Source organism: Triticum aestivum, chromosome 2D (assembly GCF_018294505.1).
Source record: "Triticum aestivum cultivar Chinese Spring chromosome 2D, IWGSC CS RefSeq v2.1, whole genome shotgun sequence".
NCBI classification, from domain to species: domain Eukaryota; kingdom Viridiplantae; phylum Streptophyta; class Magnoliopsida; order Poales; family Poaceae; genus Triticum; species Triticum aestivum.
Genome location: NC_057799.1, coordinates 624,540,758 through 624,612,151, shown reverse-complemented (window position 1 = coordinate 624,612,151; position 71,394 = coordinate 624,540,758). Strand labels below are relative to the sequence as shown.

The following is a 71,394-nucleotide window of genomic DNA, read 5'->3' as shown; positions in this document are numbered from 1 at the left end:
CGAAGCGTCGCACCGGGCCCTCATACATGGGGGGTGGTGTTGTGGCATGTCCGAAGAGGCGGCACGCGTCTCCGGGGTGTGGCCCCCCTCACGGACGGCGATGACACAGTAGTAGACGTTCTGTGGTAACGGTGCGGCGTGAATATTATTAAATATTCGGATCGCGATAAAATGATGAGTTTTTTACAAGACGTGGGAACATGTGCTATAGGAACGATGGTAATTTTTCATAATTTTTGGTTATGGAGAAGTATCCGAACAATTCCCTCTACCCGGATTACCCTTCGCATGTTTACGACTGTGGCCGGCGGCCTCCGTGGGCTAGCATGCCGCCAATCTTGCGTACGCGGCTTCTCACAAGTCTGAAGGTGTTGTGGTGGTTGCAAACGCCCGGCACGCGTCTCCGAGGCGTGGCCTCCCAGCTCACGGACGGCGCCGTCGCCGGCACCTGAAGGGGGGAAACGGACGCGTCGGGTCTACACGGAGGTGATGTAGCTGTGGGTTTGGCCCGGATGTTGCTCCCAGGTGTCCCTCTGTGCTGACCTGACACAACCGGGTGGAGAGGTCCACTGGTCAAAGCCCGCCCGTGGGAAGTCAAAGGGCTAGATCTCGTGGTCAACCGCTCCATGGTTAGGCGGGACGGGGGCCCTGGGGGGTAGCAATGCCACCGAAGCGTCGCACCGGCCCCTCATACATGGGGGTGGTGTTGTGGCATGTCCGAAGAGGCAGCACGCGTCTCCGGGGTGTGCCCCCCTCACGGACGGCGATGACACAGTAGTAAACGTTCTGCGGTAACGGTGCGGCGTGAATATTATTAAATATTCGGATCGTGATAAAATGATGAGTTTTTTACAAGACGTGGGAACATGTGCTATAGGAACGATGGTAATTTTTCATAATTTTTTGTCATGGAGAAGTATCCGAACAATTCCCTCTACCCGGATTGCCCTTCGCATGTCTATGACTGTGGCCGGCGGCCTCCGTGGGCTAGCATGCCGCCAATCTTGCGTACGCGGCTTCTCACAAGTCTGAAGGTGTTGTGGTGGGTGCAAACGCCCGGCACGCGTCTCCGAGGCGTGGCCTCCCAGCTCACGGACGGCGCCGTCGCCGGCACCTGAAGGGGGGAAACGGACGCGTCGGGTCTACACGGAGGTGATGTAGCTGTGGGTTTGGCCCGGATGTTGCTCCCAGGTGTCCCTCTGTGCTGACCTGACACAACCGGGTGGAGAGGTCCACTGGTCAAAGCCCGCCCGTGGGAAGTCAAAGGGCTAGATCTCGTGGTCAACCGCTCCAGGGTTAGGCGGGACGGGGGCCCTAGGGGGGTAGCAATGCCACCGGAGCGTCGCACCGGGCCCTCATACATGGGGGGTGGTGTTGTGGCATGTCCGAAGAGGCGGCACGCGTCTCCGGGGTGTGGCCCCCCTCACGGACGGCGATGACACAGTAGTAGACGTTCTGCGGTAACGGTGCGGCGTGAATATTATTAAATATTCGGATCGCGATAAAATGATGAGTTTTTTACAAGACGTGGGAACATGTGCTATAGGAACGATGGTAATTTTTCATAATTTTTGGTTATGGAGAAGTATCCGAACAATTCCCTCTACCCGGATTACCCTTCGCATGTTTACGACTGTGGCCGGCGGCCTCCGTGGGCTAGCATGCCGCCAATCTTGCGTACGCGGCTTCTCACAAGTCTGAAGGTGTTGTGGTGGGTGCAAACGCCCGGCACGCGTCTCCGAGGCGTGGCCTCCCAGCTCACGGACGGCGCCGTCGCCGGCACCTGAAGGGGGGAAACGGACGCGTCGGGTCTACACGGAGGTGATGTAGCTGTGGGTTTGGCCCGGATGTTGCTCCCAGGTGTCCCTCTGTGCTGACCTGACACAACCGGGTGGAGAGGTCCACTGGTCAAAGCCCGCCCGTGGGAAGTCAAAGGGCTAGATCTCGTGGTCAACCGCTCCATGGTTAGGCGGGACGGGGGCCCTGGGGGGGTAGCAATGCCACCGAAGCGTCGCACCGGCCCCTCATACATGGGGGTGGTGTTGTGGCATGTCCGAAGAGGCAGCACGCGTCTCCGGGGTGTGCCCCCCCTCACGGACGGCGATGACACAGTAGTAGACGTTCTGCGGTAACGGTGCGGCGTGAATATTATTAAATATTCGGATCGTGATAAAATCATGAGTTTTTTACAAGACGTGGGAACATGTGCTATAGGAACGATGGTAATTTTTCATAATTTTTGGTCATGGAGAAGTATCCGAACAATTCCCTCTACCCGGATTGCCTTTCGCATGTCTACGACTGTGGCCGGCGGCCTCCATGGGCTAGCATGCCGCCAATCTTGCGTACGCGGCTTCTCACAAGTCTGAAGGTCTTGTGGCGGTTGCAAACGCCCGGCACGCGTCTCCGGGGCGTGGCCTCCCAGCTCACGGACGACGCCGTCGTCGGCACCTGCAGGGGGGAAACGGACGCGTCTGGTCTACACGGAGGGGATTTAGCTGTGGGTTTGGCCCGGACGTTGCTCCCAGGTGTCCCTCTGTGCTGACCTGACACAACCGGGTGGAGAGGTCCACTGGTCCAAGCCCGCCCGTGGGAAGTCAAAGGGCTAGATCTCGTGGTCAACCGCTCCAGGGTTAGGCGGGACGGGGGCCCTAGGGGGGTAGCAATGCCACCGAAGCGTCGCACCGGGCCCTCATACATGGGGGGTGGTGTTGTGGCATGTCCGAAGAGGCGGCACGCGTCTCCGGGGTGTGGCCCCCCTCACGGACGGCGATGACACAGTAGTAGACGTTCTGTGGTAACGGTGCGGCGTGAATATTATTAAATATTCGGATCGCGATAAAATGATGAGTTTTTTACAAGACGTGGGAACATGTGCTATAGGAACGATGGTAATTTTTCATAATTTTTGGTTATGGAGAAGTATCCGAACAATTCCCTCTACCCGGATTACCCTTCGCATGTTTACGACTGTGGCCGGCGGCCTCCGTGGGCTAGCATGCCGCCAATCTTGCGTACGCGGCTTCTCACAAGTCTGAAGGTGTTGTGGTGGTTGCAAACGCCCGGCACGCGTCTCCGAGGCGTGGCCTCCCAGCTCACGGACGGCGCCGTCGCCGGCACCTGAAGGGGGGAAACGGACGCGTCGGGTCTACACGGAGGTGATGTAGCTGTGGGTTTGGCCCGGATGTTGCTCCCAGGTGTCCCTCTGTGCTGACCTGACACAACCGGGTGGAGAGGTCCACTGGTCAAAGCCCGCCCGTGGGAAGTCAAAGGGCTAGATCTCGTGGTCAACCGCTCCATGGTTAGGCGGGACGGGGGCCCTGGGGGGTAGCAATGCCACCGAAGCGTCGCACCGGCCCCTCATACATGGGGGTGGTGTTGTGGCATGTCCGAAGAGGCAACACGCGTCTCCGGGGTGTGCCCCCCTCACGGACGGCGATAACAAAGTAGTAGACGTTCTGCGGTAACGGTGCGGCGTGAATATTATTAAATATTCGGATCGCGATAAAATCATGAGTTTTTTACAAGACGTGGGAACATGTGCTATAGGAACGATGGTAATTTTTCATAATTTTTTGTCATGGAGAAGTATCCGAACAATTCCCTCTACCCGGATTGCCCTTCGCATGTCTACGACTGTGGCCGGCGGCCTCCATGGGCTAGCATGCCGCCAATCTTGCGTACGCGGCTTCTCACAAATCTGAAGGTGTTGTGGCGGTTGCAAACGCCCGGCACGCGTCTCCGGGGCGTGGCCTCCCAGCTCACGGACGACGCCGTCGCCGGCACCTGAAGGGGGGAAACGGACGCGTCGGGTCTACACGGAGGGGATGTAGCTATGGGTTTGGCCCGGATGTTGCTCCCAGGTGTCCCTCTGTGCTGACCTGACATAACCGGGTGGAGAGGTCCACTGGTCAAAGCCCGCCCGTGGGAAGTCAAAGGGCTAGATCTCGTGGTCAACCGCTCCAGGGTTAGGCGGGACGGGGGCCCTAGGGGGGTAGCAATGCCACCGGAGCGTCGCACCGGCCCCTCATACATGGGGTGTGGTGTTGTGGCATGTCCGAAGAGGCGGCACGCGTCTCCGGGGTGTGGCCCCCCTCACGGACGGCGATGACACAGTAGTAGACGTTCTGCGGTAACGGTGCGGCGTGAATATTATTAAATATTCGGATCGCGATAAAATGATGAGTTTTTTACAAGACGTGGGAACATGTGCTATAGGAACGATGGTAATTTTTCATAATTTTTGGTTATGGAGAAGTATCCGAACAATTCCCTCTACCCGGATTACCCTTCGCATGTTTACGACTGTGGCCGGCGGCCTCCGTGGGCTAGCATGCCGCCAATCTTGCGTACGCGGCTTCTCACAAGTCTGAAGGTGTTGTGGTGGGTGCAAACGCCCGGCACGCGTCTCCGAGGCGTGGCCTCCCAGCTCACGGACGGCGCCGTCGCCGGCACCTGAAGGGGGGAAACGGACGCGTCGGGTCTACACGGAGGTGATGTAGCTGTGGGTTTGGCCCGGATGTTGCTCCCAGGTGTCCCTCTGTGCTGACCTGACACAACCGGGTGGAGAGGTCCACTGGTCAAAGCCCGCCCGTGGGAAGTCAAAGGGCTAGATCTCGTGGTCAACCGCTCCATGGTTAGGCGGGACGGGGGCCCTGGGGGGGTAGCAATGCCACCGAAGCGTCGCACCGGCCCCTCATACATGGGGGTGGTGTTGTGGCATGTCCGAAGAGGCAGCACGCGTCTCCGGGGTGTGCCCCCCTCACGGACGGCGATGACACAGTAGTAGACGTTCTGCGGTAACGGTGCGGCGTGAATATTATTAAATATTCGGATCGTGATAAAATCATGAGTTTTTTACAAGACGTGGGAACATGTGCTATAGGAACGATGGTAATTTTTCATAATTTTTGGTCATGGAGAAGTATCCGAACAATTCCCTCTACCCGGATTGCCTTTCGCATGTCTACGACTGTGGCCGGCGGCCTCCATGGGCTAGCATGCCGCCAATCTTGCGTACGCGGCTTCTCACAAGTCTGAAGGTCTTGTGGCGGTTGCAAACGCCCGGCACGCGTCTCCGGGGCGTGGCCTCCCAGCTCACGGACGACGCCGTCGTCGGCACCTGCAGGGGGGAAACGGACGCGTCTGGTCTACACGGAGGGGATTTAGCTGTGGGTTTGGCCCGGACGTTGCTCCCAGGTGTCCCTCTGTGCTGACCTGACACAACCGGGTGGAGAGGTCCACTGGTCCAAGCCCGCCCGTGGGAAGTCAAAGGGCTAGATCTCGTGGTCAACCGCTCCAGGGTTAGGCGGGACGGGGGCCCTAGGGGGGTAGCAATGCCACCGAAGCGTCGCACCGGGCCCTCATACATGGGGGGTGGTGTTGTGGCATGTCCGAAGAGGCGGCACGCGTCTCCGGGGTGTGGCCCCCCTCACGGACGGCGATGACACAGTAGTAGACGTTCTGTGGTAACGGTGCGGCGTGAATATTATTAAATATTCGGATCGCGATAAAATGATGAGTTTTTTACAAGACGTGGGAACATGTGCTATAGGAACGATGGTAATTTTTCATAATTTTTGGTTATGGAGAAGTATCCGAACAATTCCCTCTACCCGGATTACCCTTCGCATGTTTACGACTGTGGCCGGCGGCCTCCGTGGGCTAGCATGCCGCCAATCTTGCGTACGCGGCTTCTCACAAGTCTGAAGGTGTTGTGGTGGTTGCAAACGCCCGGCACGCGTCTCCGAGGCGTGGCCTCCCAGCTCACGGACGGCGCCGTCGCCGGCACCTGAAGGGGGGAAACGGACGCGTCGGGTCTACACGGAGGTGATGTAGCTGTGGGTTTGGCCCGGATGTTGCTCCCAGGTGTCCCTCTGTGCTGACCTGACACAACCGGGTGGAGAGGTCCACTGGTCAAAGCCCGCCCGTGGGAAGTCAAAGGGCTAGATCTCGTGGTCAACCGCTCCATGGTTAGGCGGGACGGGGGCCCTGGGGGGTAGCAATGCCACCGAAGCGTCGCACCGGCCCCTCATACATGGGGGTGGTGTTGTGGCATGTCCGAAGAGGCAGCACGCGTCTCCGGGGTGTGCCCCCCTCACGGACGGCGATGACACAGTAGTAAACGTTCTGCGGTAACGGTGCGGCGTGAATATTATTAAATATTCGGATCGTGATAAAATGATGAGTTTTTTACAAGACGTGGGAACATGTGCTATAGGAACGATGGTAATTTTTCATAATTTTTTGTCATGGAGAAGTATCCGAACAATTCCCTCTACCCGGATTGCCTTTCGCATGTCTACGACTGTGGCCGGCGGCCTCCGTGGGCTAGCATGCCGCCAATCTTGCGTACGCGGCTTCTCACCAGTCTGAAGGTCTTGTGGCGGTTGCAAACGCCCGGCACGCGTCTCCGGTGCGTGGCCTCCTAGCTCACGGACGACGCCGTCGCCGGCACCTGAAGGGGGGAAACGGACGCGTCGGGTCTACACGGAGGGGATTTAGCTGTGGGTTTGGCCCGGATGTTGCTCCCAGGTGTGCCTCTGTGCTGACCTGACACAACCGGGTGGAGAGGTCCACTGGTCAAAGCCCGCCCGTGGGAAGTCAAAGGGCTAGATCTCGTGGTCAACCGCTCCAGGGTTAGGCGGGACGGGGGCCCTAGGGGGGTAGCAATGCCACCGGAGCGTCGCACCGGCCCCTCATACATGGGGGGTGGTGTTGTGGCATGTCCGAAGAGGCGGCACGCGTCTCCGGGGTGTGGCCCCCCGCACAGACGGCGATGACATAGTAGTAGACGTTCTGCGGTAACGGTGCGGCGTGAATATTATTAAATATTCGGATCGCGATAAAATGATGAGTTTTTTACAAGACGTGGGAACGTGTGCTATAGGAACGATGGTAATTTTTCATAATTTTTGGTGATGGAGAAGTATCCGGACAATTCCCTCTACCCGGATTGCCCTTCGCATGTCTATGACTGTGGCCGGCGGCCTCCGTGGGCTAGCATGCCACCAATCTTGCGTACGCGGCTTCTCACAAGTCTGAAGGTGTTGTGGCGGTTGCAAACGCCCGGCACGCGTCTCCGGGGCGTGGCCTCCCATCTCACGGACGGCGCCGTCGCCGGCACCTGAAGGGGGGAAACGGACGCGTCGGGTCTACACGGAGGGGATGTAGCTGTGGGTTTGGCCCGGACGTTGCTCCCAGGTGTCCCTCTGTGCTCACCTGACACAACCGGGTGGAGAGGTCCACTGGTCAAAGCCCGCCCGTGGGAAGTCAAAGGGCTAGATCTCGTGGTCAACCGCTCCAGGGTTAGGCGGGATGGGGGCCCTAGGGGGGTAGCAATGCCACCGGAGTGTCGCACCGGCCCCTCATACATGGGGGTGGTGTTGTGGCATGTTCGAAGAGGCGGCACGCGTCTCCGGGGTGTGGCCCCCCTCACGGACGGCGATGACACAGTAGTAGACGTTCTGCGGTAACGGTGCGGCGTGAATATTATTAAATATTCGGATCGCGATAAAATCATGAGTTTTTTACAAGACGTGGGAACATGTGCTATAGGAACGATGGTAATTTTTCATAATTTTTGGTGATGGAGAAGTATTCGAACAATTCCCTCTACCCGGATTGCCCTTTATATTTGGAAAAAATGTGGTGCAGTCTGGTCAAACTGTGGTCAAACTAATTATTCTAGAATATTGGTGTTACTAAATAATTATTTCAGTTTTTTTGAATTTTGGTCAACTGTGGTCAAACTGTGGTCAAACAGTGGTCGAACTGTGGTCAAACTGCTGTCAAACTAATTATTCAAGAAATATTAGTGTTACTAAATAATTATTGCGTTTTAAAACAATAGTTTCAAACTCAAACAGTGAAATGTGTCACTTCATGCTCAAGCTAAATTCCTGAGGGTTAATACAATTGACGTCTTACTATTGTCAGGAAAACAACAAGTGCAGACTTGGAAACGAGGGAGAATAGAACCCGGAAGTTAAGCGTGCTCAGGCTGGGGGAGTGGGAGGATGGGTGACCGTTCGGGAAGTTAGATGATTTGGAATGATGAGGGGTGATTAGAGATTAGAGGATAAATTGAGCAGTGATGAGGGGTGGTGATTAGAGATTAGAGGTTAAAATAATTCAGAAATTTGAAAATAAAAAAAATTCAAAAAAAATTTCAAAAAAAATATCTATGCCGACGGCTTTGCCGTAGGCATAGCTCTGCCGCTAGGAGGCACCACGGGACGACACGTGGCACGGGTCGGCATCGACGGCTTTGCCGTAGGCATAGCTCTGCCGCTAGGAGACACCAGGGGACGACACGTGGCACGGCTATGCCTACGGCAAAGCTGTCGGCATATATTTCATCTATGCCTACGGCTTAGCCCTGCCACCAGGAGGCACCAGGGAGTGCCACGTGGCATTCCGTGAATCGTTAGCGCTTTTGACGGCGCCGTCCGTTGCCGTCAGGCTAAAAACACGGCCGACGGCTAAACTATGCCGACGGCTGACGCCCGGCCGTCGGCATAGGCCCCTATGCCGACGGCTATACTACGCCGACGGTCTGACAAGACTACGCTGACGTGATCTACGCCGACGGGGATATGCCGACGGCAGCCGTAGGCATAGATCTATGCCGACGGCAAAGGACCTATGCCGACGGCCCTGGGCTGTAGGCATAGTGCCCGAGTCCGGTAGTGATACCATCAAAAAAGTCAGGGCAGAATTTCTTGTGCAAAGCGTGCGGCACTTACCAGTTCTAAAAAAGTTAATATAATTGATGAATACGTACAGCATTGCGAGCCTTGGTTCTTGACCGGCGTCACGGCGCCTTTGGCCCTCCAGTCCACGCTGGGCGGAAGCGGAGCCTCCAAGGAGTCGTCTCCACCGCCCGACGACCAGAGGCCGTCAGCCTCGGCGGCCGTCGTGATGACCGAGTCAGTGTGACCGCCGGCGTCGTGCGACGACGCATACCTTGCGACGAACTCCTCCCCTGTGAGGTCAGCGAATTGGTTCTCGCCGAGCTCGTAAGTGAGGTCGCCGCGCCTGTTGGCGGCGTCGATGTACTCCACGTTGCTGCGGTACACCTCGAAGCGCTGCAGCCGCTCCTCCGCGCTCAGGTACGAACGGTTGTGAGTGGCCTGCCACTGGCGGAACCTGTCCATCATCAGCATGTCACCGGCGTCGACGTGGCCGCCCGACGCCGCAGGGACGGCGGCGAGCAGGCCGCCTATTAGCAGAACTACTGTACGGATCACTGACCATGTGCCGCCATGGGAGAAAGCCATATCGATCGATCTACACAAGCTTCTGCTTGAGCATGAAGGTGTAGACCCGCGTTTATATAGTGCGAGAGTTACAAGTGGAGCGCGGGAGCATGTCTTTGGGCAGTGTCGGCCGGCGACGGACGCATGCATGCAGGTCGATGCACGTACTAGCTAGTTGAGGAATGGTAACGATCTGCGTTTTCTCTTGGTGCCTTACTGGTAGCAGTGCACTCGGTGCATGCATGCATGCCTTGGCACTCGAAAGAAGATCGATCGAGTTGGTTAGGTTCCCTTGCCCTGCACACTAACTGATCAGGGCCGGACACCGGTTTGTATACTAACTAATGCACCTTGTCGCCTTCCCAATTCTGTCAACATTTTCGTCTTCTAGCACAGTGAACGCATACCAAATTTCAACTTAGCCGTGTTTCAGGCTTTCAGCTGCCAGTGTTGATAAGTTCAACTGATTGACAATATGCAGGATTTACCAACACAAAAGATTACAGCTCGAGTACGCTTTTAAGATTATTCTGTTTTTTTCGAGAAACACACTACAAATGCAGACACCTACTCCCTCCGGTCATTTGTACTCCGCGTATTGGATTTGGATCAAGTCAAACTTTGCAAAGTTTGACCAAATTTAGATCAAAATATATCAACATCTAAAATACCAAATATATATACTATGAAACTACATTTCATAATGAATCTAACAATATTGATTTGACATCATGAATGTTGATATTTTTTTCGATAAATTTGGTCAAAATAAAGGTACTTCGACTCCAGAGAAAACTTATATGCAGATTAAAAAGGACCGGAGGGAGTACACACACACATACATTTATCCCTATAAACGCTTGCATGCAGAATCTACCCCTACGAGCACCTCTAAAAGATTGAGCCGACGGGTCAGGTCTTACGGTTGACGAAATCATCACATACGTCTCGCTATCGACGGGAACGCTGGCTCCCGCTTAAAAAATATTCCACTCAGATGACACACAAGTGTCATGTGGCATGTGGATACAATCATCTTCCTAACCATTCAATCACAGATTGATTCGTATTGTTTTGTTAATAATTATATGACACCCCAACTTAAAATAAAGATTTTTTTTCGAAAAGGGGAACATGCCATGGCCTCGGCATCAATGATGCAAACGACCATATTATTGCAAGGTTCAGAAAGATACAAAAGAAATAATTTATTTCCAAGGCAACATGCCTCGCGACAGTACGTCCACTAGGTTATCATTAACTATATGCTAAAAGACAAAAACAAATAAAAAATACACAGCTTTTATGCAACACCTACAATAAGGAAACGCCGCACTTGCACCGATGATGAGGAGTCCAACCTAGGGTCAAGCGAGAGATTTTCATCCCAAAGACGAGCTTCGGGACACCACCTTCAGTAAGGAAAAAATGCAAGCACACGTCAACATTGCCAGAAATGTTTTCACCGAAGTGTGCAAACTAGATGCTGACGCTTTTACCATGATCACCCATCTAGCGAACGGCTCATCGCTAACCAAATGTCACTAGAGGAGAAATTGGAAGTTGGTGATGTCCCATACCGCCATGCCTCTAGCCACTGTTGCACCACCTTTGATCGAGCAGCAACAAGCATGTCTTGAAACCACGGAGGAGACTTCCTACATAGCACCTGCCAGGATCGTGCATGACTTGATGCTTCCGTGTGAGACGTCATGCATCACCACCATCCACCCTTTGCGGATCTCCTAGTCGGGTTGGTTTCATCGCCGTGGAAGGCGTGGGTGTCGCTACAGTCGGCACAAGCGGGTGCACCGCACACGCCGACTGTAGAGACTGAGCCAGTCGGGACATGAGAAGGCACCAACATGCGGGTCCGGCCAAGCTCTCGCATGCGGGCGGGGCCGTGTCGTAGTCAGCCGCGTGATGGTGGCCCCGAACATGCCCTCGGTGCACCCATCATGGACATGCACCGACTGTAGCAATTGCGCACCCTCGCTCCACCCGTCATGGACCCGCCAGCCGGGTCGCCCGGTTCCGAGCCATCCTGGCAGATCGGACAGCCCGGAGCTGCCCCGAGAGATTCCCTCGACAAGCCACCCGATGACGGACAACCAGGAGTCTCTGCACGTGTGCGAAGAGCCCAAGAAGGCTGGTACTCCTCCATACTTTATAGGAGTAATGGGTTTGGCCCATGAAGATTTCCATATGTTCCTAGCGCAATTCACAAAAGCCCATGAACAAATGGCAAGAGGTGGTTCTTTCCACTACACTATGTGGTGATTATGAGGAGAGAAAGAGAACACCTCGCATGGGAGGGCCGAAGGCATGGTCATGCGACATGTGTGTGAATGGTCCGCCAAAATACAGTCCATGGCCTTGCAGGAATGCGACATCCTTTTGCCGTCATATTTTTTATGTCTTGGCGGACAAGTTGATTGTTTTCTTGTTTGGTAAGTTTGCGACTTGGAAACTAAATCAGTTTGAGAAAGTCACCATGGTATGATGCCGCCTTGGTCCTCCGATACATATGACTTACCAGTCACGACCAAAGACACACCAAAACATGTTAGGGTCCTACCTCATCTCGCAATTGCACCGCCATCATAATCTACTCCATCCCGGATGCCTACATGCACCAGTGAGCGGGAGAGCAGGTCTCCAGAACCCTTCGTCCTTGTGATCCCGCACCAGGAGAGAACAAATTAGGTTTTTGTGAAGTGGTACATGCGTGTGCTTAACTTCATCACCACAGGTCGTCCTCCATCCAAGTCGGGTGCCGTCGTGTACCTATGTCTCCAATGTTGTCTACTTGGACTAGTCTTAACCAACATCACCGTCAAGAACATCGTTCCAACAATAGTTACGGCTACAAACGAACATTATGTGCATCGTGGTGATCTGTTCATCTCTCTAATAATGGTTGTTGTTAGATCTGCCATAATGGTATGTGTCGTGGTTTTGTCACGACAGATGTCCTCGAAAAAGGACTTAGTCGTGAGGCCATCGCAACTAGGTGGTGGCTGGAACGGGGTTGGTCGGAATCGAGAGACGTGAGTTTTGCCCAGGTTCAACCCCTAGTGGAGGAGGTAAAAGCCTACATCCTGCTTGATTGCTATTGATGGTGATGATGATCTCGATTACAAGGGCGGCGTTTCGCTACCTCTATCTCGAGAGCTACTAAGTTTTTCAGTCTCTAATGACTAGTCTCTCCCCAACTTGTCCTTTGGATGACCCAGGACCCCACTTTATATAATAGCCGAGTCCCTAGGATTTACAATCAGTTTCCAGGTTCTACCCATAGTCGGAATCCTATTCTAAGTCTTTGTAGGTCTTCAGTGCCTTCCAAATTAGGAGTAATCCATCTTGTGCACGAGTTGTAAAGCCGGCAATAGCCAGCTGGGTCTTCTCTTCCGAAGCAATCAACCCAGGCCGGGTTTGTCCTCCGTGGGGTCATGCTTCCTCCGCCGGGTCGTGCTTCTCTTGTGGGGTCTTTATATTCCTAGCCAGGTTCCTCGCATGCCCCTAGCTCATAGTGAGACGGTCCATATGGATCCTTGGACAACCTCGGCATTGGCCTTCTGGTCTAGCCGGGTTGTGTCTTGGGATGCCAGGTCTTGCCGCAGGTAATTCCCTCGACAGTATGCATATTTCCCTATTCTTCTATATGCTAGACTGTTGCATGCTAATAATAGTTTTAATCAAGATTTTTAGTTTGGAATTAATCATGAAATTGCCCAATTATGCAACATTGCTAACCCAATTTACCGGCTCTCACTAAGTCGCTAACTCCCCCTTCTTCACACAACTCACCACACAACACATTAACACCTTACACGTTTCCCGTCCCCTTGCTCCTCTGTATCTCCCGCTAATCCAGTTCGAGGAAGTTTCCTCCCTCATGGAATTTCAAGACAAGGCTCAATACCAAAACCACTTACACCGTTGAACTCCTGGGAGACAATGAACTATCAAACCATAGGGAGTGGGTTCAGTGCCATCCGAGTAGGTGCCCACAAGTTGGATTCGTCGCTAGCGAGCCGAATCGACAAGGTCGTTGCACCAAAAATGGGGGTCAGTGATTTGTGGATTTTGATGTTGGATACATTACATTGATACGCTGAAAACTCATATGTTTTGCTCGAGCAAATACAAGGTGCCATGTTTTGACGAGCTTGGGGTGCATGTTGCAAAAGTTGTTCCAGTTTGCAAGTGTTTTGTGGTGCTGCAAGTGCTGACTAAGCGTGTGTGTGCAATGATTTTATCTCCCTGTGACTTTGTTGCGGCCAATTGGAGTTGTTGCATACACACATTGTTTAGCTGCATGGTTGTGCCGTGACATTTTTTGCATGTATTTGACGCACCATCAGGAAAATGTTGCAATGAAACGTTGCGGCCGAGGGTTTTTTGCTACGAGGACGGGTTGGTGGGGGCGAGGGGTTGAACACGACCATGTTAGATGTTGGGAATTCGCCCTCAGAATCAATCAATTCAAATTTGACGAACACCGACACACACAATATTTTTTGCTACTGACAGGGGACGTGGCTCTTGTTTTCTTCTCACGCACGAGGACCAGCTAAACAAGTCTTAATCCTAGTACTAATATGACTCTGAATTCGACAACAGATGGCTTGCCGACTGCGGAACTAGTTTCTGTAACGGCATGGTTTTTATGGTGGCAGCATAGGCAGCTAGCTAAAGGAGTGCAGGTGCAATCACCTGAGAGGACGGCCATATCTATCAGAGCTCTAGCAACAAACTACACAAGATCGCTCACTCCAAAATTGCCAATGAGGCCGAGGGATCATATGTGGAAGAAACCTTCCTATGGCATGGTGAAAGTTAACATCGATGCATCTTTTCATGCAGACACACTCTCGGGAGCAAGTGGAGCTGTTGTTCGAGATGACAAGGAAGATTTCATTGCTGCGGCTTCTTGGTTTATACCGCATGTTCGGGATGTTGATTCGGCTGAGCTCATGGCAATAAGGAATGGTATTTATCTTCTGTCAAGTATTGGATGCACTAAAGCAGAGGTAGAATCAGACTGCTTGTTTGCGGTGGAGACACTTCAGAGCATGGATGATTATATGGGGCCTGACAGTGCTGTCATAGCGGATTGCAAGCAATTGTCCATCGACTTTAACAAACTTTCCTTCAAACATTGCTACAGAGAAGCGAACCGGGTAGCAGATGAGTTAGCAAAACATTGCTTTAGTATAAGAGTTCCTGGTTCTTGGGATGATGTAATTCCGGACTTTATTTCTCATCTCCTTGTAAACGATATGAGCATTATTTGAGGAATAAAGTCTAATTTAGATTTTAAAAAATATGACTCCTATTTACCAGCAACCTTGATCGCAATTAACCTAAGCCTACACGTACACCAAACCTACTACGACAAGAAATAACCAACGCTGACTAATTAATCACCTAACATCCGAGTAGTGCAGGAATTAATCACCTGGTAGGATTAGTATTTGCATCCCCGATTCGGTTCGGCACTAGCCAGCCTAGCCACTATATATACACGATGTACACCACCTTTAAATGACAATTAAGTTGATTGAAAAGCAAACACCTGCAGGAGGGTGCGTACTTGGGCATCTTGCACCGTCCGGTCGACCAGCTCCGTACGCGCGTGATCGCCGGAAAGAACTCCGCAGACGCACAAGCACCGGCTATATATGGCAGCACCGCAGACGGCTACAGCGTCGGCATGCATCCCGGAGACGGCGTGGGGCACGCACGTGTTCACGGTCGCCGGATACAGGCTGCACAAGGGCCTCGGCGCCGGCAATTTCATACGATCCGCCACCTTTGCCGTCGGCGGCTACGACTGGTGCATCCGCTATTACCCCGACGGATACAGTGCCGACACCAAAGACTATGTTTCAGTGTGCGTCGAGCTGCAGAGCAGGAAATCCGTGGTCAGGGCTCTCTACAACCTGAGCCTCACCAACCAGGCCACCGGGATGCCGTCCTTGATCTTCTCCCGGCCGAGGTCACTTCCGGCGTTCAACTCCCGCAAGAAGGACAAGGACATGCATGTCAAGGGGGCTAGCTGGTTCATGAAGACGGAGCTCCTCGAGGCATCCCCGTACCTTCAGGATGACTGCATCGTCATCCACTGCGACATGACTGTTGTCCTCAGGGATATACCTGCCGTCGCCATGGCCACCACAAAGGCCCCGGAGATCCAGCTGCCGCCGTCGGACCTGTCCAACAACCTCGCAAAGCTGCTTGAGGGGAAGAAAGGAGCGGATGTGAGCATCAAAGTCAGTGGGCAGACCTTCTACGCACACAAGCTCGTGCTCGCGATGCGGTCACCCGTCTTCGATGCGGACCTCAACGGGCCAATGTGGGACAACGAGAAACAGTGCATACACATCGAGGACATGCAACCCGCTGTTTTCAGGGCATTGCTCCACTTCGTATATACAGACTCGTTGCCAGCTGCCATGGATGAGAACAAGGAGATGATGAGGCACTTGCTTGTGGCTGCAGACAGGTATGCCATGGGAAGGATGAAGCTCATGTGTGAGATTATTCTCTGCAAGACCCTCGATGCCAAGAGTGTCGTGGCCACTTTGGCTCTAGTTGACCAACATGGTTGCAGCAAGCTCAAAAAAGCTTGCATTGAGTATATCAAAATCTTCAACTAGAACAGATGATATGTGCATGATCGCAGGCAGTGTCGTCTCTGATTGCTTGACTAGAGAGCATGTATTGGTGTCTTTATTGTTTTTAGATGATATGTGGATGAAACATGAAAGAGTCTGATTGCTTCAATAGAGCGTGTACTGCTGTCTTTTATATATAGTTTGTACTCCCTCCGTCCCATAATATAAGAACGTTTTTCATTAAAAACGTTCTTATATTATGGGACGGAGGGAGTAGATGATATGTGGATGAACCCAATTAATTTTGCCAGCTTCAGAGTCCGGATCCGTTGTTGACTTGTAAACATTTAGTTTTTTGATCATTTGCATTTTGCCTAAGAGGGATTGTTGATCATTTGCAATATATATTGTTAGAAATAAATGGGCTTGGCCCATTAACAATTTCTGAAATCTCAAAGTGACCCACGTGAAAAATAGCAACTGGTGGTTTTAAAAGTTTAGTTCCACCCCTGAAGTTGAGGGGCTGTGAGACATTTTTATATAGTGGGTTCTCTCCACCACACTAAGTGATATGTTGATGAGAGAAATAGAAGACCACACACGCGCGCTTGCCCTGTTCAGCATGGCTAGGGCGCATCTACCTTCACTAGTAGGAAATAGCCTAGTAGCGGCGTTCCGAAATTGTGTGATTACTGGCACGGAGTGGAGGCGCTGGTATTATAACGCCAGTGATAAATCTCACTAGCAGCATCGACATCCGCCGCCACTAGCTGGGTGGTTATTACCGGCGTTGGGGCCCAACGTTAGTGCTATAGTTATTACTGCTAGCACTGAAGCCCAAACGCTAAGATATGTAACATGCATTGGGCTCAGCTCGGACACCGTTGATGTATGCCGACGGTTTTAAAAAAACGCTGCCCTAGGCAGCTTTTTTGTGATTAATACATATGCTATTACATATTCTGAATAAATGTGACAAGTAAATCATAATTATGCATCCACATCAATTAGTAATCTATAATACATAAATAGTTGATCCCCACTAAGTCTAATTCTTTCAACATGCAGAACTATTTTGTAGCACATGCATACCCAATTTAATTGTTCCATCTCCAATAGTCCAACGTACATGCATACTCTTTGTTCACATATAATTACTTTTGAAAATAATAGCTTTTCATTTAGATCATTTCATTCATATAGAGTCTATGCAAAATTAATCTTTAAAATCCCGCAGCAACGCGCGGGGAAATCACCTAGTTCATATTACGAGTAGTACTTGTTACTAACAACTACAAAGACAACGGTATACCCCCGCAAAATACAAAAGACAACAGTATGCAATCCAGCTAATATAAAAACAACACTTAATAGCATGGTGTCCTTAGACTTGAGCTGCTGCTTATGCATCCTATATACCTAAGAGATTCATCCCCACTATCTAATTTATCTCCACATGCAAGCTATCCACCTCAGCCATGCAGCCACATCAGCCCACCTATAGTTTTGGTTCGAGGTCCATGCACACATCAGTTTCTGCTACGCATGGGTTGTGCGAATCTGGCTAATTAAATGCCCATCAATTAATTTATGTATGTCAAATCCTATTCATCTTCTCCACTGAATAAAGGCAGCCCTTTTGTTTTATTTTTCAGCAAACTATATGATTTCTCTCCCATATGCAGATGTTCGTCTTTTACTTGGTACAAATAAATTGTTGTCCATTATGTTCGCCGAAACGAGCAGCTAGCTACTGGTGTCTCAGTGACTATAGGTAAATTTATCATTATGGCCCAGTTATAATTATACAAAGTTTTGAGTGTTCTCGACTCATCTGATGCAAGGGACGTGGTGTCTGCAGCTAAGGATCGGCTTTCCTGTGAAGACATGCCTGTGAAGACAACACAGAAAGATCTGATGTATTGTGTACTACTTGGGTGCATCTCGGGAACCGAGTAATCTAGCTTACAAATTTTCATACATAGTTTTTTTTGTAAACAAATTCTGACTTCAATGTAATAATTTGAATCTCGGTGCGTATGATAAGTACTCATGCTCTTTTCTGAAAAATGCTTCGAGACAAGAGAATTTGAACTCACTTTGACAAAAAACAGAGAGAAAGGTTTTTTTCTTTCTTTTTGTTGATATTGGAGCTCCATCACTCAGTGTCACGTAGTGCAAGAAACAACAATCGCCAATATTCGTGTTTAGTTACCATTCTTTGTGAAGATCGTAAGCATGTAGATATGAAGATTGATTTACGACAACAGTTACAACTATATACATTTATATTCATGGAAGTCACATGAGATTACTTATGTCATGTATTTAGTAGAAAAAATGAGCGCATAATTCATGTATTCTAATATTCGTATTTATACCAAGTATTTTGTTCATTGCCTTTTTTTATCTTAAGTACATAAATACACTATGCAAAAGGTTGCTCAATTTATCTACCATGTTTATAAACTAAGAATTCCTGCAGCAACGTGCGGGGTATCATCTAGTTCTATTAATCTTTCTCTCCATCTTAAATCTTTCTTCGGTATCGGACTTTTTATCTCTTAGCTTTTGCTCAAGCATGAACTTCTGGTTCACAAGCTCCATGATAACACTTCTAGTCCTCCCCTCCCATTCTTTGTCAACCCACACTCGTAAATATAGGGATTGTACAACAATCAAGAAGGAACAAAATTAACCTCATAATGGCACCCAAAAAACCTCCTCCCAAAGTCACTTCGTATGGTGCACACACACGAAGAACATGATCTAGCTTATGTTTACACTTTTGAACCTTGCGTTGCACACCACTGACATTTCCGCATGGCGCATACTCTGGCAGCACGTCATCGTCAACATCCTTGGAGAGGACATGGTCCCGAGGGGCCGGGGACGACGCTGAATTACCGACATTGCACCAATCCAACACGGGTGTAGCCTCCCACCGTTCTTCCTAACCACCCATTGCACTACTAAGAAGAAGACAGATATAAAAAATATAAATGGTGTATAGCTTATTTACCTTGGGCTAAATATGACACGTTTTGCGTGTCAAACCCGACCTATAGTGGTAATATACATTGCCCTTCTTCATATGCACAACATCGATGAGCCACTCTAAGACCATGTACCAAATTTTCGCTAACACTTTTGTCTAAGTGCCAACATTCGACATACTCCGCCTAGAAACATGAAGATAAGCTCAGAAATCGCATGGAAACATAAGAGACTCCTGCTTCTTCTAACATGGAAGAATGAGGAGCCGTTAATGATTCATGTGGATTTTTTGAGGAATGTTCATGTTAGCCGAGAGAGCAAATTCAAAGTGGGAACTTAAAAGAAGTCTTAACAAAAATCTAGAAACGGTTATTAAATTTTCATCATCTGTTACAAAACAATTAGAAGTTGACCTCAGGTAATATTATGGACCTTATGTTGTACCCAAAAATGTTGGCCCAGCTTTCGACACATGCATGGTTAAGAATTGAACTTCTTCATAGGCAACCTACTTAATCGAAAGATAGGAAAACGCTTAATACGTGACATAGGTCTAAATTTGTGCTAATCATAAGTATCCCTATCTATGCACCAACATAGTTAGGCAATTAACAGTGCCCATTTAAACTTGTTTTACAGATGAAGAAGACTGATGAATAATGCTAAAGAGATTTTCATCATTGGTCCATGTATGAACACACAATAGGCTAAAAGCTCCAATCAATTAAGTATGTCATGGATCTAATTCACATATGCATAACATATCAGGGAGAGTATATCACTAATTAATACAGATCTATCACAAATGCACCCCCCATTAGAAACAAAATATACTACAAATCGATCACAACTAAAATATACATGCTTCTTTGTGTCAATAGGTGGGCCTGGGGGTTACACCTTGCTGTCGTGGGATACTTGGGGCAGCGGATATTCCTGGGAGAAGATAGGTGTCACACCGTCCGAGGAGGGCTAGCGGCGCAGTCGGGGAGGGGAGCGGGGCCATCGAGGCAGGCGAGCGGTGTGGTGGGGGAGAGGGAGCTGGGCCACCGAAGAAGGCGAGCGGTGTGGTCGGGTAGGGGGAGCTCGGCCGTTGAGGAAGGCGAGCGGCGCGGTCGGAGAGGGCGAGTTGGGCCTGCGGGGAGGGTGCGTGCTGGTGTGTCTTGGTCACCAGCGTGGATTTGATTTTGGGTGCGAAGAAGAGAGCGGGAGCCGCCGCGATAAGGGTTTGGGAGGCGAGCATCTCACTTGGGTTTATATGGATTTACAAAATCATTTGGTGGCATTGGTCACGGAAGCAACGTCACCAAATAAATTATCAACAGCACATGCCTAGTTGTTCAACGCCCGTGATACATTTTAGATGTTTTGGTTTTCTATTACATATGTATATTAATGAACTAAAAAAGATTGGAAACTTTCCCTGATGTGTTTCTATGACCTTAATATAGCCATTGGATTAAATATTAGACTCTAATCCATAGTTTGTCATGTAAGTTGCTTGAAATTCTAGTATATTACACGGGATGTCATCGGGATAGAACTTGAGATTTGTAGATAACAATTTCTCGATCGGTCACACTGGAATTCCATTTGGCCTGTAGATTGAAGTTACATATTGCATATTAAGTGTTTACAGCTAGCACTGCACCAGGATCCACTTAATTAATTGAATTCATTTGTATGTTTTCTTGGAGCAAGTAGGGGCTAGCGCTCGACGAAGAAGTGCCGGCGTCCATGTTCATGGCGCGTGTACTGACCGGCGTGGGAAGGCCTATCCCGTGGCGGAAGCCTGCCGTAGAGGCCCCAGCGGCCACTGCCTCGTGCGCCGGCGTCGGAGACGAAAGACGCAGCGTGTCCGGCTCCGCGGCCTCCGCGGGCGGCGCTGGCTCGGCCTCCTCCTGGACTTCGTAGTCCTGCCATCATAGTCCTATGGTGGAGATGGTGGCGGAGTCACGCATGGCCCTTAGCCGTGCGTCGGGCACAGACGCGGTGGTGGAGGAGCCGCAAGTTTCGGGTTAATGCTTGCGACGTTGACATCCATAGCATAGTCCTCGGCTTACATAACCTCGTCCACGTACAACATCGGTGCGATAGGTCTGGCAGAATCTAGGTCGGCAGCTGCCGCCGGCATGGCCGGTTCAGGCAGAGTACCAGAAGGCCCGGCACCATGGTGAGCACCAAGTTATCGGGCGCTATGTGCAAGACATGGGACATGGCGATGCCCTGCGTAGTGACGGAAACCGTTCTGATGGCCTCTGAACTACCGAAGAGCACGGGCGTTGAAGTTGAGGCGGCGAAGTCCGCCAACACCATGGCGGCGGTGGCGTATCTGTCGACGTCAAGCGCCGTCATGAAGAAGTTGCGGGAAGAAGGGCAGGAGACCACGAACCATCCTTTTACCTTTCCCTTTCTTCATGTCTCGATCCTTTTCCGGCAATTGTCACCGACGTAATCTGCCTATGTGTGCTCTGGGCAGAGGCAAGTGCTGATAACATGTAGAAGAATGATTTGATCGAACAAGAAAGTTTCCACTAATAATACAGGAGGATTATATACAGGGGAATTGACGCCATCCCGCGAAGGGATGCATCCGATTGTGGGGGCGTGGAACCGACACCATTGTTTATATATATATATATATATATATATATATATATATATATATATATATATATATATATATATATATATATATATATCATGTTGGTTGTTTTGCCCATCCAGTAAGGTGGTCCTTATTTCAAAATTCCATCTCTGAATAGGCGTATGACCGACAACGGGATTCTCCCAAACATTCTTGATTATGTGTACAAATTCACCCCAATGCAGCCATCCCAATTCAAATTTCGAAGGGCGGCGGGCAGCTGGGTTCGTAGAGTTAGAATCCAGAATGATGGGTGCATGATATGATAATGCCTCGCTACGCTTTAGGCTTGCATGGTTACCAGAGGAAATTTTAGTTCCCAATCGGTGTCCATGAGCACCCTATTGAGCTTCTTGTATGGTGGCACAAATTGGTTATTAGCCCAGGTGAACTGCCACCCCAACATAGTGGCTTCTCGAAGATCCAAACTGTCAATCACATCATTGAATAGGAATGACCAATGAGTGTCAAAGTGACCATTGTTTTTCTCTTGCTCGTACCTAATGATATTAAAGTCCCTCCCAATAATCATTGGATATGGGTTATCCTTAGTCAGGTTCACCAATTCACGAATGAAAGCCGATTTGTAATCATCTTGGGCAGCCCCATGACTGCGACCAAGGCTCCATATAAACTATCAGCTTTGTTTCGCAAGTGAATTTTGATATGAAATTCACTGGTCGAAGAAGCCAACAAGTCCATGGCCATGGTCTGTATCCCAAGAAGGATTCCTCCAGACCTTCCACGAGCTGGTAGACTATGCCGTGTGTAGTCGAAACCACCTGATAGGTCATCGAGGACATGCCGGCGGAAGTCACATTTACCAGCCTCAGAAATTGCCACAAAATTCAATCCATGTTCGCGCACACAATCACCAACGTGTTTATGTTTAGCCAAGTTTGAGAGACCTCTGCTATTCCAAAACACGCCTCTCATGTGAAAAGTCGGGTCAGTGTGGAACATTTCGCCTTCTTGGGTTGTTTTTGTTTGGTTTTAGAGGAATGCGATTTAGATTTCCACGAAGACGCTATGAAGTCACAAAACATGAAACCAGGGCTTGCGTCATCCAAACCAACATCGGTAACCTCATCAACCGAGTGGGAGATAAGCGAACCATCATATTTGGCATTCGTTCCATCATCTCCTCGGTTTCAGGGTTAGTAGGTTTCTGTTACACTTCAGATAAACCTTTAAACGGTCAATCTTCATATGTTTAAGTACCCCAACCGATAGATTAATTTCACTATCCATCTTTCCCAAAGAAACACCAATGTTCTTTAGGCTAGTGGAAATGCGAGTATCCGAAAAAGAGAGAAAAAATTGAACATATGTGGTACCTGGCGTGGGGTCCAAATTCCTCGAGGCATGGTGGCGCATTGCTTTTGCTAGCGAATGCTCATCGGAAGAAGATATTTTTGTTTCGGATGCTTTAATTCATGGTGTTTTATTTTAGATGTTTTCCTTTATGTGTCGAAATCTTTTTCTATGGACCCTGATAACGTCAAGTACGAGCACATGGCAATGTTTTTTATGGCAAGTTTAGTTACGCGTGGATGATAATTTTTGTTGTGTAGCCTGGCAATTTTTGTACCTCGGTTTATTTTGATAGAAACTTGTCGTGCCCCACTGTAATTTGCCATCCTTGAGTGAGTGGAATTGTCATCGAAAAACATCAGGACCGGGATGCCACGCACCTAACAAGTACTAGCATTTATCATTTGGGTTTTCTATTCCAGCAGGAATCTGTTGAATTCAGAAAATGCTTGGGTTTACCACCGAATAATTGGAGGAGACGGCACTATTATTCTTTGTTGTTAGATCTTGACCGTGGCATTCCAGGTCAACCCCTCGTCACAAGTCAACACGCGCAATGGAGGTCAGAAACTGCGGCGGAGCTTCCTATAGCTAGTCAGATTCCATGTCTGGCCCGCTGACCATTAACTTTCCCCTCCCCTACTCTGCTCTGCTCTGTTCTGCTCGGCCGGGAAATGGAGGAGGAGCCCCCGCCGGCGGAGCCTCGGTCGCAGCGGTTCGTGCTGTGGCTGCACGGGCTCGGGGACAGCGGGCGCGCCAACGAGCCGGTGGCCGGGTACGCCTTCGCCGGCGCCCGCTGGGCCTTCCCCACGGCGCCCACCGCGCCCGTCACATGCAACCGTACGTATACATCAGACCTCCTTGACTTCCATTGCTTGCTTGCTTGCTTAAGGCTTGAGCTTGACACTCTCGTCTCTAATCCGTACGTGTTCCGCATCAGGTGGCATGCTGATGCCGTCGTGGTTCGACATCCACGACACGCCCATCACCTCCGTAAGCCAATACTGAATCCTCTCGTACTCAAGTTTTGATTCGTATCTGCAGAACTGATGGCCGTGTTAAATCATATATGTGGGCAGAAATCTGCGAGGGACGAGGCGGACGTGCTGAGGGCGGTGGAGAGAGTGCACGCCATGATCGACCAGGAGATATCCGCCGGGACGAGGCCGGAGGATGTCTTCATCTTCGGGCTCAGCCAGGGAGGTACGACCTGCTCGAGCTTGCTATGTAGTACTCCTACATCCTCTAGAACACTGTAACATACTACGGACGAATCGCATGAGCAGGCGCGCTGAGCATTGCCAGCGTGCTGCTGTATCCCAAGACGCTGGGCGGCTGCGCGGTCTTCAGCGGATTCCTCCCGTTCGGCGCCTCCTTCGCGTCCAGGGTGACGGCCGAGGCCAAGAAGACGCCGGTGCTGTGGGTGCACGGGCGAGCGGACTTCCTGGTCCCGATCGAGGCGGGCAAAGACGGGACCAAGTTCCTAAGGGGACGGCTGGGCATGAGATGCGAGCTCAAGGTGTACGACGGGCTCGGCCACGAGCTGGCGCCCTACGAGCTCCAATACTGCGAGCAGTGGGCCGCCGGCGGGGGTGGTGGCTCCAACGACGACCCAGGGACAAGAAGCGTGGACCGTGGCGTCCCGAGGACCAGGCGCTCCTGCAGCTGCGGATTCGGCTTCTTCTCTCGGTCTTAACGCGCCGTGGATCGCCGAGCGGAACGACTTTATTTTTTCCCTTTCCCTTTGGTACTGCTGATTACTGAAAATGATCCAATCATGTATATCCTTTAAAAAAAATGGTCCATATTTCAAATGGTGGAGACTGAAATCTGACTAGGGATCACACATTTTGACTTTCTACATGCATTTCTCGCCGGATAACATTAAGCACGGTGCACGGATAACATTTCTACGCTTTCGAGAGTAGTCCTATTCACGATTCCTTAATGACCACTAAAGGAACATACATGCATGAAATCAACATGTTTCCACATGAACTCTTATTGGTACATGATTTGCAAAATGAATGAAAATACCAAACTCACGTGATGTAAGTTCACACTTCCGGAATGACATCCATAGGCCCTATCACTAGTAGAAAACTGGGCTTTGGTCACAGGGCAATATTCACATTAGTCCCGGTTCAGTCACGAACGGGGACTAATGTGAGCATTGGTCCGGTTCGTGCGGCCAGGGGCCTGCCGGGCCTCGTGGGGGCATTGGTCCCGGTTCATCCGGACCCTTTGGTCCCGGTTGGTGGGACAAACCGGGACCAATGGGCCACGCTCCTGGCCCACCACCCTTTCGTCCCGGTTCATACCACAAACCGGGACTAAAGGGCTGGTCCTAGTTGCGGCCAGTGTTTAGTCCCACCTCGCCAACCGAAGGGCTCTCACACCAGTTTATAAGCCCGTCCCTCTCTGCCTTGTTGAACTTCTCTCAAAGTGAAAATAGATGCCCTTATACAGAGAATTTGACCTAAATTCACAGTAAATTTCTTTGAATTTCATAGAAATTTATTATGAATTTTCTCTATAGGCGCATCTATGTTCATTTTTTTATAGTAAATAAAAATAACTAAACCTTAATAAAATAAAATAAAATAAACTATAGTAACTAAAATAAATAAACCTTAATAAATTAAATAAAAATAGCAGCAGTAAAATAAATAAAAATAAAATAATTAAAGTAAAATACATAAGTAATTAGAAATAAAATAAATAAGTTTTTTGTTGTAAGTAGAAACAAAACAAAACAAATAAAGCAAAAGAGAAAACAAAAAACAGATAAAAAAAATTATGCCGCCTACTGGGCCACCACGGCCTGAATACGACTTGAAACCCATCCATGGGCCAGGATTCAGGCCCGCAGAAGGCCCAGTAGGCCCCACAGGCAAAGAGAACGGTTAGGCCCGAAAGCCTGCAGTTGAGAGGAGCTCGAGAGAGTGGGCGCAGCAGCGCTTATAAACCACTCTCGAGCCCTCTCAACTAGCGAGGTGGGACTAAACTTTTGATGCGGGGCAGCACAAGGCCTTTGGTCCCGGTTGGTGCCACCAACCGGGACGAAAAGGGGCATTGGTCCCGGTTCGTGGCACCAACCGGGACTAAAGGCCTTTAGTCCCGGTTGGTGCCACGAACCGGGACCAAATAGTTCCCTATATATACCCCATCGCCACAGCAGAGCACTCCACAGTGCTCTGTTTTTTCTAGCCGGAGAGGGGAGGGCATTTGGGTGCTCTAGCTCACCTCCTATGCACATGAGGTGTTCGATGAAATGTCTGAGCCACACTAGTTAATCTTTCTCCTCTTGAAACTCGACCTCCGAGCTCCATTTTCTCCGAGATTTGTCTAGGTTTAGCGGTCCGTCACGTCCCGTCCCCGTCTTCACCGCCGTCGATCGCCCGCGCCGATCTCGTCGCCAGCACCACCGTGGTGAGCCTCTTGTTCTTATCTTCTTTCTGAAAGGAAAAAAATTCTTACTTTAGATAGTTACTCGTCTAATTTTGTTACTTTTATTATTCCTTCTTATTACATAGTGCGATGGTTTTGGTATCCGCCCCCGTCGGCCCTTGTCCTGTCTATGATTCGGATGTGGTATATATTATCTTTTTATAACTATTTGGTTCATTTATTGTTTATGACAAATATACCGACCAACGTGACATAGATTTTATTTATCTAGGAGGTGGTTGAACCGGAAATTCTAACCGACCCTATTGTCGAGAGGTTAAATTTAGTTGAAGAAGAAAACAATTACTTGAAGGAAAAAATAAAAAAATTGAGGAGGAGAAGATGATATTGGAGTTGCATGTTGCGGATGTCGTCGATGATCACAAGATCAAGATGGATGCAATGCGCTTGAAGATTAGAAAGATTAGAAAATATGCCATTCATACCGAGGCTTGGTATCATTATGCCGTTGGATCAATTGTTACCTTGGTTGCGATTATGATCGCATTTGTTTTCGCATTGAAATGTTTTACATAGTTTCAATATATGGTTTAATTAATTAGATGCTCTGGAGAGCTATATATATGTTGTTAGATGAGAACTATGTATGTACTTTGGTTTTAATGTGATGATGAACTTCTATTAATTTGGTCACTTATTTATCTATTCATGATGTTCTGTAATGGTTTTTGACACACTTAATTATATATAATGCACGCAGATGAACCGGCAATGGATGTACGGTGACAGACACACCTCCGAGTACATTAAGGGCGTGCATGATTTTCTCGAAGTGGCTGAGGCAAACAAGCAGAATGGTTTTATGTGTTGTCCATGCCCTATATGTGGGAATACGAAGTCTTACTCTGAACGGAAAATCCTTCACACCCACCTGCTTTACAAGGGTTTCATGCCACACTATAATGTTTGGACGAGGCATGGAGAAATAGGGGTTATGATGGAAGACGTCGAAGAAGAAGAGGACGATGACAACTATGTGCCCCCTGAATACGGTGATGCTGCAACGGGGGAAGCTGTTGAAGATCAAGAGGAACCGGACGATGTGCCCAATGATGCTGCAAGGAGGGAAGCTGCTGAAGATCAAGAGGAACCAGTGCCCGATGATGATGATCTCCGCCGGGTCATTGTCGATGCAAGGACGCAATGCGAAAGTCAAAAGGAGAAGCTGAAGTTCGATCGCATGTTAGAGGATCACAAAAAAGGGTTGTACCCCAATTGCGAAGATGGCAACACAAAGCTCGGTACCGTACTGTAATTGCTGCAGTGGAAGACAGAGAATGTTGTGCCTGACAAAGGATTTGAGAAGCTATTGAAAATATTGAAGAAGAAGCTTCCAAAGGATAACGAATTGCCCGACAGTACATACGCAACAAAGAAGGTCGTATGCCCTCTAGGATTGGAGGTGCAGAAGGTACATGCATGCCCTAATGACTGCATCCTCTACCGCGGTGCGTACAAGGATCTGAACGCATGCCCGGTATGCGGTGCATTGCGGTATAAGATCAGACGAGATGACCCTGGTGATGTTGACGGCCAGCCCCCCAGGAAGAGGGTTCCTGCGAAGGTGATGTGGTATGCTCCTATAATACCACGGTTGAAACGTCTGTTCAGAAACGAAGAGCATGCCAAGTTGATGCGATGGCACAGTGAGGACTGTAAGAAAGACGGGAAGTTGAGAGCACCCGCTGACGGGTCGCAGTGGAGAAAAATCGAGAGAAAGTACTGGGCTGAGTTTGCAGCTGACCCAAGGAACGTATGGTTTGGTTTAAGCGCGGATGGCATTAATTCTTTCGGGGAGCAGAGCAGCAATCACAGTACCTGACCCGTGACTCTATGTATGTATAACCTTCCTCCTTGGATGTGCATGAAGCGGAAGTTCATTATGATGCCAGTTCTCATCCAAGGCCCTAAGCAACCCGGCAACGACATTGATGTGTACCTAAGGCCATTAGTTGAAGAACTTTTACAGCTGTGGAATGGAAACGGTGTACGTACGTGGGATGAGCACAAACAGGAGGAATTTAACCTGCACGCGTTGCTGTTTGTAACCATCAACGATTGGCCCGCTCTCAGTAACCTTTCAGGACAGACAAACAAGGGATACCACGCATGCACGCACTGTTTAGATGACACTGAAAGTATATACCTGGACAAATGCAGGAAGAATGTGTACCTGGGCCATCGTCGATTTCTTCCGACCAACCATCAATGTCGAAAGAAAGGCAAGCATTTCAAAGGCGAGGCAGGTCACCGGAAGAAGCCCGCCATGCGTACCGGTGATCACGTACTTGTTATGGTCAATGATTTACACGTAATCTTTGGAAAGGGTCCCGGCGGACTAGCTGTTCCGAATGACGCTGAGGGACAGGCACCCATGTGGAAGAAGAAATCTATATTTTGGGACCTACTTTACTGGAAAGAGTTAGAGGTCCGCTCTTCAATCGACGTGATGCACGTGACGAAGAACCTTTGCGTGAACCTGCTAGGCTTCTTGGGCGTGTATGGGAAGACAAAAGATACACATGAGGCACGGGAGGACCTGCAACGTTTGCACGAAAAAGACGGCATGCCTCCGAAGCAGTATGAAGGTCCTGCCAGCTACGCTCTTACGAAAGAAGAGAAAAAAAATCTTCTTTGAATGCCTGCTCAGTATGAAGGTCCTGACTGGCTTCTCGTCGAATATAAAGGGAATAATAAATATGCCAGAGAAAAAGTTCCAGAACCTAAAGTCTCATGACTGCCACGTGATTATGACCCCAACCCTTTGTTACCCCCTCATGTAAACCCCACCTTTCCCCCCTCTATTGTAAATACCATGTAACACCACCCATTTATATATATATATATATGCAGTAGGAAACTCTCCTACTGTCTAAACTTTCAAAAAAAACTTCTTCCGGTTGTATTGAGGGGGCTTCTACCGAAAAACGTCCGATTAGCCATTGTGAAGCTATGTGCATTTCTCAATGCAATCTCTCAGAAGGTGATCGATCCAGAAATCATACCAAGGCTAAGGAGTGATGTGGCGCAATGTCTTGTCAGTTTCGAGCTGGTGTTCCCACCATCCTTCTTCAATATCATGACGCACGTCCTAGTTCATCTAGTCGACGAGATTGTCATTCTAGGGCCCATATTTCTACACAATATGTTAACCTTTGAGAGGTTCATGGGAGTCCTAAAGAAATATGTCCGTAACCGCGCTAGGCCAGAAGGAAGCATCTCCATGGGCCATCAAACAGAGGATGTCATTGGGTTTTGTGTTGACTTCATTCCTGGCCTTAAGAAGATAGGTCTCCCTAAATCGCGGTATGAGGGAAGACTGACTGGAAAAGGCACGCTTGGAGGGGACTCAATAATATGCAGGGACGGATATTCTTGGTCTCAAGCACACTACACAGTTCTACAGAACTCTACCTTGGTGACCCCGTATGTCGATGAACACAAGAACAGTCTGCGCTCCAAACATCCGGAGCAGTGTGACGACTGGATTACATGTGAACACATCAGGACTTTCAGCAGTTGGTTGGAAACACGTCTCAGAGGTGACACCATTGTTTGTGATGAGTTGTACTCGTTGTCCAGGGGACCATCTTCAACTGTATTGACTTACAAAGGATACAAGATAAATGAGAATACATTTTACACGATCGCCCAAGATCAAAAGAGCACCAACCAAAACAGCGGTGTCCGCTTTGATGCAGCAACCGAGAGGGGAAAGGACACATATTATGGTTACATAATGGACATATGGGAACTTGACTACGGACATGATTTTGGGCAACATGTATAGCAGGCGCTCCTTCAATAAATCATCCCAAAAGGGTGATTGAGAAGGTGAATTGATTGTATGTTCTATTATTTCATGCCCCAATCGGGTTAACAGAAACCCGGAATGCATATCCCACGACACATGACACGAAATATTCGAAATAAAAATCCCACCCGAGATCACATGAGCAGAAGAAAACTATGCGAACCGGCCAGACCCTGGCCTGGACAACTGGACAACCAGACAGCCGAGTCAATAGAAAGGAGTCCCTTGCGCCATTAGCGCAAAAACAACCGCAACCAGAAAGTTAAGCAGGCCATTGGCACGATTACGACAATGACGACGGCTCGGATGGCGGCGGGGCCGGCAGAGCGGACGAAGACGGAGGTGTCAGTGGCCTCGGAGGCCATGCTTATTAGGTTACCATCCAGTACCTCGCCTATGTTTAGTTTTGTTTAAATTTAGGTTGAACTTGTTAATTTTCGTCCTTTTGTTTTAAATATATCAAATTTTGTTAAATTTCATCCATTCACCTTAAAATTCATTCATATTTTGTTTTGTTCATTTGAAATGAGGCGGATATTTGATCACTAAGAGCATCTACAGCTGGGCGCCCCAAACCCGTCTCAAACGCCAGGACACACTAGTAGAAAAAGGGTCTTTAGTCCCGGTTCATAAGGGCCTTTAGTCCCGGTTCTGGAACCGGGACTAAAGGGTCGTTACTAAAGCCTCCCCCTTTAGTCCCGGTTCTTACACGAACCGGGACTAAAGGCCCTCCACGTGGCCGCTGCCTGGAGGTCCACCTTTAGTCCCGGTTGGTAACACCAACCGGTACTAAAGGAAATTTTATGATATTTTTTTCAGAATTTTTTTTTTGATTTTTTTTTATTTTCAAATTTCTGAATTTTTTTAACCTCTAATCTCTAATCACCACCCCTCATCACTGCTCAATTTAACCTCTAATCTCTAATCACCCCTCATTATTCCAAATCATCTAACTTGCCGGACGGTCACCCATCCTCTCACTACTCCAGCCTGAGCACGCTTAACTTCCGGGTTCTATTCTCCCTCGTTTCCAAGTCTGCACTTGTTGTTTTCCTGACAATAGTAAGATGTCAATCCTATTAACCCTCAGGAATTTAGCTTGAGCATGAAGTCACACATTTCACTGTTTGAGTTTGAAACTATTGTTCTAAAAAAAATATTATTTAGTAACACTAATATTTCTTGAATAAGTAGTTTGACCATAGTTTGACCAAAATTCAAAAAAACTGAAATAATTATTTAGTAACACTAATATTTCTTGAATAATTAGTTTGATCATTGTTTGACCACAGTTTGACCAGATTTGACCAAAATTCAAAAAAACTGAAGTAATTATTTAATAACACTAATATTCTTGAATAATTATTTAGTAACACTAATACTTCTTGAATAAGTAGTTTGACCATAGTTTGACCAGATTTAACAAAAAATCAAAAAAAACTGAAATTTGAGCATAACTTTTTTTCCTTTTAGAATTTGAAGATTCTAAAAATTTGCAAACAGGCCGTAGGCCGTCAAAATCGGATGCGGATTTTCGTGCTGAACATTTTGATATATTATACGTTTTTTTCGAACATCGTATGCAAAAGTTATAACCGTTTTACATTTTCCCTACACTTTTTGCAAAACATGTCCAAATTTAAGTTTTTAAATTTTCCTAACCAGTACATGTAGTAACATAACTACATGTGGAAGGATTTTAATTTTTAAAGTTTTTATCATTTTCTTTTGCTTTTTACAAAACTGAAAAGGCGATCGGGGGGGGGGGGGGGGTTCGTGCCTTGAACCGGTACTAATGCCTCAAACCCCATTAGTACCGGTTGGTGGCTCGAACCGGGACTAAAGGTCTAACCTTTAGTACAGGTTGGTGCCACGAACCGGTACAAATGGGCATCGCACCCTTTAGTCCCGGTTTGTGGCACCAACCGAGACTAAAGGTCCCATTTGAACCGGGACTAATGCCTGTACGGTGCCCTAGCCGCTCGAACCGGGACTAATGCTCCCGGTTCGTAATGCAACCGGGATTAATGCTCTTTTCTGGCCGAACCAAAGCCCTGTTTTCTACTAGTGACAGACAGCCCGGTCACTGATCGGCCACGAAAATGCAACCCAGATGGGTGCCCCAAACGGGAAGCACACGCTCAGGCTGACCGGCGACCCTCATATCTTTCCCAAATATAGGGCGGATATGGGGGCGACCGGACAGGTGTGTCCAGCACGTCGGTCCCAGTCCACTCGACCCCACATATATTCCTCCCCATTCTCTAGCCGGACCAAACCTAGCCACTTCACTCCACTCCCCCTCCGCTCCTCTTGGTGATGGCAACACGACGAGATGAACGAGTAAGGTGTGGTGTGAGAGCGAGACGATGGGGAGGGGCGCTCAAGGAGATGCAGCAGCGTCAACAACCAAAACCAGAGTGTTCCAATGGAAGAGAAGACGATTAGGGTTTTGCCGCATGAAATCACATATCTACCCCACTATAGGCTAGAAATATCTCACCTTTGCCACTGGTAAAATATCCAATGGCTGAAATCGCATTGGTAAATAACAAAATATCCAACGGGCAAAACAGTTCAAGCCCTAAGAGCATCTCCAGCTGCGCCCCCAATAGAACCCCCATGGCCCTTTTTAGCGCCGACGCCGAAAATTCGGCCCAGTCACACCCCCAGGAGCCCGTTTTTCGCCGGTTAGGCCGAAACTGGCGCCGGCGGACCCAGGCCAAACCCGGCGCGCTGGGGCGTGCCTGGGGGCGCCGGGGCGATTGATTTTGCTATGAAAGAAAGCGGGCCCGCCGAGTCAGCGACCCTGCCTCGTCATCCTCAACGCCTTGGTTTCCCGCGGGGAATCAATGCCAAGGCTGCCGACGGTCAGCCTTCCATTGATTCCTCACGGGCGGCGCGGCGACACACCCCCTCCCGCCACGCTTACACACGATGCCGCCCCCCGCTATATAAAGCAGCGCCTCCCTCGCCGGTGGCCGCACTCGGCCGCAGCCCCCTCTCTCCCCGTGCACAGCCGCCGCCGCCGCCGACCTCTCTCCTCTTCCCCTCTTCCCGTTCACAGCCGCGACGATGGGCGAGAGGTTCCCCGGTGATGGGGAGGCGGCCAATGGCTTCGGCCGCCGCTCGCTGCACGGGTGGGAGGCCTACCTCCTGCGCGAAGCGAACATCCCGGCGCCTCCCGACATGCGTGCTCCGGGGGCGTCCCCGTCCCCCCGCTGCCTGACGTCACCACGCGCCCCAACCACTTCGCCGACGAGGTCGAGCGCGTGCGGGCGTCGCTGCCGAAGGAGCAGCAGGCCCTCCCAGAGTACGCAGACGGCAACCACCAGGCATCGACGGCGTACTTCGAACACCGGCAGGCGCAGCGGCTGGCCTCCACCACCAACGTGCCGGTCGTGCGGGTGACGAAGAACAGCGACGGCCGCCGCCTGTGGTGGGGTGCCCCCGGCCGCACGCTCCACGCCGTCTTCTATCACCTCGAGGGCGCCAACGAGCCGCCATTGACGTACCCTGCCGCCCCGGTCCCGCGCGGAAGCGGCGGCCAATGGATGCCGAGGAGGACGGCGTCCTCTTCTTCCTCCTCCCGCTCGTCCTCCCACTCCTTCGGGTCGCCGGCGTTGTTCAGCGTCAAGGCCGAGCCCGCGGAGACACCGCTCGGCCGGCGCACCCGCAACGCGCAGCATCGTCATCAGCGAGGGCGGGCGCGCCTCCTCCTCGGCTCCTCCCCGCTTCATCAAGCCGAAGACGGAGCCGGGGCTCGTCGCCGTGAAGACGGAGCCAGGGCTCGCTGGCGTGAAGACGGAGTCGGGGCTCGACGACGCGGCGGCATTGAAGTGGGCGCGCGAAGACCGGTCCGCCAGGGCGACTCCGAGTAGGGGTCCAGCAGGGGCGGCCGCATGAAGGAGGAGAAGGACGACGAGGACAACGGCGGCGGCGGCAACGGCGGCGACTTCGCCGCGCTCAGCGCGTTCTTCCTGTAGTTGCGGCCTTTTTTTAAGTATTTAACTTTGCTATGTAAAAAACTATTTAAGTCGCCTAAGTAATGTCATGTTTTGCCGAATTTTAGCCGAATCTTTGCCCTTTGGCCGATTTTAGCCGAATCTTTGTTTAAAAAACTTTAAATAAGGAGTCTGAGGGCGACCTTGAGGCCGGAGGCTGGGAACCCGGGCGCCCCCAAGCCGATTTTAAGTGTGGATTCGCCCCCAGGCGACGATTTTACGAGCCCCGGGGGCCTTGGCCGGATCCCTCTAAGATGCACAACCAGGATGGCATGCCTAAACGGATCGGATGGCTGAAAACACCTGAGCTGAGCTGGGATTTGAGCGAGCTGCCCCTCTCTGCTCTCTAGTAGCTTCTGAGTGATCCGGCCAAGGCCAAGGCCGAAGTGGTAGCAGCCCATGGCCAGTGTGGTCCAGCTGTAGAGCAGAACAGAGGAGAGTACTAGCAGAGAAGAGTTTTAGGTAGCTGCCAAAAACCCTATCGCCGCCGCCGCCCCAATTTCCCCTCCGCACAAGCACCGGCAATGGCGGCACCGCAGAGGCCGACATCGGCGACTACGGCTTCGGTGTGCGTCCCGGATACGGCGCGGGGCACGCACGTGTTCACGGTCGCCGGCTATAGGCTGCACAAGGGCCTCGGCGTCGGCAACTTCATCAGATCTGCCACCTTCGCCGTCGGCGGCTACGACTGGTGCATCCGCTACTACCCCGACGGAGACGCAAACAAGGACTACATTTCGATTTGCGTCGAGCTCCAGAGCAAGGAATCCGTGGTGGGGCTCTCTACGACCTGAAGCTGACCAACCAAACCACCGGGCTGTCGACATTGATCTGCTCCCAGCAATCGTCCTTTCCAGCGTTCGACTCCCGCCACTCATGTGTGAAGAACTCCCATGTCAAGGGGCAATCCATTTTCATGCAGAGGGACCTCCTGGAGGCATCCCCGTACCTGAAAGATGACTGCATCGTCATCGAGAGCGATGTCACTGTTCTCCTCAAGAAAATACCGGCCGTGGCGACTGCCACCACCAAGACGCCTGAGATCGAGGTGCCGCCGTCTGACCTGTCAAATAATCTCGCAAAGCTGCTTGAGGGGAAGAAAGGGGCAGACTTGATGATCAATGTCAGTGGGGAGACCTTCCACGCACACAAGATCGTGCTCGCGATGCGGTCTCCGGTCTTCGAAGCAGAGCTCTACGGGCCAATGGCAATGTGCGGCACCGAGAAGCAGTGCATTGAGATTGTGGACATGCAGCCCGCCGTCTTCGGAGCATTTCTTCACTTCATATACACAGATTCATTGCCTGCCATGGATGACCTCCTTGACAGACATGACAAGAGGGAGGTGATCAGGCATCTGCTTGTGGCTGCAGACAGGTATGCCATGGACAGGCTCAAGCTGATGTGTGAGGCCATCCTCTGCAAGGGTCTAGATGCTGAGAGTGTGGTGGCCACGTTAGCTCTAGCTGATCAGCATCGTTGCAGCAAGCTGAGAGACGCTTGCATTGAGTACATCAAGCTCTTTTGTTAGAACAGAGGATATGTCTGATCGCCTGACCAGAGAGCATGTATTGCTGTCCTTATAGCTTATATATGTATGTATGTGATATGCACTACCGTCCTTTAGATCATGTTGCCTTGTCCTGAACTCCACATATATTTGGGAGGAGATGAGTAAGTTTATCAGAAATTATGTTGCCTAGACCTATAGTATTATATATGAATCCATGCCAGCTTCCCGTGAATTTGCTGATAATTATATATGTTGGCTAGACCTATATGTGAATCCATGCTAGCTTCTTGTCATCTTGTGAATGTGCTGATATTTATCCTTATCTTCTTTCCTTTTTGTGCTCTTCTTTTTATTAGTCCAGTAAATCTGCAATTTAGGCAGGCTAACATCAATGGGCTACAGGCCATAACCATGTACATTGGTACTGTAGGCAAACAACTATGGAATGTTAGTCTATTGATAGTGCTAATTATACACTATCGTAAGTAAACATAACATCTGTTACAGTGCCCAAGGTAGATTATGCCTAGCAGGTTGATCTTCAGTGTATATATCTCCTCGGGAGTTTGGGCGTATTTGCCAGAGTTTTGTTCCTTCGGAGTTTTGGGACCTTTGGAGGATACTTCTGGTTCCTACTCAGTGACATGTTACATTTGATGTCATAAGGCATTCTATTTCAGAAGTTAGACACGCATTTCAATTGCAACAGGAACCAAACTGTTTCATACTATTGAATTTCTGTTGAATTACAAACATGCCTGTTTGTACCTCTGGTTTGAAATACCAAAGATGCCTGTTTTTCCTTTAAATCTAAATTGCAAACATGCCTGTTTTCGCCTGCTAAGGTATGTACACCTGCTGCCCGAATCGTGCCCAAGTTTTGTTCATGATTTGATGGGGGAAACATATATGTGATGTGATCTCATCATGTTGGCTGACCGATTTGCGGTGTTTCGGCATCCTAGAGGTTCCCGTAACCGCTGTAATTCTTTGCTCAATTTACCCTGCAGAAATGACCGCTTACTGTTGAGTCATTGTGACGACCGATGAACCCTAGGGAGGGGATCGATCGCACAGGAAGGGGGATCGGGGTGAGGAAGGAAGCAGGTAGGTGAGCAGGGGAAGGAAGGGGATGAGAGAGTTCAGATCGTATTTCATTTCCTGCCTGTCTCTATTTGCGGTCACCGCTTAAGTACAAGTCCACACACACGCTGGCCACAAGCGGCCCACTACACCCACTGGGCTCTGGCCCATATACTCTCATCCCCTATCTAGTCCACTGATGTATTCGCATCAGGTGTCACATTCGCCCCTCCTTGAGCGGAAGCGTCGTCTTCATCCCAGCAAGGAGCCGTCGGGTATCGGTGACGCAGCACGGAGTAGTCTTCCCAGGTTGCAGAGTCTGGCGAAAGTGAAGACCATTGGACTTGAACCTGCAGCACCGAGGAGTTACCTTTCTTGACGAGGCGACGGGCGAGGATGGTCATGGGCTGTAACGGAGCAGCAGTGAGGTCTGGAGGGCGTGGTAGCTCGGAGAAGACCGGAGAGTAATCTGGTGTGAACGGCTTGAGCTGGGAGACGTGAAAGACCGGATGGATGCGGCTGTCCTCCGGGAGCGCCAGCTTGTACGCCATGGTGCCGATGCGCTGCTCGACTGTGAATGGCCCAAAGAACTTGTATGCCAACTTGGGACAGGGGCGGTTGGCGACAGTTGATTGAACGTAGGGTTGAAGCTTGAGCAGAACCTGTTCTCCCACTTGGAAGGAATGCTCTGAGCGGTGCTTGTCTGCCTTCTTCTTGCACCGATTCTGCGCGCGCGCGAGCTGGGCACGCAGCCTTGTGTTGTGTGTCGCCCAGTCAAACTCTGTTCCTGCATCTTCAAGTAAGTTGGTGGCCAAAGTAGGCAACCTCCCAAGTTTGGTTCCTGTCCATATAAGGCTTGAAATGGTGAAGTATCGAGTGAGGAGTGGTAAGTTGTGTTGTACCAGAACTCCGCGGTTGACAGCCACTTGCGCCATTGCTTTGGTGTCTCATGGACAGCACAACGAAGATACATTTCACGGCACTGGTTCACTCGCTCGCTTTGCCCATCAGTCTGAGGATGGTAGGCTGTGGAGTAACTCAATTTTGTGCCAGCAGCATCAAGTATTGCCCGCCACATTTTACTGGTGAAAACACTATCCCTGTCAGAGACGATGGAATGGGGCACTCCGTGCAACTTGATGATGTTGTCCCAGAAGGCGCGCGCGACAGTAGTAGCAGTGTACGGGTGACGGAGTGGCACAAAGTGTGCATACTTGGTGAACCGGTCGACGACGACCATGATCACCTCGTATCCGTCAGATGCCGGCAGGCTGTCGATGAAGTCCATTGTCAGATCGTGCCACGCCTGAGTGGGTATTGGCAGTGGCTGAAGCAGACCTGGGGTCCGGATATGTTCAGACTTCGCATGTTGACAGACTGCACACTGTCTCATAAAATCTTCCACGGCCGGTTTGAGACCGCGCCAAGTGAATTGTTTCTTGAGGCGTTGATAGGTGGCCGTGACTCCTGAGTGTCCTCCCACCGCGCTTGCATGAAACGCACTTATCAGCTTGGTCTGCAGGGCAGTGTTCGCTCCGATCCATAGTTTGCCATGATGGCAAATCACTCTGTGCTGCAGCTCATAACCTTGGTTGTCTGGACTGCAAAGGGCCAACCGCTGCAACATGGCTTGAGCATCGGTATCTGTCTCATAAGAGTTAGCAACCTCTTGAAGCCATTGGGGCTGACAGACAGACGGTGCTTCGACAGACAGTAAGTGGCCGACGCGGGACAAGGCATCTGCCGCGCCGTTGTCTTGGCCCCGGCGATACTTGAAAGAGAACTGTAACCCCACCATCTTTGACATAGCCTTGCGCTGGAGCTCTGTTTCCAACTGCTGATCTCCCAGGCTGCACAAACTTTTGTGATCAGTGACAATGACAAAGGGGGCTCTATGCAGATAGGCACGCCATTTATCAACGGCCATAATAACAGCGAGAAACTCTTTCTCGTAGATGGACATACGCTGATTGCGGACCCCCAATGCCTTGCTGAGATACGCCACCGGGTGACCATCTTGGACTAACACCGCGCCCACTCCGGTGTCGCAAGCATCTGTTTCAATGGAAAACGGGCGCGAAAAATCTGGCAGTGCCAAGACTGGGGCATTTTGACCATAGCTTGCTTGAAGAGGTCAAAGGCGACCTGGGCTTGTTCAGACCAGAGAAATCCTTTCTTAGTGAGCAACTGAGTGAGTGGCTTGGCGATGATCCCATATCTTGGAACGAACTTGCGATAGTACCCAGTGAGGCCGAGGAATCCCCGTAGCTCCGTGGCATTTGTTGGTGTAGGCTACAAACACATGGCGCTGGTCTTGCTGGCATCCGTTGCCACGCCTTCCTTGGAAATCACATGTCCAAGGTATTCAATGCGAGGCTGGGCAAATGAGCACTTGGATTCCTTTGAGTACAATTGATGTTGTCGCAAGATAGTCAACACCGTGCACAAATGCTCGACATGTTCCTGCAAGGTATGACTGAACACCAGAATGTCATCCAGAAAACTTATAACATACTTACGGTTCGGTCCAGAGAGGAGCGCATTCATGACGCATTGGAATGTTGGAGGTCCATTTGTGACTCCGAACGGCATCACGCGGAACTCGAAGTGCCCGTGATGAGTTTTGAAGGCCGTCTTGGCTTCATCACCCTCTCGCATGCGGATCTGATGATAACCCGAACGCAAATCGATCTTGGAGAAGAATGTCGCACCCGCCAACTCATCCAGTAGCTCATCGATAACCGGGAGGGGAAATTTGTTCTTGATGGTAACTGCATTCAATCTTCGATAATCCACGCAGAATCGCCATGATCCATCCTTTTTCTTGACCAAGAGGACCGGCGCAGCAAACGGGCTCATACTATGGGTGATGAGGCCCTTGCGGAGCATTTCAGCAACTTGTCAATCTCATCATTTTGCAGTGGTGAGTACCGGTATGGTCTACAGTTGATTGGTGCTGTGCCCGGCTCCAGGGTGATGGCGTGATCGTATTGTCGACGAGAAGGTAATGTGGTTGGCTCCTCAAAGACATCCCTAAAGTCTGTCATTACCCGTTGGATGATCGGGGGAATTGGTTCCTCTTGAGGTGATGCGGGAACCTGAATTTCCAACAGAGGCGTGCCCCAAATTTCGTTGGCCTCCTGCAGTTGCCAAAGCATAGCAGCATCCATTGCAGCTAGCGTAGGCTGCTCCTCCGTGCGCACACCGAACAACTGTACCGTGGTTCCCTCCTTGACGAATTCCATCGATTTCAGATTCCAGTCGCACTTCATTGGGCTATGCTGAGCGAGCCAGTCGACTCCCAGGACGGCATCATACACGCCCAACTCCAACAGGCGCATATCAGTGGCAAATTCATGACCCTGAATGGTCCAACGGAGCTGCGGTGCCATAGCTGTGCAGGTCAGCCGTTGGCCGTTGGCGATGCGAACGGCCACTGCCGGCATCTTGGTTGTCGGAGCTGCCACACGCTCTGCAAATGCCGTGCTGACGAAACTATGTGTACTGCCGGAGTCGACAAGTAACAACATTGTCTGTCCGCCCACCGTAGCGCGCAATCTAATGGTTTATGCCACTTCCGTGCCCTCTGCAGCATGCGCTGACAGGAGGCAGCACGCGGTGTCAGCCACCGCTGGTTCATCTAACAATTCCAGGGCGCGCATGGCATCATCGGACAGGACCTCTCCATATTCCCCAACCTCAATGGTAAGTAACTGAGCTGATCGTTTGCACTGATGCTCCCTGGAGTACTTCTCGCCACAGCGGAAACACAGGCCATGTTGGCGCCTGTAATCCCGTAACTGCCGCTCTCTGCCAAAATCATCTGCCGCTTGTTTGGCTACGGCGATCGGTTTGGGTGGGTTCCCCATTGGCACCATGGTTGCTGCTGCCGGGGGGCGTCCCTGAGTTGATGCAGAGTAGGGCAGTGGAGGCGGTCGACCTGCTGGCAATGGTCGTGACTTGGGGTGCAGATTCGCGAGTTCCTCTTCCTGGATTCTTGCAAACATTGTGGCGCGGGTGATGCTGTTGGGTGCTTGAAGGCGTACGGCAACGTGCAGCTCATCCTTAAGGCCCAACAGAAACTGTGTGATAAAGAATTTGGGACTCAGGGTTGCATCCAGGGCCAGCAAATTGTACATGAGAACCTCGAATTGTTGTCTGTACTCGATCACGCTGCTCGTCTGCCGCAATTGCAACAGGCTGTGCATCAGGGACTCAAATTCGTCCGGTCCAAACTCCTCCTCAATCGCGTGCCTGAACATATCCCAGCGGAGAATCGGATGTTGTTGTCGAAACGCGCGTAGCCAGAGTGCAGCGTGCCCCTCCACATAGAGCGCTGCGGTGGTCACCCAACTGTGCTCCGGCACGCGGTAGAGCTCGAAATACGCCAGGCATCGATCCAGCCAGACGCGCGGGTACTCCCCGTCGAAGCGAGGGAAATTGTGTTTCGGTGGCTTGGTGAAGTAATCCTCGCGCGGTTGTTGGTGATGAGCGCGCTCCGGTGGTGGTGGCTGCTCTGGAACTGGAAGCAGCGGCGGTCCGTCGTTGATCAGGGGAAGGAAGGGGATGAGAGAGTTCAGATCGTATTTCATTTCCTGCCTGTCTCTGTTTGCGGTCACCGCTTAAGTACAAGTCCACACACACACGCTGGCCACAAGCGGCCCACTACACCCACTGGGCTCTGACCCATATACTCTCATCCCCTATCTAGTCCACTGATGTATTCGCATCAGGTGTGACAGTCATTTAAGAAAACTGTAGCCACTTGCAGTCTCTCTTCAGCAGTATATATGTGTTGATCCACAGCAGCCTGCGTTACTGCCGAAAACTGGCTAGTGTTAGTTGCCGAGGCTGCAATCTGCTTGCTTCACACTTATTTTCGGACAGTAAATAATCAGTGTAGTGAAACAGCTAGAGCTATTTCCAGGTCAATTTATAGGACTGTTGTTCAAGAATAATAAATTACTATCTTTTGCACTGTTACTAAATAACAGCATGACATCATTTTCTCATCAATTTTAAGATTTAAAAGATATAGGAAGTTTTTGAGCACTTTGCATCATAGTGGACCTTTTGCACCAAACTGACCCTGTTAGAATCCACATGACTATTCAAGGGCATCAGTGAACAACTTACAAAAGCAGAGTATTTAGAACTCAGACTGGGACAAAGAACAGATAAACTAACCTTAGTTTCTAAACATTTACAGGTTAATACCTATTTTGTTATTATAGCATTACTATTATTTACTTTGCTCATCATCCCCACTTTGTTTCTTAGACCACTGTTAGAGATGAGGAAGGAGTCCTAAAAGCTGTTGAGCATGTGCGCGAAATGTTAGACAGAGAGATGGCTGCCTGAACATGTCCTACAAGCATATTTGTTTGTGGATTGAGCCACTGAGGTGAAGCACTGAAATATGCATCTATCATCTCTGGTGTCAAGATAGCACTCACAAAATTTTGATTTCCATTTGCCTTTCGCATGTGCTCTAGCCATAGCAAGTTTTCTGCTCTCCCCAAAACTTTAGGTGGGCGTGTTGTTTTCGGTGGTTCAGTTCCTCTGAGCAAATCATTTGCTGACAGGGTGGCAACTGAAGCCAGAAAGGTAACGACAGCCCAGCAACCATGATTAAATTGAACATATTTCATACCAAAATCTTCCTGCAAATGTGGTGTCGCTGATTTCTTAAAAGCCTGTTTGAAGCCGGGCGCACTGGGTGCGCATTTCTCCAAGAGCTTGGCATGGCCTATGAATTCAAGGTGATACAGAAACAGATGAATGTCAAGATTGGAGCTTTGATTTTAAGCTCCGCTGACTATATTGTTCTTCCTTACCTTATTGCCTTGAACATGTATGTCATCAGACTTATCCTGCTCATGGGCACTCACTGGTGAATGAAGAGCTCCAGTATTTTCGAAGATGGATATTCGACCGTCTAGGGATCTCTCAAGGAACTGAACCAGCAACACCATCGTCGTCATCTTGACCACAAAGATTTCCATTAGGTACTCAAATTTATGGGTACCATTTCTACGGAGTACTCAAATTAGTAACCTAAGACTCAGTTTCCCTTGCCACACGAATTCTTTGGAAAAAAAATTCGACAAAAGATGGATCTGCATAGTTAGGATGCACATAGCCAGCACCAACACACACACACAAGTAAACACGACGGCAAAGAGCAAAGTCATATAAGACCAAAGTTATGCCTAAGCGAAGAAAAAAAAACTAAAGCAGTCAAAACAGCAATTGAGAAACTACAGCAGTGACCATATCTGCCCCAACCACCTCTTGACATCACAAGGACAACAAGGTTCCACAACAGCAACGCCTTCAGGAAGGTAATGACGCACAAGCGCCGTCGTCGTTGGATCCAACTGCCATAGGCTAGATTCTGAGTTTTCACCCTGAAGAACAAGTCTGAGCATATCCGATCAATGTCTTCAACAAGGTAACGATGCAAAAACATCGTCATTGTCAAGTCTAACCCGCTTGGGGAGACCTAGGGTTTTCACCCCGAAACTCGAGAATGAGTACTCGACAAGCACCATCAAATTGAAGGCAATAATGTGTTGTCGCCATCAATTTTTCCACAATCCCAGCAGCTACTCGCGAAGCACTAGAAACCCCACCACCGCCGGCGCTGCACAACTGAAGGCAGACTGCCAGTGAACCGTTCCATGGCATACATGACCGGAAATAGTCGATCGAGTGCCTATTCGTGATGTGGACATAAGCACGTGACCAAACTCATGCATGTGCTCTTGAACTGTCATACAACTCATAGAGCAGAATATCATCCGCAACTTCACCTTGAACGTGCTCCATGACCACTGCAGCAACAATGGCGCCGAGGCATAGCCATCTCCAAGATCGCCGCAAGTCATGGTTGCACCACCCCTTTTCCACCACTCCACGCCGTCATTGCGGCGCCATCAGCTGTAGCACGGCGAATTCTTTGGAACATGATCCAGTGAAATGTTTATGATATTGCTAGATGACTAGTTTTGTCTGGCATCTCAGTGGTTCTAAGAGTCTACCATACCAACTCAGAATGAAGATTTAGGAGTTTATACTTTACTACTCCTACTTTGTTTTGCTAATGAAGTCTCACTCTATTTTGCTTCCGTAATTTCGCAAGACGATTTGACATGTAGGTGGGTATTGTGGGCAGTGTCCCGTTTTGAGCAAGGAAAGCCTTTTTCAAACTTGGCAAGTTCAGTCAAGATTTCTTAGCCGTGTCCGTGCCCCACTCATCGGTTTCATTGACAATGTGGTGGTTGTATTCTCCACCACACCGCCACCTAGGCAATAGTTGTTGAGCCATATAGCACATGCCAGCGGAGTGATCGCCGAGGACCAACACAACCAAAAACCTACACCTGTAGCAAAGCACCCAACACAACTACCACTGTACCTACCGGCTGATAATTTAGCACGTACGAAAGGTGCTGTCATGGTTTTCTCATGCCATGAAGGCATGCACAAAAGCATTTTCATTGGCTCTCGGAGCCCACTCCACCAATGGCATGTCGACAGTTGAGTGGAATTGAAACCTGATTAGTCATGTGCGACATCTTATTTTTCATCATTCATTTTTTACATGCATTTCTCGCTACACCACAACTAATACCATGCACGGATATTTGTCTCTTGAGGGGCCTTTTTTCGAAAAGAGGGTCAGGCCCGACCTCTGCATCAGAACGATGCATACGGCCTCTTGAGGGGCCTTTGTATTCACAACTCTTAAATGACCCCCAAAAGAACATTTGATGAAGGAAATACAAGTTAACACTTCTAGCATGGCATCCCTTTTTTTTTTGACCCCGAAACCGTAGAACAATTGTTCTACGGTAATTTTCATTTATATAAAAGTATATACAAACTAAGCTAAAAGGAAGAAAAAGACCAGGAAAGTAAAAATTATCCAACTCCTGTTTTCTCTAACATTGGAAAGTAAAAAACTAGAGACTTAAGATGAGAGGGAGGTCATCCATTGCTCCAGACTAGCAATGTTCTTCCTTTTTGCTCTGTGCTTGACCAGAGAAAGATCATGAAGCAGACCTTGTTTCCAGGCTTCCAGACTTGGGTCAATGTTTCTGAAAATCTTTCCATTCCTTTGCATCCAAATATTCCAATAGCCCATGATCACAATATCCATGGCAATCTGAGGTGGTAAAGATTGTTTGAGGAACATAATATCATCAAAGGCAGATGTTCCTCTGTGCCTATTTGGAGCAATTATGTCCCAACAAGACAGGGCAAAATTACAGTCCCAGAGGAGGTGAATTGATGTTTCCTCAACATGATCATGGAAAATAGCACATTCATAGCTTTGTAACATGAAGTGTTTCCTTTTAAGCAGATTTCTAGTACTGGCTTTGTCATGCAATATCAGCCAGAAAAAAAAATTGTGCCTGATTCTACTAGCTGCTTTCCATAAATCGCTAAACAGATGATGCACAGATGAAGGTCCCATCACCTGTTTATACATTTTACTAACAGAGAACAGACCAGATTTCCACACATAGTGCCAAACATCAGCAGAATTCCCAATTTGCTGCACAATTGGTGCTAATTCATTGAGTTGTTGGAAGCAGTGGCTGAGAGAGGTGTATGAAAATGTTCCAATAGGTCAGCTGAGCTTTTCATGTGAGCCACTGAGCACTGGTTATGGATGGCAAAAGAGTGAAGTTCAAGATAAATCTCAACCAACGGCGTTTGATGCCAATTATCTGTCCAAAACAATGTTGTATCTCCAGTCCCAGGTGAGCATGGCATCCCTATACTATATATATGTGCTTTCATGAACTTGCTTTGAGAACAAAATTACATGTAGACTGAGTAATAATACTAGTGGAGGTGTGTCATGCTAGGGTTACATTTCGTCTAGTCCCCAATCAATATATTTGTGAGCTCTGAGGTACTGGAGGAAAACAAAGAAATTAGAAGGCATTTCACTCTTTTTATTTCTTGCTTGTTGTACGACGAAAGCTTCTTTATGTATTGTCTCTTCAAGGTATTCCCAATACAGTGTCGGCATGCCTTCCAAAATGGAAGTGCCATGAAATCTGATGGGAAAGAAAACTGGTATGTGCAATGCGTTTGCTCTCCGGTTGTATGTTTGTAGCATTGACAATGGTGAAGATAGTTAACCTGAAGGCTGCTAATATCTCATTGCTCTGAAATCAATACTTTTTTAGGGAAAAAAAGGTGTTTGTAAAACACAAATACTTGAGTACGAAGGTGTTTGTAAAACACAAATATTTTTCTTTTGAAGACATCCCAAATTTCTCTGTACACAATAATTCAAGTATTTGCTCCTCGTAATAGAAAAGTCATGCAATAAGATCCCTAAAGAAAGAACAAAATTTTACTTGTAAATTCACACTTGCGTACCATTTATTAGAAGATGTCCCTTGCTGTCCGGATGGCGCCTCTACGGACTACGGGCCAGGCGGTCTGGTGAGTAGCTGCAGGCTCAACCGAGACGATGCGAACAGAACCGCACCCAAATCCGCCTCTGCCCTCTGCCTCTCCACAGACTCAAAACTCGAGGGAAAACATATGTGAATGTGTGATCGATCCTAGGGATGAAAATGGAGCGGAAACGGACGGAACTGGGTGCTACCATATTTGTTTTCATATTTTTTTTACAGAAGCGGAAACAAATACAAAAACTCCGGAAACGAATACGGAAATAGATACTATCGGAAACAAACACGGAGCGAATACAGAACGGACACGGAAACACAACTGTGTGTTGACCGAAACTTAAAGCCCCCTTGAATCATGTTGAAATACAGACCAAAAACAAACAAATTGATGGAATTGTTAACATGGCTACAAAATAATATGGTTGTGTTGGTAACATAGGGTAGTATTGTAGTAGTACATGACAATTCCGTATAGGGTCTAGCTGAGTATGTGTGTGGTAGCAAAAGTTGGAACTCAAATGATACATTTTGCTCATTCTACTCATTGTGTCATTACGGGTTGTTTGATAGTTGGGCTACAAAGCAGCCATGGGCCTATAATAGAAACGGAAATTTCATATTAACGGAAACGGAAAGTTCCGTTTTCACGTGTGTTCCACCAGAAAACACCATTCCGTTTTTGTTTCCGCTTCCACCTAAAAAATTCCATTTCCATTTCCGTTTTTGCAAATTTCCATTTCCATTTTCATATTTCCTCTTCATTTCCATTTTTCTCTGGAAAAGCGGAAACTTTCCACTCCATTTTCATCTCTAATCGATCCTCTCCCATCCCATTGCTCCTCAATTTTAATTGCGATGGTCCTGTAGGTTACGAGCTCATCAGTTCGTGGTATGGAGGTTCCTATAACCATTGTAAATTTCCTTCTCGATTACACAGGAACAACTGTTTGTTGTTGTAGTTTTCTGTAACCGCTTGCACACTCTCTCTTCTTTATATATTTTTGTTTCACGACAAGAGCCGCCTTCCTGTGTTAGTGATAAAAATTGGCAATTGTTATTTCCCGAGACTGCAGGCTGCAGAGTGGTGCCTGTGGCACACATCAAGTTTGCTTCATACTTTATTTCTCACGGTATTTCCTTTTGCCCTGACCCACAGGGCCATGGTGAAAAATAACAGAAGATACTAACAACATTGGAGGGCATGCCTTACTCTAGAAATACACACATATCGGTCTCAACTCTGAAAAGAACTGACCACTGGTAATTGTAACATTTAGCACATTATGGTAATCGTAAATGGCTTTGGTGCTCATATTCGAGTAGAAACCGTTCAAAACAATTAGGTGTTAGCAATTCAACACCCATTTTCAATCCAGGAGCATTACAGATATTTTAGCACACAGGTCATACCGCAATCTTAGAGTGCAATCTATGAAAAGAATTGGACGCTGATTCTGCACACAGTTGATTTAGTGGGCTGTTTCGCATATCTGATTCTGGATGATCTGCAGCTGAAAAGAACTGGCCCAAAAAATAGTCGCCCAACGATGTTTTACAAGGTGCATCTCATCTCCATACTCGAGCATAGGACGTGGGTATACTCAATCGGCCAGTCCTTATAATTGACCACACACACACACACACACACACACACACACACACACACCAAATAGACAACCGGTTTTCTCCGTCATGGGTTGTTTATTGGACATGTGTAACCACTTGCTCCGTGCTCTTGAATTGATGGCACCCCTTCTGGATTAGGGTTAGGGTTTAGCGTTTAGGTTTGCATAGTTTTATTTTTTGAGCTTTAGGTTTGCATAGTTAAGAGCAGGCCACTCACGCGTTGCTCTTTTTGGTTGCACCCTTGATTCACTATGATGAGGTTTTGTTCAAACGCCACTTTGGCGTTTCAGGTTTATGTAACAACTCACTGAATGAATGATGCGGCTTGATTGAAATTTGCGAACGAGCTCTACTAAATTTAATGGTTCACAATAAAATATATTTTATTAACTATATTTGAGTTCCAACATCGCCGTTTTGGTTCCCCAAGCTAACATTGCTCCAAATTTAACCCCGGGTTCAAGGTTTTACCTTCGAATCTATAACGAAGATTTAAAAATCTAGTAACAGCATTCAGACTAGATGCCCCCATCGTAGAACAAAGTCTTGAATACTATCTCCTGCACTGTAATAGATGTGTTATGTTTACTTATACAACCATAACATTTTGCACTGGGAAATGGGCAAGTGATCTTAAACAGTACTAGAAGAATCAGGTCAATTGCAACATCATACTTTTTCTTGTATCATACCTCTGTGCTCCTGCATACAATAAAAATGTGTGACATATTTACAGCTCTACCATAACCAGATAAGTTCATAGCTATGCATTTTACATCGGTAGTTCTACATGCAAATTTGTCCACTTCAATTTTTGATGCTTAGCCTAGGATCTACAAACCCACATGCATACTTAGTAAAATGTCTAATTAAATAAGTGAGCATTATTTCCCCACAAAAAATAAGGGCTATTTGGCAAGTTGGCAGCTAGTGGACTATACCTCTTAGAAATTTTTGGATGCCTCCCTTAGAAAGTGAATTCCATTCACAACCTTATTGCGATAGATCTAGAATATTTGACTGACATAAATTCTTGCCGCAGTCGTACACTATACACTCCCCTGCCTCAATCTTGGGATCTTGGAGAGATCTTGACATAAATTCCATAACGAGGAACATAATCTCTCTCTCTCTCTCTCTCTCTCTCTCTCTCTCTCTCTCTCTCTCTCATGTGAAAAACTTGCAATCATCCATCATTTTTGTGAAGAAAGTCGTTAATCTTTTCCTGGAAATGTTTAGATGAAATCATGGTCACTCCATCAATACAGATTTACCAAAGGTAATGAGTGGAGATTGAAATCTGACTAGGGGTATGTGGATTAACGTGTTTCATCAAACATATTGCTCCATAACTAACAACATGTACAAATAACATTTCTTACCTCTTTCCCTAAAAAACATTTCTTACCTCTTTATTGCAATTTATTTTCACAATTATTAAATGAATACCAAAAGAACATACACGAACCACATGAAATCTTGTACGGTAAATGGTACACAAGATGAATGCATACCAAACTTACATGCAGTTTCACACTTCAAAATTGCATTCCTACGTTATGTTGCCTTTGGGAACTTACTTGGTAGCAAAACTACATGTTGATTTTTTTTTTTCGGGAAAAAAACTACATGTTGGTTGTTAGTGATAATTCTCGAGAGTGTGCCATGCTAGGTTACATATTTAATTCACTAATTCAATGTATTTGTGAGCCATAAGATATTGGAGGAAAGCAAAGAAACGAAAATGGATTTAATTATGTTTGTTTCTCGATAGATGTCCCACACAAGAATCTTCATGTGTGCCTATCCAATAGACCGACACCACTTAGTGAAATTATCTTATGCTTTCACGATAGAAAAGAGAACCCGTTCATATCATTGGGAACGAGGAAGATAGTTAGAACAAAGACTGGGACCATCTCATTTCTCTAAGTTTATTTTAATATGAATATGTTCGTGTAACACGGTTTTGTATAAGTCACTCATACTATAGCACTTGAATCTTTGCCGAATGGATCTTATAGTCATGTGAATGGATGATTTTTTGACAATACATGGATTAAAATTTGAGCACTCGTACTTCTTAGTAGTTCGTATCAGTCGCTGCACATACTTGACACATTCTTGTTGTGCCGGTGTAAAAAATGTTAGGTTAGCCTAAGGGATATTTTCTAGTTGCCCTGGTGGCAAATAAAAATCGATGTGAATGTCCGCCATCTAAAATAGTAATCGCCAACTCCCATGGATCCCCTCCCAACACCCTGTGTCGACATTGTTGGACGATGGTTCGAGAGACGGATGGCAGGGTCAAGATTAGGATATATATACTAGAAGGGTTGGGCGTGCTTTGCTGCGCCGTTGGTGTTGTTGAGATTCTGGATTTTTCTTTTTGCTCATTTTGTTTTAAAATATAAGGTGTATTACTTTTTTGAAAAGTCCAGCCTCTTTAAGTTTGAGCAAATTTATGAAGAAATATATCAAAATTCATAATATCAAATTGGTGTTATTAGATTCATCATGAAATGAATCTCCATAATTTTTTGGCTTCATATTGTGGGTGTCGATATTTTTGGCTCTAAACTTGGTCAAAGTTAAAGAAATTTGACTTCCCAAAGAAATAATACCCCTTGTATTTTGGACCTGATGGAATATTTAGTTTGACGGATGAGGAAGACGATGGAGTGTATTTTATGTTTATTTATAATGCGATTATTTGGTGGGCCTTTCATGGTGAGATTTTGTGTTATGCGCTAATCACCTCATATTTTTGTGGGTAAATTTCTGCGTCGGTGGCTACATGTACTATATTGGTGCTATAGTATCATCAAATGGCGGCGCTTCTTTTTTCTAGGTGGTAGGAAGGTGCACAGGGTTGATATATTTTTCTAGCGGCTCGTGTTGATTGATTTGAAAAATCGTTGGCCCGATCAAAATCATAAACCAAATTCAAAGTTGAATATCGCAATCGAATAAAAGAGCTTCAAAATTAGGGAATATGGTGAATCAAACTAATTAAATGGAAGAGCTCCTTGAAAAATTATTGACCCGGTCAAAATCAGGTGACCAAGTTCTAAACTGAAGACCTTGATTAATTGTGAGGATTTAAAAATCAGAAAGCATAGTGTATAGTGTATAGTATAAATGAATTGAATGATAGCTTTGAGAAATTGTTGACTTGGTCAAAATTGGGTGACCCAATTTTAATTGGACACCACAATTGATTGTGAGACCTTTTACTACTAGGGAGCTTAGTGATATAGTAGATTGTGTGGTAAAACACTAGCGCACCCACGCATTCACAAACTCCACAACCACATCCGCAAAACACATGCCTTAGGGAAGGTTATTTTCCCTTTGCCACACTGTTCACCAACATAAACCTCCACGCCACCTACTGATTGCCCCCCCCCCCACCCCCATAGAGTGTGCACTCATGTTCCGGGTCAAAACTCTAAAGCGAAAAATAGGCACTCCATATCGGTACCAAAGGTGTTATATTGAGTTAGTGGTAATTTAAATCTTGTTAGGGGGCTATGACTTCATGTGTTTCATCCATTTCAAACTACACCACTAGTCCACAACCAACACCAAATACTCTTAAATTTTTACATCATTTAAGTGTTGCTTGTGTTCACAATTCTTCAATGACAACCAGAAGAATATACATGAAGTCAAGGTGTTTCCGCATGATCTATTTCTGAATACAAATGAACACCTTCCAGAAGAACACTCCTCTGCTATATATACGCTTTCATAACTTGTTTGAAAACATAACAACATGTGTAGGTTGCGTGCGATAATCCTCGCAAATTGTTCGTGCTATGGCTTAGATTTCTTCACATCCCCACCCCATATATCTCCTAGCTATGAGATATGGGAGGAAAACAATGAAACTGGAAGGCATCTCATTCCTTTTGCTTACCTGCACTTGCTCAATGCGGTTTCTATTACGCTCTTTGCTTATGATGCCTATTCAACCCGTTGTGTTGGTGTCGTTCAGTGAGTTGATAGTACGGTTTCTTGAAGATAAACACCATGATAAATGGTAGAAACAGGAATCATATAGTAGCAATAAACCTCTTGGTAAAAGCTCTACCAGCAGGAACAGTGAACAGAGCCACCACGATCACTTGGGCAGGCTCGTTTCCCTAAATTCAGCATTACAACATGTGATTTTCTATGATATGAGAGTACCTTTTAACAGGGCACTCAAATTATAGAGACTTCATTCTTTGTGCAAAAGGAGTGATCTGGTCGGAGTCGCACTTGGTTGTAACAGGATCAGTCCGGTGAATGCAAATTTGACACTCGTACATTTGTTAGCAAGCTCCCATGGTTTGAAACACAAACTTGCCAAAAAAAATGTGTGATTTATGCAAATATGGTTAGGGCGGCTTGCTTAGCCTAAAGCGAGATGGAAACCGCATGTGGGTCGTCCCACACGTCAGACAAAGCAACGCAATCCGCCGGCAGAGGCGTCTCCCGGCCGGCGCCCTTCTCGATTGCTCCGTCCGGCCAGCGGCGATGGTTCCAGAGCCACAAGGCAACGGCACGGGGTAGGGTGAGGGTGACCCCGCGCTGTCCGGATGGCGCCTCCCCCTGCTCCTGCTGGTGCTGTGACTACACGGCTCCGCCGAGATGGGCGAGCAGAGCCGCGGCCAGATCGCGCCCTACTTCTCCGCCGCCCCCGCCGTCCGCCTCTCCTTCCCACCGCCCCAATCGCCTGCCATGGTACGCTCGCTGACCCAACACTTGCTGTTCCTGATTCGATGGGGAAACAAACACAAGCTGCGATTTTATTCAGTTGCTCGATCGACTTGCGGTGTTGCTGCGTGGTGATCAATGCGTGGTTCCCCATAACCGCTGTAATTCCCTGCTCTGTTTACCCTGCAGAAATGACCGCTTGCAGTCAATTGCCAATTTGCGTTCTCTTCGCTGTGTATCATATTTTTTTGCTCCACAGCAGCCTTACTTACTGCTAGAAAATTGGCTACTTTAATTCACCGATGCTGCCGTCTGTTGCAGAGTATGCATGCGTCAGAAATTAAGCTTGCTTCAGAGCACCTCTAGCAGACCCCGTATATAGCCATGACCCGCAAAATAACTGCCAAAATACGAGTCGGCGCGGAAAATCCTGCCCGACCAGACACCGCAAATGCGTCTGACCCGTAAAAATTTTTACGGAGCGTGGCAAAAGATCTCCCTCAACCTTTAGATTCACGGGGTGGGAGGGCGACCCGAGCTTGGCCCCAATCCGCAGCGAGATTTGGCGCGAGGAAAATTTCCACGCAGCTATTCCCGCTCCCCCACCCCTCCGCCACCATTGCCCCTGCCACCGCCCGCTCCGGTGCATCTTCCCCGGCAGTTCTTCGCCGTCATGGATGACTCCCAGCCGTCCCCCGTCACCGTCGAGGTCATGCACGCTTAATCCCCTCCGGCGGATCTCGTCGCCGGCCATGTTGGCCCCGCCGTCGCCCAAGGTGACTTGTTGTCGCTCACTATAGCGGTGGTTCGAACAATGCCACTGCCGAGTTCGTGAACTTGTTGGACACCAACGCCGTTGACATCGATCAAGCCCCGTTCGCTGAATTCGATTACAATGAAACGGAGGGCGGCGTGGATGATCAGGGTGGTGAAGAAGAATTGGAGGAGATAGATGAGGGGGCGTATGAGCAAGCGCAAGCGAGAAAAAGGCAGAGAACGAAGAACTACACGATCTTGGAAGATCAAATCTTGATCAAGGCTTGGAGTGCGGTGTCTCTTGATGCTTGCACTGGTACGTCTCAAACAGCCAGGAGGTATTGGCAAAGGATCAAAGATCAATACTTCCGCATGATGGCAAAGTATCCCAATAGGACTCCACGCACCTTTCGGTCACTCCAAGGTCGTTGGGACGTGATCAAGCCGATTTGTAGCCGTTGGGCTGCTTGCTTGGAACAAGTTCGCAATGCCCCTCCAAGTGGAATCCGACTATATGAGTTCACGTCCCAAGTTATGCAAATCATTTGTAGCATTTAAAGTGATCACATAATTTGACATTGTTTTAATTGTGTAGGACAAAACTGCCGAACAAAGATACAAAGACATGGAAGCTTCGGAAGGTAAATTCTTCAAACTAGAGCATTGTTGGGACTTGCTCAAAGAGTGCGAGAAGTGGAAGTAGATTGACAAAGAATCCCCACCGGAGAGAGGTTCACTTACGAACATGGATGAAGATGAGGATGAGGATGTCCCAAGAAACTTGAACAAGCCCGATGGTGACAAGAAGACTAAGGAGAAGATGAAGAGAGAGCACGAAACATCAAGCTTGCGGGACAAGATTGATGCCACGGTGCAATCAAATGAGTTGATATTAACGAAGACGTTGGAGATAAAGAAAAAGTTGGCCGAGAAGAAGGCACGGGAGAAGCAAGAAAAATGGCAATTGTTGAACGACGAGGGGCTGCGCAAAGCGGCCATTGAGGAGAGAAGAACATGTGCCGCTGAAAACAAAGCCAAGTCCAAGTTGCTTGCCGAAGAGAACAAGATCATGACATTGAACCGCAATGACATGGACGACCTCACCAAAGAATGGCATGATATGGCAAGAAGAGATATCTTGAAGAGGAGAATGCTTGCGTCGGCCAGTGCGTGTTACAGTGCCGGAGATGTTTTCGGGGGTTTGGAACAATGTCGCTGATGCGTTCGGTGCCGGAGTTGGAACAAGTGCCGGAGGTGGACTCGGTGGTTGCGATGACCTCGATGGACTCGGTGGTGCGGAGTGAAGATCGAACAAGATGATGCCGAACGTGGTCGTCACTTTTGCAAGACCTCCTTTTGCGTTTGTCCTACAAAACTAAGCTTTTATTTGCGTGTGAACTGTGTTCTATTGTTTGAATTTGAACTCATTTGTCGGAATCGATGTCAAATTCGATTATTGGGCGTCTTCGGTTTGCGGGTCGACGCGGCGGCGCCAGAGCAGACCCCGCGTAGCCGACCCGTAAAAGAGCATATTCATCGAATATCCTTTTTTACGGGCCCGTTTTGCGAGGTCTGAGTCTGACCTCGCCCCTGCCGGCCCGGATATACCCTTTTTCCGCGAACTGCAAAAGCCCTATGCGGGTCGGCGTTTTACGGGGTCTGCTAGAGACGCTCTCACACCTTGTTTCTGGCCGTGCTCCCCCTCCAGTAAATACTCAGTAAACTGGAAACGGCTGTGATATTTGCAGGTCAATTTTTATGTCTATTACCAAGAAAACATTGTTGAAGAATGAAGACTAATTAATACGGCATCAGTAACATGTTTAGTATCTTTTGCATTGCTACTTTCGGACAACATGACACCATTTTCTCATCAGTTTGAAGATTTCAAACATCGATTTTGCTAAAACTAAGCTAGCTGAGATTTAATTTTGTCTCATTCACGGCCTCATCCGTTGCGTCTTTCTGGCATCGTGATTCGTGATTTTTTTTCAGTCGATAGCTTTGTTTTATTTTATTCTTAGCAAAAGTCGATAGCTTTGTACACGGCTTGTCTTTTGTTTCGCTCGCGTTGTTGTCTCGTGCGTGACTCTCTGCAGTTGTCTTCAAGGACTTTGTTTGTGGCCCATGGCGGCCCGTTTCATTTCGTGCGTGACTCTGCAGTTGTCTTCAAGGACTTTGTTTTTTTTTCTTGATTTTTTTATATTTTGGTTTTACCCTTTTTCCTGCATAGTTTTTTACATTAAACTTTCTTTGTTTTTCATTTTTATTTTGTCCTTTGCTTATATTTTTGACTTATTTCTTTCTTTATAAAAATCATGGTATTTCTTTCCTCATTTCTTTTTTTTCATTTTTATTTTGTCCTTACATTAAATTTTGGCCTGAGGGGGATCTTTTCTCATAAAATGAAATGTTCATTCGTCCCCACCCCCTTCTGGGGGTAACGATTCGTTCGTGGTGGCTTCAATCCAAATCTGACATTCGCTCAATATTAGAGTCCTTAATTATCTCGAACCCCCATATACTATTCCCTCTGTTCCACATGAAAAACGAAGGAGTTGATTATTTGATTCATTCTGGCACACACTCATTTCGTATTTGCGTTTATGCACACGTATCTCATGAGTGGGAACTATCTAGAGAGTGGTTTTTCTGCACTTAGATGTGCTTCATCGCTATTTAGCCATGTTTTCTTATCTTTGAAATATATTTTGTATCATTTCAATGTATTATATGATGCTTTCTTAATTTTATTATGTGCCAGCAAATTCACTTTGAAACAAGTGCACTTTTATTTGTTTATTTTTTTCTGGAGGGCACTTTTTGTTGGTACACAATGAAATATTACCTTTTGAAACAAGAAAAAGACCTAATAAAACGCAGCGTTAATGTCAAAGCAGTGATGCATGATGAATACATGCACGGAATATCCCGTGGAAAAATATCATTTCCCGAACTCTCTAGCATATGCAGGATCCATCCGGTGGCTTCGTACCTCCCCAAGTGTACGGGCATGTTTGGTTCGAACCCTGGCTTCCATGCGTCGCAAAATCTGATGCCTAAAGACTGCTGGAAAATCTAAAGTTTGATGCCTGGCTAGGCATGGGATGTTTGGTTGTAGACCTTGCCTGGATAAAACTTTAGTCTGGCAACACTTTGATTTGAGGCATGGCCCACAAAAAAATCAGCAGGTCGAAGCGGGATTTGCTGCCATGCAGCTAGCCAGGACGCTCCAGGCGAGCTATTCCTTGCGCCTGGACCAGTCTAAGCATGATGCTTGGGTCACAGGCCAGGCTAATCATGGCGTCATGCCACGCCCACCAGGGCAGGCGCTTTTCTCTGGACAAGAACCAAACATGATCCATGAAATTTCCAGGCAGGTCCCAGTCCAGGCGCAACTAGACGAGGAAGCTAACCAAAGTAGCCATACAACACTATGTACAGCGACATGATAAAGTCCCAACCAAATGACACTGGTACCTCACAGCTGGGTCCAACTCAGACCATGGCTCCCACCGGCTAAGCATGATCCACATAAAGACAAAGACCATAGAGCTCTGAGCTCAGCATTTATAGGAAGGTTAGATGAAGTGGGGCATCCCATGGACATCACCATGAGCCAATCATCAGCCCCACGAGTTTTAAGTGATCCATTGCGAGGGGCACATGCTTGTGCTATTGAAACCAAGGTGGCTTCCTTCCTCTTTTATCTTCGTATACTTGCATGTGCGACATGGCTACTACCTTATTTCGGTACTATGTGCGTATTTAGGTGTGATGGAATTGAGGATGCATGGAGAAGTGAGGAATGAAGGCAAAGTCATAACAAAGAAGAAGGAGCTCGACAAGATAGCAAAAAGGAACACATCATTCTGGAACCTTGTGGACACTTAGCTGTGATGGATTGAACATGAAGAAGTAAGGAATGAAGGCAAAGTCGTGATGGAGAAGAAGGATCTCAAGAAGACAGCGGAAAGAACCACCAAGGAGGGCAATCTTCGGCCATCTGCATAGGCCGGACGTTTCGAAAAAATGACTGAACTTGTGTCTGGCTTGAGCAAATGCCTAGACAGCATCAGGATGAATTGTTCGACCGGTTGACATGTCGTCCGAGTTCCGACTGAATTTCGGACTTAAACATAAGCTACTACACCCTATTAGAGATTTCGTCAGACAAACATGACAGAATGTGCGACCTATGTCAAAGTGTCTGACCTACTTGCGCGCAATGTAAGTGGTTGTGGGCCCATGCATCTCCCGCCTACCAACCTCTTCTTGTCTAGACCATATATCCCGTACCCCACCTCAGATCTAGGGTTCGCAAAAGTATAGAATAAGTACTCAAGAGAGCTTTGCTTGATCTATCCTCACCTCTTGCAGACCAAGGCCTCCTTGAAGGAGAAGACTCTATTGAGTAATTAAGACATCCATGAGAGAAGAATCCCCTTGTGGATTCAAGGCCTCCATCTCTCTTTGATATTTGGCGAAGACTATCTCTTAAGACCTCCACCTCCTTATTGGATATTGGGATGAACTATCACCTAGTTGTTTTATTTCCCTTGTTTGTTGTTAGATTTAAGTGTTCCTCTTGTAGACCTTGTGTTATAAGGATTGGGTAGTGGACCTTTTTTTTAGTGTTCCTCTTTTATGTTTCCCATGTGATTCACTGTGTTGTTTGTGTTTATCCTAGAATCCACCTCAATTCATGAACATCGGGCCACCCCAATGGCTTGCCCCATATCATTTGGTATCATGAGCAATGGTTCAACAATTTGGAGCGCCCCTCATTTTTAGCCTAACTTAATTTTTTCCTCCTAATATTGAAAATCCTCACAAAACATAGCCTCACCTGATCGAGCAATTTGCCGTTTCTAGTAAGTTTTGGTTGGATGATCCATGACTCCGGTGTTATGTAAGTAGACCTATTTTTTATTTGTGTTTGCCTAGCATTTTCCCCATTTTTCTTTTTCTTTTTCCACCTCAAAAATTTAGATCTTCCTCGAGTTGACCCGCAGCTGCATGGGCGAGTCAGCCTACCCGACCGAAGTCGTAACATCCTACTCGGTGTCTGACAAAATATCCGACCTGGTCCAGGAGTGTACGACTTCGGTAACTTCACGAGCAAGTGGGCCTCTTCGTCAGCTTCCACCTAGGGCTTCTTCAGCAAGAATGACAAGTACCTCTACACTATCTCTATCAACCACCAAGCTAATCGTCGATGACGATCAATCCATCCTTTTGACACCAACATCGAAAGCAAGGTCGGTACTAATGACCTGCAAGTGCATAGGGTTATTGTAATTTGTGATAAGTAAGGTTTGCCAGGAAGTGCGAGTGCATCGAGGATGCTTTCTTATGGCATGACCATAGATTCATGGGACGAGTACCTCTGGATGTTTGAAAGCACATGCACAGTTGCCATGGTGCGGTTTGCTACTGCGGTGGTGAAGGTGTTTGGACGACTGTACTAGAGAGAACCAACTGTCATAGACACCCAAAGGCTGATGACAATGTCCGAAGAAAGAGGGTGGTTGTGTATGCTCGGATATCTTGATTGCATATACTAGAGATGGAAGAACTGCACATAGGCTCTACAAGGGTAATATCAACCATGTTAAGAAGCCCACCATCAATCTTGAAGCAGATGCATCAGATGACCTCTGCATTTCACTTCCTTTAGAATGTTCGGTCTCACAATGACATCAATCGTGCTACAGCGGTCTCCATTCTATACCAGGTGGACTCATGGACAAGCTCCTTCGTGTAACTATACTGTCAATGGTCATGAATACAAGATGAGCTACTATGTTGATTGTAGCTATTCTCTGTGGGCGACCTTCGTCAAGACCTTCTCTGAGCTAATTGGTCAAAAAAGAGTTCACCTTCCCAAAGACAAGGAGCTAAAAAGGATGTGGAGAAGATATTTGGAGTGCTCCAGCCCGTTTTGCAGTTGTTCGAGGACCTGCAAAGATATGATATCCAGAGACCTTGTGGAGGTGATGACAACTTGTGTCATCAGCATAACATGATTGTGGAGGATGAGGATGAAGGAGCACCCCAAACATATGGAATTTGAGAACATGGGTGATCCTATTCAACTTCCAGCTCAGATATGGCCACATTTGAGGAGTTTGTCCAAATGCATGAACAGATTGGGCATCGAGCAACTCATGAGCAGCTTAAGAGTGATCTGATTGAGCATCTATGGATGGTTAAAGGGGACAACTAAAACATAAACTAAATTCAAGTTTGGTTATTTTATTTGAAAAATCAATGTTTGGATGGTATATTTAAATTTGAACTAATGTTGCATTTGATTTTTTTTTCCTACTCGATGAACTATGCTTACCTATAGTTATTTTGGATGAGACGAACTTTAAAAAAACAATGCAGACGCTGTGGGGATGGTGTCGGATGGCTGGCTCCTGTATCCGTGTCCAGGTCTATCCACGTACGATAGTAAGTCTGATTTAGAGGACGACGATGAGGCCTTAGAGCATCTATAGCCAGGTGCCTCAACCACCACCCCCCTCATACGTACGGGCGGATGGCCCGGTCAATGACCGGTCACAAGACCGACCCCGACGGGCGCCTAAAACAGGCCTCAAACGCTCGGGCTGATGATACGTCTCCGTCGTATCTACTTTTCCTAACGCTTTACTCTTATTTTGTACTCTAATTTGCATGATTTGAATGAAACTAACCCGGACTAACGCTGTTTTAGCAGAACTATCATAGTGTTGTTTTTGTGCAGAAATAAAAGTTCTCGGAATGGAACGAAACTTTTTGAAGATTTTTTACGGAATAAAAGAAAAATATTGGAGCCAAGAACCACCGGAGGGGGGCCCCTGGGTGAGCACAACCCACCAGGGCGCCCACCTCCTTGCGCGCCCAGGTGGGTTGTGCCCACCTGGTGGCCCCGCCGACCCTATCTCCGACGCTATAAAATCCTATTTTGGGAGAAAAAATTGGAGAGGAAGAATTATCGCGTTTCACAAGACGAAGCCGCCTCCTGTTCTTTATCGGGAGGCTAGATCTGGAGTCCGTTTGGGGCTCCGGAGAGGGGAATCTTCGATCTTCGTCATCACCAACCCTTCTCCATCGCCAATTCCATGATGCTCCCCACCGGGAGTGAGTAATTCCTTCGTAGACTCGCTGGTTGGTGAGGGAGTTGGATGAGATTCATCATGTAATCGAGTTAGTTTTGTTAGGGCTTGATCCCTAGTATCCATTATGTTCTGAGATTGATGTTGCTATGACTTTGCCATGCTTAATGCTTGTCACTTGGGTCCGGGTGCCATGATTTCAGATCTGAACCGTTTATGTTATCACCATTATATCCATGTTCTAGATCCAATCTTGCAAGTTATAATCACCTATTACGTGTTATGATCCATAAACCCCGGAGTGACAATAGTCGGGATACTTTCCGGTGATGACCGTAATTTGAGGAGTTCATGTATTCACTGTGTGTTAATGCTTTGTTCTGGTTCTCTATTAAAAGGAGACTTTAATATCCCTTAGTTTCCTTATGGACCCCGCTGCCACGGGAGGGTAGGACAAAAGAAGTCATACAAGTTCTTTTCACACTAGTAGAAAAGGGGGCTTTTGTCCTAGTTGGTAAGGGCCTTTAGTCCCGGTTTTTGAACCGGGACTAAAGGGTCGTTACTAATGCCTCCCCCCTTTAGTCCCGGTTCTTACACGAACCGGGACTAAAGGCCGTCCATGTGGACGCAGCCTGGAGCTCCACCTTTAGTCCCGGTTGGTGTTACCAACCGGGACTAAAGGAAATTTTATGATTTTTTTTGAAAATTTCTTTTGCGAATTTTTTTAAATTTTTTTTTCAAATTTCTGAATTATTTTAACCTCTAATCTCTAATCACCACCCCTCATCACTGCTCAATTTATCCTCTAATCTCTAATCACCCCTCATCATTCCAAATCATCTAACTTCCCGGACGATCACCCATCCTCTCACTACTCCAGCCTGAGCACGCTTAACTTCCGAGTTCTATTCTCCCTCGTTTCCAAGTCTGCACTTGTTGTTTTCCTGACAATAGTAAGATGTCAATTCTATTAACCCTCAGGAATTTAGCTTGAGCATGAAGTGACACATTTCACTGTTTGAGTTTGAAACTATTGTTTTAAAAAACAATAATTATTTAGTAACACTAATATTTCTGGAATAATTAGTTTGACCATTGTTTGACCATGGTTTGACCACAGTTTGACCAGATTTGACCAAAATTAAAAAAAAACTCAAATAATTATTTAGTAACACTAATATTCTAGAATAATTAGTTTGACCATTGTTTGAACACAATTTGAAATTTTTTGAATTTTTTTGCCTCTCCAGATCTTAAAAGCCCCGTATCTTTTTTTCTGTTAGGTTTTTGAGGATTTTGAAAATGTTTAACGGGGTTCCCCTAGTTAAATTCGGATGTAACTTTTCGAGTAGATGATTTTTCATATAAAAAAAACTTTTTCATCCGAGTTCGTATGCAAAAGTTATGCCCATTTTAAGAAATTCCAGAGAGATTTTGCAAATAAAGTCGAAATTCATATTTGTTAATTTTCCCAACAACTAGACCACATATCACATGGGAAACTTATTTTATTTTATTTTTTTGACATTTCCATCATTTTCTTTTGTTTTTTCTAAAACTGAAAAGGCGGTCCGGGGGGGGTTAGAGTTTGAAAATGGGACCTTTAGTACCGGCTCGTGCCATGAACCGGTACTAATGCCTCAAAGCCCATTAGTACCGGTTGGTGGCACCAACCGGGACTAAAAGTCTAACCTTTAGTCCCGGTTGGTGCCACCAACCGGGACTAATGGGCATCGCACCCTTTAGTCCCGGTTCGTGGCACCAACCGGGACTAAAGGGCCCAGGTGAACTGGGACTAATGCCTTAGCCGCACGAACTGGGACGAATGCTCACATTAGTCCCGGTTCGTGACTGAACCGGGACTAATGTGAATACTGCCCTGTGACCAAAGCTCTGTTTTCTACTAGTGTCATAAGCACGTATAACTATTTACGGAATACATGCCTACATTATATTTATGAAATGGAGCTAGTGCCGTATCGCCCTAGGTTATGACTGTTATATGATGAATAGATCCAACAAATTCACTGATCCAATGCCTACGAGTTTGTCACAGATTGTTCTTGCTAAGTTACTATCGCTATTGCTACTGTTACACTTGCTACAAAATCATTGTTATCGATGTTACCGTTACTACTACTGTTGCTACTACCATCAAAATTATCATATTACTGTGCTACTAATCATATTGCTGCAGATAATTAATCTCCAGGTGTGGTTGAATTGACAACTCAGCTGCTAATACTTGCAAATATTCTTTGGCTCCCCTTGTGTCGAATCTATAAATTTGGGTTGAATACTCTACCCTCGAAAACTGTTGTGATCCCCTATACTTGTGGGTTATCAGCTGACCGACACCCCTCATATTCAGCCCAAATGTAGGATGGATATGGGAGGGCCCAGGCACGCCCGGGCGCGTCCGCCACGTCGGATCCGACCCACGTTGGCCCACCCTACTCCACATATATTCCTCCACATTCGCTCCCCGAACCAAACCCTACCCACTTCACTCCACTCCCTTCCGCCACCCAAGCTCCCGTTCGGCAATCTCCGACCTTCTCCAACATGGCGGGCAGCGGATCCGATGACGACCAGTACAGATCCGTCGACTGTGGTGTCATCCTATGTAGTTTGAAGGAGGCAATGGCCGTCCGCATTGCACTCCGCCGCTCCCGGAAGCACAGCGGTCGACCGACTACGAGATATGTCCCGCGCGAGTCCCTTGCGTCGATGCGTCGAGCGCTCAGATCCTCCGGCGCTGAATCATCGCCGTCATCTCGGAAGCCTTCCAATCTCCCTTTCCCATCACCGATCCACCGGAGTATGAGTCCTACCAGGGCCTGTGTGCCCGTCCTGGGAAGGAGAGGGTGAGGGTCGTCGAGGCTCAACTCGCTGCCGAGATGGCGGCGGCGGAGGCGGCTGATGCGACGGCGCGGGCTGCCACAGAGGAGGCCATCTGCGCCTGCATGGTAAAGAAGCGGCAGCAGAGGAACACGTGCGCCTTTGCCCGAGAGCAGAATCGGGCGGTTCGTGCCATGGCCGGACTACCCACCCAAGAAGGAGAAGGAGGACAGTGACGGGTCAGACAACTCCAGCAATGAATAGATCCGGCTCGATCCATACTGCGCTTTTAACGCTACTTCCGCGAGCGGGACGACAAGGAAGCCGGGAAGGGCAAGAGCAGCCATGGATGAGCTAGCATGTAGGTAAAACATGCCAAATTTTAGTAGTCTGATGGCAATGTCCTGATGTAGTAGTCAGACGATGTGTGTAATGCATCATTTACATAGTTGCATGAGTTTGTAAGGATTTGAGGTATATTAATTGAGATTCCGGTTATGAGAAGTGAAATTTGAGACATGATCGGACAGTTTTCGCGGATGCGTCTGTGCATTTGAAGGTCCAGATTTGACAAGTCCGGCCGTGGATGCTTATATGAAAAGGGAAGGAAAGAGAAGGAGAAGGGAGAGGGGAAAGTAAGCTGTGTTGCGTGTATCCGACCCGTTGAGTCAACTGAACTCGGATGAATCGCGATCGTGTTTAAACTGATCTGAGCTTCCCGAGCAGAGCCATTCCAATGTCGCCTTGGGCCTTGCTCTTTCTAGCCGCCCACCTCGCGGCCGGCGAGCCCACCTCCATCACGACCCTCACCGCCACCCCGGCGAAGCCGACCAAACCAGACCACGCAGTCACCCTCCAATGGTCCAACCTCCCCGACCCGAGCCCGCTCGACTACGTGGCCGTCTACTCCCCGCCGTCCTCCGGCGACCTCGACTACCTCGGCTTCCTCTTCCTCAACTCCTCCGCCTCCTGGGCCACGGGCGCCGGCAGCCTCACGCTCCCGCGCCTGCCCGACCTGCGCGCCCCCTACCAGTTCCGCCTCTTCCGGGGCCCGCCGGGCCGGAACCCGCGCGTTGACCAGCATGTCGACCCGCTCCCCGACGCCAGCCGCCGCGCCGCCGTCTCGGGCAACGTGGCCTACGAGGGATCCGGCGCCCGGCCCGCCCAGCTGCACCTGGCGTTCACCGACGAGGCGGACGAGATGCGGGTGATGTTCGTGTGCGGCGACGGCGGGAGGAGGTCGGTGAGGTACGGGCCCGCCGGCCGGCGCGAGGAGGAGTGGGAAGAGGTGCCGGCGGAGGCGAGCACGTATGAGCAGCGCCACATGTGCGGCTACCCGGCGAACCATAGCGTCGGGTGGCGCCACCCTGGGTTCGTCTTCGACGGCGTCATGGAGGGGCTGCGGCCTGGGTCAAGGTACTTCTACAAGGTAGCGACCTGGTGAACTACTACTAATTTTGTGCTGACATTGTGATCTGAAAGTTTTATTTCCAGTACTAATTTTGTGCTTCTACAAGGTAGCGACATTGTGATCTAATTTTGTGCTCGTTGTCTGAAATCCTAGTTTATGATGTAGGAGTACTTAATTTCATACGGGATCGTCTGAAAGTTGTCCAAATTTCGTTTTAGAACACTAGCTTCAGTTTGATACATAGTCTAGTTTATGATGCAAGAATTATTTTTCATAGCTCATAGTTTCAAGTTCTAACCATAATGAGCATCCAACATCACCAGCATTCCGTATAAGTATTCCATCCTATACCACATTCACCTAATTTTTTGAACTTTGAACTGTTTTTCGTAGGTTGGCAATGATCTAGGAGGTTGGAGTGAGACATACAGCTTCATCTCACGCGACACCGAGGCCAACGAGACCATCGCATTCCTCTTTGGTGATCTGGGCACTTACGTTCCTTACAACACCTACTTTCGAACACCTCAAGAAAGTCTGTCAACTGTGAAATGGATTCTCCGTGATCTCCAAGCCCTTAACGACAAACCTGCGGTCATTTCACATATCGGTGACATCAGCTACGCTAAGGGTTATGCGTGGTTATGGGATCATTTCTTTGAACAGATTGAGCCTATTGCTGCCAATACACCATACCATGTCTGCATTGGGAATCATGAGTATGACTGGCCTTCCCAACCTTGGAAACCCTCCTGGGCTGCAAACATATATGGTGGGAATGATGCTGGCGGCGAATGCGGAGTACCATACAGCATCAAGTTCAAAATGCCTGGAAATTCTTCTCTCCCTACCAGCACCATTGCTCCTGACACCCGGAATCTCTACTACTCCTATGACGCAGGTGTTGTTCATTTTGTTTACATGTCTACTGAGACTGACTTCACTCATGGCAGTGATCAATACAACTATATAAAAGCCGACCTCGAGCGCCTCAACCGGAGTCGAACACCATTCGTCGTGTTCCAGGGCCACCGTCCGATGTACACCTCAAGCAACGAGTCCAAGGACACGGCTCACAGGGAGCAGATGATTCAGCATCTGGAGCCTCTCTTTGTGAAACACGGCGTGACACTCGCTCTGTGGGGGCATGTTCACAGGTATGAGAGGTTCTGCCCCATGAAGAACTATCAGTGCCTTAACACTTCGTCGAGCTTCGTGGACCCTGGTGCTCCTGTGCATGTTGTGATCGGGATGGCTGGGCAGGACTACCAAGCAAGCTGGGAACCGAGACCTGACCACCCCGAAGTCCCCATATTCCCGCAGCCGCAGAGGTCCATGTACCGTGGCGCTGAATTCGGGTACGCAAAACTTGTGGCCACAAGGGAGAAGTTGACACTGACATACATTGGTAACCATGATGGGCAAGTCCATGACATGGTTGAAATATTGTCGCCGCAAGTCGATACCGACAGCGCACCTGATAAGCTGGTCGGTGCGATGCCGAAGAAGATGAGATACCTGGGAATTGCCGGCAGCGTGATGCTTGCGATGCTGCTCGGATTCATGGCTGGCTTTGCTGTTAGAAGGAAGACGGACCCGGCACGATGGAGTCCTGTACAAGATGAGGAATCCTAATTACTTCACCCTTACTCGATTGTGTTGGTAATTACTCTTTCTTTTACACTGTAACAGAGTGCCTAGGCACCAACTAAAGTATCTACGGTTTTGCTAATTTTCATTTGACTGAAAACAATTCGTTTTCAGTTGGATATTGTGTCCGTTCGATCCTTACGCAGCGATTCGTCCGTGCTCGCTTGGTTATTTGTTTTAGCAGGCTCGCTCATGTGTTTATGGGCTCCCATTAACCCGTGTCGCTGCCTGTTTTCCCTTTGATTCTGAAACTTCTCTGTTCGCTCTGTAGCTTGTCTTCTTTTTACCCCTTCGTCAGCGACAGTTCAAGCAAAGACATTGAGAGCATGGACAGGGGAGACTCTATGGCGATTTCCATTCTGAGCTCTCAGTTGCTGTTCCTGTTTTTGCCTTGTTTGTTGCTGTTCTAATTCTATTTCTCTGAACTTGTCTTATCAATCTGCTTCTTGACTCTGAAAATTTGCTTCTTGCCCGCCAATACAGATTTTTGCAGTTATGATTCTCCTGTTTCTCTGAACTTGTCTTATCAATCTGCTTCTTGTTACTTTTTTTCAGTACTTTCAGTAATGTATCGTATGATTGTATGATTATTGCAGCAGAATTTACTTGGTTTAGCTGAGTGTAAACTTGGGTGTACTAGTACTGTTACTTTTAGTTTTAGAGATTGTTTTCTATTTTTATCACTTATTTCTGATTTTTTTTTCTTTTTTTCTTTTCTGTTTCTGTAGAAGTGTAAGAGATCTACCAATGTTCCTGTTTCAACAACCTTTACTCACTATTCTGGCAATGTTTTCTCCAATGTGGTGAAAAATGTAATCCCAATCAGGGCTACTATAATTTGCAAGGCCCCTTCAAGGTTTAACTTTTTTTACAGTGCATTTATGTGCCATTTACAGTGTAAAAAATATGTGATTTGCAAGGCCCCTTCACACGATATTTGAAGACTATGGTTGCAAGAACTGTAATTTTTTTACAGTGCATTCCCAAGCAAGAAGATACAGTAGATCGCATGACTGTAGTTTATTTGTTAGTGTTTTTACCTCAATATGTGTGCCACTCCCAGTTGAAACTATACTACTATTGCATTACAGTGCATCTTCTGTATTATTTAAAGTGCAACACGAAATGTAGTTTTCATGCAAAGCTATAGTATTTTTTAACCATCTCTTCAAGTTGTTTGTTGCTGGATACTAAACTAATGTTATTTGTTTACAGTGCATCTTCTGTAGTACTCCCTCCGTCCTATAAAATAAGAGTGTTTTTGACACTAGTGTAGTTTCAAAAACGCTCTTATATAATGGGACGGAGGGAGTATTATTTACAGTGCAACAAGAACTGTAAAACTCATGCAAAGCTATAGTAATTTTGATCCATAGTTTTAAAGTTGTTTGCTGCTCGATACTAAACTACTGTTGTTTTTTTATAGTGCATCTTCTTTGTTATATATAGTGCAATAAGAGCTGTAATTCTCCTGCAAAGCTATAGTAATTTTGAACCATCGACTTTTAAGTTGTTTGCTGCCCCCAGTGTTACAGTGAGCTTACTGGGATTTTAATGTGTATGTGTCACAGTGAATAGCATGATGCATGTAACTATGTCAGGTAACACTAATTTTCTAGTCCGCTCGTTATGTTGCTTTTCCCTTTTTACAGTTAGCTAAAAGGATTTGTATTATGCAGGTGTCACTGGGAATAGCTTGATGCATGTTTGTGTGTTTTTCTGTCAAAAGGATTTCACATTCCAATAGAGCAATACCCATGGCTCTTCTTTTTGCTTGTTCTGTCAGATTTATTACTGTTGAACCTTAGCAATGCTAGAGAGGATTTTTTTTTTTGACAGAACTACTACTCATGTGATCTACTGTATTTATCAGCCCTTATTCCCCTAGAGAACTTCTGAGTAGTAATGGGATCTTACAAATAGAGCTATCCTGTGACCATAGAGTGATTCTAGAGACACTTGTAAGGATGATTTGCAGTGTTAATATCATTGTAGTTTTTGCACATAATGACTGTAAGTTCTGCGTAAATTGACTTTAGGTTTCTAAAATTGGTGACAGTAATTTTAGGTACTAATATAACTGTAATTTTTTCTAAGAATGACCGTAAGTTCTGTGTAAATAGAACTGTAAATGGCTGCTTACAGTGTCGAATGACTGTAAATTCAGTGTAAACAGCACTGTGAGCACATTAATTACCATGTAAACAGCACTATGATTTTTGTGATATGTTCATCTAATTTTATTTGATGGATACTTTTGGTGGTGTTGATCTGTTTGTTTTGAGCTGAGAGAAGATGCAGAGGATTTAGATGTACTGGGCGGGATGATTTTCTGACCTGTGGATTTAGAAGCGCATGTTTTATGGCAGCCCTTCTGTACATTGATTTTGGTTGAATCCGTTTTGTTGGGAGCCCTTAATGCGTTGATGGTTTATGGCCTTTTGGGCTGCATAGCCGTAGGTTTATGGCTGTAGTTTTAGCCGATTGATCTGTTTGAACCCGGGTCCTGTTCCAACCCGGTAAGGTTTGTTTGTGTGGAGTCATTTAGCGTTGACATAAGTACTGAGCATGGACAAAAATATGGCCATACAGATACATAAAAGTGTCATTTTGTTATTGGTCGAAAATTTGAATGATGTCCGATTGATTTTCAGTCAGTTATCAAATAGACACTCCCAATAATTACAAAAAAAAAAAAACACTCCCAATATCTAGTCTTCAGATTGACTGCCATCAGTCCATCTGTGACTTTGATTAAAACTTTTCTGGTTGTGTGTATCCTTTGAGAGGTCGTGGGTGTTTTCAAGATTATTATATCAACTTGATGTGATGATCTTAAAATTGACAAAAGCTTTCTATATGAAATAACAAAATATTTAGTGAAGGTAATACCCAATGCATTCTAAAAAAAGGCAGCAACATTATGAGAACTATTTGGAGTTTGATGCTGTGAACTACTAAACTTGGCCTTATTGGCCCATGAAGTCTTGCAACTCATTTTTTGGCATTACGGAGTTCTTAGGCGATACCGGAGGAAAGCAAAGAATCTTCATGTGTGGTATCATGTACGCCTTTCAAACAGACCGACGCCACTTAGTGAAATTATCTTATGCTTTCACCACAGAAAATGGAACCCGTTCATAGCATTCGGAATGATGAAGATAGTTACAAGACGGGAACCATCTCATTTCTCTAAGTTTATTTTAAATATGAATATGTCCTTGTAACACGTTTTTGTACAAGGCACTCGTATTATAGGCACTTGAATCTTTTCCCAATGGATCTTGCAAAAAGTCATGTGAATGAATGATTTGTTGATAATATGTGAATTAAAAATTGAGCACTCGTACTTTAGCAATTCTGATGGATCGCTAGACATACTTGACACATTTTTGCTTTACCGATGTAAAAATGGTAAGGTTAGCCTATGAGATACTTTGTAACTGCACTAGTGGCAAATAAAAATCAATGTGAACATCCTCCATCTAAAATAGTAAGCGCCAAATCCCATGGATCCCCTCCCAAAACCCTTTGTCAACATTGTTGGACAATGGTTCGAGAGACTGAAGGTAGGATCAATATTAGGATATATTGTGTGGTAAAACACTAGCACACCCATGCATCCTCAGCGTCCAGAATCACATATGCACAACACATGCCCTAGGGAGAGTGATTTTCCCCTTCCCTGCACCATTACCAACATATAACCTCCGCGCCACCGACTGATTGGGAACTCCGCCTATTCGGATGACACCCCCTGGCAATGACAAAGTGTGCACTCATCTTTTGGTTCAAATTCTTAAGTCGAATCATAGGCACTCAGTCGATACCAAATGTGTTATATTGAGTTGGTGGAATTTAAATCTTACTAGCTAATTTCCCATGTGTTGGTTCGGGGGCATACATATTTTAGCACTTCATCATCAGTCTCTTTTGACATATACCTTACAGTCATCATATTCCAAATTTTGGTAATATTTAATTTGATTTGAGTATGGTTAGGGGAAGTTAGAGAAATGTTTTGATTTATTTGAGGTTTTGGTAAGATTTTATTTGATTTGGTATGGGTAGGGTAAGGCTAGGAAAGTTTTGATTTAGTTGAGCTTTGATTTGATTGAATAGATGCATGACATTATTTTAGGAATGTACCATTTGGTATAGATTATTCCAAGTACTCTATTTACATTGGTTTTTATTTCGTACGGCATCAGACAAAATAAAGAGTAATTCAAAATGGGGGTGGGCAGGAGGAGAGAAAACCGAGTAAGGAGGTGAGGCGAACCGGTGGGAGGAGACGCCTGTGGAAAGGGGATTAATTGGAGTGGAGGTGACGGACCGAACTCTCCTTTAATAGTAGAGATTAGGGGGCCTGCGACTTCGTGTTTTTCATCATGCATTTCTCACTACACCACAGCTAACACCAAACACTCATATCATTTTACATCATTTAAGTGTACCTTGTGTTCACAATTCTTCAGTGACAACAAAAATAATATACATGAAGTCAAGATGTTTCTGCATGAGCTATTTTCAAAAACAAATGAGCACCTTCTAGAATGACACCCCTCTGCTATATATACGCTTTCATAACTTGTTTGAAAACAAAACAACATGTGTAGGTCTAGTGTGATAATCCTCGCAAATGATTCATGCTATAAACTTACATTTCTTCACATCCCCATCTAATATATCTTCTAGCTATGAGATATGGGAGGAAAACAAAAAAACTGGAAGGCATCTCATTATTTTTGCTTATCTGCAGTTGTGGCTAGCACTTTTAATTATGCTCTTTACTTATGGTACTTTTTCAAGCGGCTTTGGTAGTGTCGTCTAGCGAGTTGACAATATGGTTTTGTGTAGGGAAATACCATGCTCCATGATAGAAACATGAAACATATCATAGCAATCAATAACTCGCGTGAGCTCTACCGGCAGGTAGAGTGTTTAGCGTCATCCTGATCGCCTGAGCAGGTTCATTTCTCTAAATTTAGCATTACAATATGTGATTTTGTATGTGACGAGACTTCCTTTTGAAAAGGCACTCAAATTACAGGGACTTGCATCTTTCTCCGATCGAGGTAGAGGTCCCGCCAGTAACCTACTTGTAATAGAATAGTTGTATGAATGCAAACTT

General features: G+C 47.3%; 5 protein-coding genes across 6 annotated transcripts in view; 4 read left to right on the top strand and 1 right to left on the bottom strand.

Moving 5' to 3' along the window:
- Window positions 1-9,290, bottom strand: part of LOC123050542 (ervatamin-C-like) — a 19,976-nt gene extending 10,686 nt beyond the window's left edge. The window contains exon 1 of the mRNA XM_044473321.1: window positions 8,786-9,290. Coding sequence (XP_044329256.1) covers window positions 8,786-9,281 — 496 coding nt within the window. The 5' untranslated portion in view covers window positions 9,282-9,290. The remainder of the gene's footprint in view (window positions 1-8,785) is intronic.
- A 5,547-nt stretch (window positions 9,291-14,837) lies between these two features.
- Window positions 14,838-16,038, top strand: LOC123050541 (BTB/POZ and MATH domain-containing protein 1-like). Its single transcript, XM_044473320.1, has one exon. It carries the CDS (start codon window positions 14,948-14,950, stop codon window positions 15,923-15,925), a length of 978 nt encoding a protein of 325 aa, XP_044329255.1. The 5' UTR covers window positions 14,838-14,947; the 3' UTR covers window positions 15,926-16,038.
- Window positions 16,039-23,474: 7,436 nt separating this feature from the next.
- Window positions 23,475-24,713, top strand: LOC123050540 (probable inactive carboxylesterase Os04g0669700). Its single transcript, XM_044473319.1, has 4 exons — window positions 23,475-23,681; window positions 23,782-23,834; window positions 23,921-24,044; window positions 24,128-24,713. Exons 1-4 carry the CDS (start codon window positions 23,516-23,518, stop codon window positions 24,535-24,537), a joined length of 753 nt encoding a protein of 250 aa, XP_044329254.1. The 5' UTR covers window positions 23,475-23,515; the 3' UTR covers window positions 24,538-24,713.
- A 9,941-nt stretch (window positions 24,714-34,654) lies between these two features.
- Window positions 34,655-35,661, top strand: LOC123050539 (BTB/POZ and MATH domain-containing protein 1-like). The gene is made up of 2 exons (XM_044473318.1): window positions 34,655-34,903; window positions 34,972-35,661. The coding sequence occupies exons 1-2, from the start codon at window positions 34,655-34,657 to the stop codon at window positions 35,659-35,661; spliced, it is 939 nt and encodes a 312-aa protein (XP_044329253.1).
- Window positions 35,662-63,850: 28,189 nt separating this feature from the next.
- LOC123055093 (probable inactive purple acid phosphatase 2) lies at window positions 63,851-68,447 on the top strand. 2 transcript variants are annotated; one of them, XM_044479013.1, is made up of 3 exons: window positions 63,851-64,628; window positions 65,004-66,272; window positions 66,989-68,447. In XM_044479013.1, the coding sequence occupies exons 1-2, from the start codon at window positions 63,936-63,938 to the stop codon at window positions 66,243-66,245; spliced, it is 1,935 nt and encodes a 644-aa protein (XP_044334948.1). In that variant the 5' UTR covers window positions 63,851-63,935; the 3' UTR covers window positions 66,246-66,272; window positions 66,989-68,447. The 2 variants fall into 2 exon arrangements, with proteins under 2 accessions (XP_044334948.1, XP_044334947.1); XM_044479012.1 differs by lacking the exon at window positions 66,989-68,447 and having other exon boundaries at window positions 63,852-64,628; window positions 65,004-66,388.
- Window positions 68,448-71,394: the final 2,947 nt, after the last annotated feature.

Bases quoted from the DNA above. Each gene is read 5' to 3' on its own strand.
- LOC123050541 (XM_044473320.1), top strand. From the start codon at position 14,948: ATGGCAGCACCGCAGACGGCTACAGCGTCGGCATGCATCCCGGAGACG.
- LOC123050540 (XM_044473319.1), top strand. From the start codon at position 23,516: ATGGAGGAGGAGCCCCCGCCGGCGGAGCCTCGGTCGCAGCGGTTCGTG. The intron at 23,835-23,920 runs GTAAGCCAATAC...ATATGTGGGCAG, and splicing joins ACGACACGCCCATCACCTCC to AAATCTGCGAGGGACGAGGC. The intron at 24,045-24,127 runs GTACGACCTGCT...TCGCATGAGCAG, and splicing joins CTTCGGGCTCAGCCAGGGAG to GCGCGCTGAGCATTGCCAGC.
- LOC123050539 (XM_044473318.1), top strand. From the start codon at position 34,655: ATGGCGGCACCGCAGAGGCCGACATCGGCGACTACGGCTTCGGTGTGC. The intron at 34,904-34,971 runs GTGGGGCTCTCT...ATCTGCTCCCAG, and splicing joins TCCAGAGCAAGGAATCCGTG to CAATCGTCCTTTCCAGCGTT.
- LOC123055093 (XM_044479013.1), top strand. From the start codon at position 63,936: ATGTCGCCTTGGGCCTTGCTCTTTCTAGCCGCCCACCTCGCGGCCGGC. The intron at 64,629-65,003 runs GTAGCGACCTGG...TGTTTTTCGTAG, and splicing joins GGTCAAGGTACTTCTACAAG to GTTGGCAATGATCTAGGAGG.